General features: G+C 34.2%; 1 protein-coding gene across 3 annotated transcripts; it reads left to right on the forward strand.

The window, feature by feature from the left end:
• Positions 1-16,865: 16,865 nt before the first annotated feature.
• Positions 16,866-53,143, forward strand: LOC133834812 (MADS-box protein AGL42-like). Of its 3 annotated transcripts, XM_062264564.1 has the most exons (9): positions 16,866-17,005; positions 17,333-17,391; positions 17,478-17,659; positions 38,752-38,836; positions 51,303-51,364; positions 51,485-51,584; positions 51,685-51,726; positions 51,820-51,861; positions 52,823-53,143. In XM_062264564.1, exons 3-9 carry the CDS (start codon positions 17,478-17,480, stop codon positions 52,961-52,963), a joined length of 654 nt encoding a protein of 217 aa, XP_062120548.1. In that variant the 5' UTR covers positions 16,866-17,005; positions 17,333-17,391; the 3' UTR covers positions 52,964-53,143. The 3 variants fall into 3 exon arrangements, with proteins under 3 accessions (XP_062120548.1, XP_062120549.1, XP_062120547.1); XM_062264565.1 differs by lacking the exon at positions 16,866-17,005 and having other exon boundaries at positions 17,023-17,342; XM_062264563.1 differs by lacking the exon at positions 16,866-17,005 and having other exon boundaries at positions 17,024-17,391.
• Positions 53,144-72,089: the final 18,946 nt, after the last annotated feature.

Raw genomic sequence — 72,089 nt, forward strand, 5'->3', positions numbered from 1 at the left:
ACTTTTAAGATAGCCCGGCTAAGTGGGAAATTCCCTCAATAGTTTTATTGTCTTTAATGTTTTCAGAGTTACCATTTATGTAAGGCTTATTTATAAAAGCCATTTCAATTTAATAACAATTGGTTATCTAATAATCAATTGTATCGTAGTTGTTATCACGAGCTCACGTTGTAAAAGCAACCAAGAACGTTTATACGTTCTGGTTACTTGGGGGGCACATAACTGAGGAGAGTTTTTGAGAGAGTTCAGCTTACTCGAATAAGGATTAAAAACTTAGAGTTTGGAGAAGTTGATTATTCAACGACTTTTTAAAGCTCAAATCTTCAATAAACCTAACGCGAACTAAGTTTGAGAAATCACCAAAACCCCTAGACATAACCAGGTCTAAGACCTAATTCCTAATAGGTATAAAGCTACTAAGCTTATTAAAAATCCTGGACATAACCAGGTCTGAGGCCTGATTCCTAACAGGTATAAAGCTACTAAGCTTATTAAAAAACCTGGATATAACCAGGTCCGAGGCCTGATTCTTAATAGGTATGACGCAAATATGCGAGCAAAATCTTAGGATACAACTAAAATAATAATAAAATCTATCTCGATCTAAAGTCAATCCCTAAAATTTTTGATTGTATAAGAACCTAAGGATTCATAAACATGATAAAATAATATACTAAAGGGAACACAAATAGATCACAAGTTAGATGTATATTCAAAACTATATTTTCATCTCGAGGAGGAAAAACCTCAACCTAAGCCCGAAGGAAATTGTTTTGGTCCCAAGGGACCGTTACAAAAGCTTTAAAAAACAATAATAAAAAGGGTGAAAAGTAAAAAATCACTGAGCTCTGTCAGCTCCCTCCAGAGATGTAACGCCCTGGATAGCCAAGACCATTACACTGTGTGTTTATAAAGTGCCAGACTTGCTAAGTAAGTCATTGGTACAAAATCGTGTTACTGAAACTGTAAAGGAACTAGGGTTAAAAGCGTTTTGGTCTCAAAAGTCATGTTTTCATTAAGAAACATTGTTTATGTACACGAGATCCCAAAAATAACAGTTTAAAGGCCATTTACAAAAGTTACAAGATTTAAATACATTAACCAACCATGCTAAGGCAAAACGAGCAGTTAGGTAACCCCTGTCCTGACTCACTCCTCGACCATGGTGATCGAACAGCTGGCTAAATACATTCCACCTCGGAGCTCTCCACCTCAGGCTTGGTCCAGTTTACCCTTGCCTTTACCTGCACCACGTAGCACCCGTGAGCCAAGGCCCAACAAGATAACACAACAACAACAGCATGAACAATTAACAAACATACCAATAACTCATATTGCATTTCATAAAACTCAGATATATCATCAGTCAGTATAACCAAGTATTCCACATACCAAGCATTTCAATTCATATCATTCACAATTCACAGATGATAACCAGGGCTAGCGCCCTCGGGCTGCTCCCTCTGTTATCCTATTGTTTCTGACTACCAGTGGCCATTTCGCGCCCTGTGCGCTAAAATCACATACGGTACTCTTAGACCGTTTTCACATGTCCCATGGCATGATACCAACGTTGACACGATATAACTTTCGGGAGCACTTAGTCCCATCACAATCTCACAACTGGGTGCAGTTTTCTTACCTTTCAATTCACTGATTTCTGATGCCACGAAGCCACAAGCACGATCCTCTACCCCGAGCCTCTCCAAAGTCCTAATCACAACACAAACGAAACATCCTTTGTCACTAATCAATCCAAAGCTACCTCCCCGGAACCAAACCCATACTCTCGGAACCCCCAAATCCCTACAACAATGCACCGAAGACATTCCCCGAACCCCCGGAGCAAAGGCTCAAAATTGAAAATTCTAACATCCTGAAATTGGCCTAACGCCGCGGCGCAGCCCTGTAGAGTCGCGGCACCCAGCAAGTCAGAGACCCCATCATGCCCAAAAACAGCCTTGCGCCGCGGCGCGCTAGAACAACGCCGCGGCGCTCCTTCGCGAGCCCAGAATTCTGGGTTTTTCCCCTGCATTTTCCCCGAACCCAAATCACTCCAAATCATCCCAACTTCATACCCAAGCCCCAAAATTTATTTAAAACCCCACATAGACCAACCAACACCCTATAAACACTATAATCCAACTCAGCTACACAATCACCCACAGAATTCACACTTAAATTCAGACTCTAACACTTAAGCTAAAACTTGAGAAAAGTACAAACTAGTCCTCTAAATCCTTAAACCATAACAACTACGAGATTGCAAACATACTTAATACCCTTACCTCAATCAGAAATTCGACTTGAGCTTCCTCTAATCCAAGCTTGAGCTAGATTCCACCTTAACAAACCAGCTGAATTCCATGCAAGACAAACCATGGCTATCTCTCAATTCTTTCAAAAACCAAATTCAGAACTTAACAAAACAGGGACCAATTCCTTACCTCAGTATAAACCTTGATATATGATTGATTCCACACCCTTAAGCCCTTCACTAGCCTCAAAGAACTCAGTTTAGCTCCTCTTTAACTTTGCCTTCTAGGTTCTTGATTCTCCCTTTCCTTCTTGATCTTTCTAGCCTTCCAAGTCTTAACTTCAGTTATACTTAGCATAAAAGAATCGTACATATCCTTTTCCCTCAGCCAAAGACATCTATACCACTGCCAAAAGACCTTTTTAGCCTCCCTCAAATATCCTTTTCTAACTAAACCTCAAGGGTACACTTGTCTTTTACCTACTTTACAGTTTTACCACTTATCCAACAAAACCTGTTACTCTCTATGGTTACTAAGAGTTACACAAGTTACCAAATCACCAATTACCATTATCTAGCTTTCTAGGACCGTCTCGGCACGTGCGTCACATTGATACCACCACACCCACGTGGTACGATTCACATATCATAATTATCACATAACGTAATACACATAATCACATAACATGCTTAAAATCATATTCATGCATCTAAATCATTAAAATCACACATAATTCCCATTATGCCCTCCAGGCACACTAATCAAGGCCCTTAAGCCTTATTAGTGAATTTGGATTGTTACAAGAGAAGTCACCTCCTTGCCATCCTCCTCAGCAGCTCCGAAAGCTTCGACAGTCTCCGATTGTTCCTGTGAGAACCAAATGTTGAACCAAGCAAGATATGGGTCCCACTGCTCAGGCTGCATGAAAGAGAAGTTCCCATCATGGTTGAAGGCCCAGCAATGGTAAAGCATCTCCTCCATTTGAGCCGATGACTCTGTAGCTTCCTCCTTGTCCTTAGCCTCGACCTCGATCAACTTCTTCTTGAGTTCTTCATTTTTGGCCTGAAGCTAATCCACGCGATGGCTCGCCTCTATGACCTGACCCTAGGAGGCGGACAGGATGGCTTTTATAGAGCGCTCGCCCTCCTGAGAATAAACTAAGGCAGCTTTGGCGGCTTGCTCACTCTCTTGAGCGACGCCCAGGGCAGCTCGGAGTTCCTCGTCCCTGGCTTTAACTCGAGCTATTCCTTGAAATTGGGTCAGGACAGACTGTAGAAGAATGAAGCAAGTCAAGAATAGTTTAAAAAAAACTAAGGAAAACGAAAATGTTAGGAGAGTGAGAAGGACTCGTAGTGAGGTTCATCCCCATGGCAGATTCGAGGACGTCCTCAAGACTGGGCTCCTCTATAGCCCTTAAATCTCTGGCGCTGGTTCTATAGGCATGGCTGACCATGTGGCTTGTCGTCTTGTACACAATACCCCAAAAAGCCTCGGGGATCTTGTCCAGGTTGTGTGGCTTGACCAAGATCTGAATAGTGGGAGCCTCGCCTTGGAATACTTGAGGATTTAAGGGAGGTATGTGTCGAGGAAGAGGAGGAGGAGCTTGTTGAATCGTAACTGTTATTACCGGAGCTGGGGGGAAATTCTTTTTGTGGCTGCTCCTGGGTAGAGCTGGCACCCTTGTCCTTAGCCAGAGATTTGGTGGTACCACCCCATCGTCGGAGCTATTTTATTTGTCACCCTGGGCCTCTTCACCATAGTTATAGCTCCGGTCCCACCAGCGTTAAAAGCACCCCTCAAATCCAGGGCTCATGGCAGCTCAATCTCTTCACTTGAAAAAGAGCAAGTAGAGGATTCAGTTTACAGAAGTAATTATTCAAAAGTATTATAAACATAAAAGAAGAGCAAGAACCCTACCCTCCGGGCAAGGGGAGGAATCTATTATGATCAGCTCGGGGTTATTGACCAGACTAGGCACAACCTCTAACTCTTTGATTAACGAGGGTAAGGGAGAATCTAAAATTATGACTTCTTGGATCCTAGGGGGTTCAAGTCCTTCCTTGGGGCTAGACTCATCTACGTACTGCCTAAAACCAGGGGCATACGCACCCTGGCGCAGGGAAGGCCAGGACCTATGGTTTGTCACATACTCCTAAAAAATGGTGGACCTAAAATGAAGAGTGTGGTCAACTATGATGGTACCTTTGGGGTAGTTATGGTCATAGTGTACCACCAAATGGTCCACGCACTGGAGGAGGGTTGTGTTTAGGTCCGGGTCAGTGGGGTGACGACTAACGAGCTAGTTAGGGTTGAACTAAATTAGCCTATAAGTGGCAGTAGCTCGATCTAACCCTCTGTAGGGGTATGGGTTACCATGACCGAAGGGGTCGGCTACTGCCCTGGACACAGCTCGCTCGGGATCGGTCCCTTGATTATCTTCAGGAGCTCGCCTTTTACGCACCAGCAGTGCCACGTCTTCTTCCTCCTCGACGTTCTCATTGGCTGAAAAGGCCTCTAGAGGAGGAGGGAGCTCGAGTATGACTGGAAGAGAAGCTCGGGTCCTTAAAGCTAGTGTCTGGCCCTTTCTAGTCAGATTGCAAGCCACTATGGTGGCATCATTCACAATTTGATGATATTCTTTCTCCCTTGGAGGAAGACTAGACAAGGTCTCGTACTGACCCCCAAGGGTCACATACCGCTCTGTCCTCGCGAATATATCTGCACAAAGAACGAAATCAGTCAGAATCCTTATATATATATTGCACAAATGATAAAAAGTTCATGTGCTGAATTCATAAAGATAGAAGACTTACGAGGACGGTTGAAGTATCGATGCTCATAGTTCTTGAACCCATTAGACATAAAGAACAAATCTTTATAGTCATTTGGGTGTTTGGGGAGGTCGATGACAGAGGTGGAGTAGGGGAAACGAGTGAGGTAGTAAAAACCATCACCTCGCCTCTTCTAGTTGGGACTGGCCTTGAGATAGAAGAAGTACATGATGTCTGCCGGAGTGGGGACCTCCCACTCATGCCTCAAAAACAAATATTTTAATCCTGTCAAAAGCCTGTATGAGTTTGGGGTGAGCTGGAATGGAGCTAGTTTGATGTAGTTCAAAAAGTCTATGAAATACTGGTCCAATGGGAGGAAGCCACCAGCCTTCAAGTGTTCATCCCTCCAAGCCCCATAGTTATCTTTGAGAGGGGCGCAGCTCCGCTCTCCCTCCAACGCAAGTTGGGCAATAAGGCCATTAGCTCCCATCTCTATCCTATGACTCAGCAGGATCTTGTTAACTTTTCCCTAAGTCATTATCCGAGAGACTATGTGCTCGGCCTCGAAGAATGCGTCGGGGTCAACCACAATTTCTCTCTCCACCACAGGACCGAAATAAGGGATGGGAGAGTTGGAGGAGACCTGCTTGCCTTTATCTATGTTCTGAGCAGAGGAGCTCGTGATGTTCTTCTTTGCGGGTGCCATGATTCAGATCGCCTGGCGACAAAGTGATCTATTAGTAGGCGACCTAAGATGATTTCTAGCTACGGTTGTGGAGGTAAGAAAGTCCAAAGGTTTAAGTGGTTTACTTTGGGGATTTGAAAAATTATATGAGCTAAGCTGCGTCCTAGCCTCAACGCGTGGTCCCATGCATGGTCCTAGGCCACGTGCTTCAATTTCTTAAAATTCCTTGATACTTCGGGATTTTTGTGTCAGGTCTGTCAAAACCACTACTTTCCTTTTGAAAGCGGTTTAATGCAAAACCTCCTAAGGAATCGTAACCTTTAAGCTACCTAGGATCAAACCTAAAACCCCTTCGGCTTATACACCCCAAACAGGTATTCAAACCAATTTACCATTAGAATTGTCTTTGAAAAACTCATAAAGTTTGCCCAATTTTATGAAAACCTTGTTTCTAAATAAGCCTAATATCTTGCATTTAGCCTAAATCGAATCCTATCACCTATTTACAAACAGACGTATCCTAAACGACATTGGGCAAAGGATGTTTTTCACAGTAGAAAGAAAAAAAAATCACTAGAAAACAAGGAGTTGAAAAATTAAAACCAGGTGTCGAAATACTTACAGTTGATATGATCGTCTTAGAGAAGTGCCCATACGTCCAGGGGAAATTTCTTGAAAGCCTCTGAGAATCCAAAAGGCGATGGAGGGTTTTTGGGAGAAGTTGGAGAAAAAAAAAGGAAATTTTGTTTTTCAAAAAGGAAATATTTCGAATGCAAAGGTTGTGAGGATTCGGGTCTGATCACCCTATTTATATGTAAACTACGGGAATTAATTTGGGCCATCTGATTGGGTTTGCTCGAGATCCAAAGTCCAAGATTAGATGAACCATATGGCGGCAAAAAGTTGACAGGACAGTTGTCACAGTCCTCGAAACCAGAATGGACGCCAATTGCAGGCAGCCACGTGTCCAGTACTTGAGTAGTGGGTAGGCACGATTTTACATGGAAGAAGCCTAAAAGCCCCTACTGTGCATGTCAGAAAGTGATGAGATCAAGTACGAGTAAGAGCTTGGGGAACAAATGTTGTACCCTAAAATTAGCACGAGTTCAATTACTAAGCTTGGGTACAGCTGATAGATGAATATGTGGAAAAATAGCCAAGTAGGTTATTTGGTTAACGATGATGTGAGCAGCTCGAGACTTAGTCTAGTCTGTACATGATACACATGTTATTATCAGATCACCTCTTAGGATGACAATTGAGTTCGAGACTTATAATGACCAAATCCAACTTTGGGTGCTCTGAGTTTACTGTGAGCTAGGTTCAGACATGTAGAGTCCCAGAATGTTTGCTTAGCCTAGTTAGATAGTAGGAGGAGTAGTAGTAGTAGTAGTAGTAGTAGTAGTAGTAGTAGTAGTAGTAGTAGTAGTAGTAGTAGTAGTAGTAGTAGTAGTAGGAGTAGTAGTAGTAGTAGTAGTAGTAGTAGTAGTAGTAGTTAGTATTAGTTAGTAGTATGCTAGTTACCATGGATTTTGGTTCAAGTCGGGACTTAGCTGGAAACTCATAGCAACAGTTATGGATTTTTATAAGTTTAACCTATAGTATAAGAATATTAATTATAAGCTAAGGTTTGATTAATATTGCTGGTCCTAGATATATTATTTATTATAACCTAAGGTTTAGATAGAGTCAATAAGAGCATGACACTTGTCATAATCATGATTATTAAGGAATTAAGTATTTTGATGAATAGTTCTAATAAAAGAAAGATCAAGAAGCTCTAGAACCTTCTAGAATCTGTTAGGATCGTATTATGACTCATTCAAAGTTGTTTATCCAATTCAAATTATGTTGAAAAAGTGCAAATACGTGTTAAATATATGTATGTATGCCGATATATCGCAGCTTAGGGGTCGATATATCGCCTAACAGAAGATACGAAAAACACGTCGACTTTGCACGAACGATCGAACAAGCCTCAGGAATATTGGGGGAGTCGATATATCGCCTAGTGTGGGCGATATATCGGCTCCATGAGTATAGTTTATAAAGTTTGACTTTTTGAATTTTTAAAAATACCCTTAACAACTTAGACCTGCCTTTGAACGCTTTTGACCGAGTTATGGGCGTCAGTTGAACGAACATTCAAATATTTTTTATTTTATAATCATTTATTTATTCAAATTAAAAGGGTTAGTTTCACTCCTTGAAATCTTTAAATAGGACCTAGTGCTCAGCCATTTTCACCATTCTTCAAGCATTTGATCAGAGCCTCCAAGGTGCTAGTGTTACTATAGAGAAATATACTTGGGTTTTGGGTTAAAGCTTTTATAAACACTTGGGAAGTGAGAAATAGTGTGATTTCGGTATTGGGGTTTAGACCAATTCATAAGGTCATTCAAGGTATTCCTATTCTTTAAGTCCAGTTCTTTATAATTCTTTAGTTTTCTTTAGTTTCTTTTATTCAGAGCCTAACTCTTGTTATTGATTCTTCATTAGGTATTTAAGTTCTTGAAACTTAAGGTCTTTCTTGGTAAGCTTCTTCTTGATGGTTTAGTTCCCATATTCATCTTTATTCTTAAAGATTCTCACCCTTTTCTATTGTTTGTTTATAGGAGTTTCTAAATCTCGTTCTTGTTTCCAAATATCCCGGGTTTTGGTAAGGAAAATAGGATAGATTTATATGCTTATATGTTATGATATGTTATGTTATAATATGTTTATGTTATGATATATATGAATATGCCTTGTAGTCCTTGCGGCTTATAGTTGCTTAGCTAGCAAACCTCCATGCTTTTATGTCGCTTGAGGCTTATAGTTACCTAGCTAGCAAACCCCGATGTTTTTATGTTGCTTGGGGCTTATAGTTGCTTTGATATCAAACCCCAAGATTACCATGATCATGGGTTAGAGTTGTGATATATGTTTTATAGTATGTGGTTATGATATAGTCTTATGCTCTTGATTTATGATATATGTTGTTAGTAGATTTTCCTTGCTAGGCATTAGGCTCACTCCTTTATTTTTTTTAGTGTGATGTAGGAAAGTGATTATGGAGGCGGAAGGATTCTTGGTAGTTTGGCTTGTGTGTTAATGATGGATAGACTGAGTGGACTGCATGTCGATCGAGGATGACGTTTATTTAGTCTTTTGAATTATGTTGCTTTTGAAATTCCGCATTTAGTTTTTGAACAATTGATTTAAAGCTATGTTTTATGTTTTACAAACAATGGGTACCCATGCCATACTACATTTTAAATTTATAATTTTATGTTATTGATACAATAATTATTTTAGAGTTTTAATAAAGTTATGATTATTTCTTATGTTTTCTCCAAAAGTAGTAGCTAAGTCTAGTAGTTTTTAATGGTCCAAGGTCTTAGAAATAGTTGAGTCATTACAAGATAGACTTTGAACATGAGCTCGGGTGAGATATTCAGCTCATAGAAACCTGGATAGAGCGCACACTAAAGGATCCCAAGAGATTTGGAGGTTCCTTATACGCTCATTAATGCCCAGGCTGTATCGCATATTTTTCATTTATTATCTGAGATAGCATGAGTAGATTCCAATTTGTTATCAAATGATATCCCAGTGTAAATGAGAATAATCTGTATTAAATGTATACCTTATTTATTCACGCTGCTACCCAAACCTGTCCAAACTATTTCTCTATAAATATCAGGAATAAAGGATAGGGAAGGGGGCGACCATTTTTGTATTACTAAAACTCTGCAAAAATTGAGAGAGAAAAGCAATAACATTGTCTCGTGGACTAGGTGGATTTTAACCACTGAACCACGTCAAATTTGTGTGTGTTCGAGAGAGATTTAATTATTTCATTATGGTTTATAATTTAGCACTAATCTACCTATTTGATTTCTTAATTTACCGTTGGCAAAAAACCGCGTCAACAACCACCAATTATTACTTAGACAATTTTTTTTTAGTTATGTGTTTATCATACATGTTTTGCCCTTAATATGACCAATAACCTCTAATTAATTCAATTCTTAATGTTTTCGTTCAAAACATTCATTTCTCGTAGAATTTTTTATTCAATAGACACATTTTGTCCATGTTATTACGAGATATTTACAAGGAAGTGTGCTAGACACACTCAATATTGCCAATTATTGTTATTATAACAAGTATTGCTTAACATGTGAGATTTTTGAACAGCATATAAGTATACAACTTTATGAAATGAATTTGAGTAGCTGTGTTAGCTCGACTAAACTAGTTACTTTGAAAGTGACCAAGGACTTACCTCCTCGATCACTTGGGGGGATATAGGGTATACATAATCTAAGCAAATGAGGAACAAATCACAACTAGTAGCACTTAGAAAAAAATTCAAAATTTATAAAGTGTTATATCAAGTTAAAATTAACAACTTGTATATTATATATAAGGCAAGAAAATTACTACAAAAAATAATTGATATTAAAGGCTGCTCGATCAACACCAATGTTTTTTCACCACGAACCTAACAATTCTGGTGACTGAGAAATAAAAAAAATTACTGCCAAGGACACTTCCCCTCAAGGCTTGACCACCTTCGTATCGTCCTGCTCGGGCCCCTGGTCGCCATCAGGACTCAAGTAGACTTCCAAAGAAGCAGCAGCTAACTCTTCCTTCTTGCAGGCTAAACATTTGGTAATCTCTTTATCCCGAAGGTTGGCGGGCAGATAGTTGAAGTTGGCTCCCTTATTGTTTTTCCAAAATATGAAAAAACAATTGAAGGTCGCACTCCTGAACCTTGTTAGGTCCGAAGAATGTGAATCCTTCTATTTGGCTAGCTACTCCTCGAGTGCCTTTTTCTCATTCGCTAGCTTCTGGTGCTCTGCCTCCAACTGCTTTACGCGCTCCTCAAGGTCTGTCCTCGTCTTCTCAAGCTCCTCGATCTAGCGCTTTTGCTTTGTCCCTGCCTCCTCGAGCGCCTTAATCACCTTGCCCTTGTTTTCAACCTCGATGATTTTGTCCTTCAGATCATCCTAAAGTTCCTTGCAAAGGTTGTAGTTGATAGTATTTGAGTCCTTGAAAGCACCAAAATGTTGACCAATCCAAAAGGCAGTTAAAAAGTTTTTTTGTGAAAACTTTCCACTTAGCTTTTAGAGAAAAAATTCCCACTATTTTTCCAGAATTTTCTCGATGTATAAACACGATCAACTATATCCCTAAGCCTAAACCATTTTCTTACTTTCCAAACATATATTTTCCTAGAAAATTAGTAATTTTTCTGAGGTTTGCTCAAGAACATCAAGAACACAAAAATCCAGAAGTTCAAAATCCTCAAGAAAGTAGTTTAATCAAAGCATGAAGTTACAAAGTAAAGCAAATGCAATCCCAATATCAAGAAACTTACTGTATTGAAGATTGAGAAAGGTTCTTGAGTAAAAATCGAATTTGGGGTTTGAAGAGTGAAGAACAAGGCTTTGGTTTGAGAGGATTTTAGAGAGAGGAAGCTTAAGAATTTTCCAAAAGCGTAAAGAATGAAAAAGGAAAAGGTAGGACTTTTATTGGCCATGGTTTGCATGCGAGTAGCTGACGTCATAAGAAAACTTTTCGTCATTAGTTTCTAGTATATATGACGTCAGACGCATGGGAGAATGAAAAGTTACCTCATTTTTCCAAGAAGTACCATCATTGCTGCCTCAAAACATGGTTTCAGATTGTGTTGGGAGCCCAAAAGTCGTCAATCAACTCACCTAGGAAGTGTGATCATGTTTTATAAAGGTGATATGAATGTTAAAGGTGTCAGAATTTGAAGAAGCGCCAACCTGGTCGTAGCATGCAAGTTTATCCAGTACTGGTCACAACATGATAAACTTGGGGGAAAATGTTTAATATAAGTTTGGAATTAGTGATGTGGAATTTGAAGAAGACACGTGGCAATAAAACGACATCAACTGTTGAGAGCTAGTCGAAATGAGATAGCTGCTCGAGGAAGCCATACAAACACAAGGAGTCATAATCAGCTTGATCCAAGTGTCTTGCTTGAGAAGGAGCAAGTAAGCATTATCCATCGAATCTACTCGGAGACAGACGCTGCTCGATATGCAAGAAAATTTCACCGCATGATCCGAATTTCATGAGATATTGTGAAATATCCCAAGATATTTTTGTAACTGATATTTGAATGTATTTTTCCCGTATTATTTGAATTTGTAATCAGTTGTAACAATCTCACACTACACATGTAAGGTCTAGATTAATTTGTAAGGGCTCATAGCCAAATAACGGACTCTATAAATAGAGATCTCTCTTAGTCCTTATCGATAAGCTAAATTAGTTCGCACTTTACATACAAAACCCTACTGAATTGTATTATCTCTCAGGCTTAATAAACGTAGTTGAACCTTATTTCTTCTTGATCTTCGGTCTAAGACTTCTTTGATTAATAAAAGTGCATATGGACGTAGGTCATTACCAACTCTTGGAGTCAAACCATTATAAATTCTTTGTGTCTTTTACTTGATTTCAATTCTCTAAATCTATTTCTGTCGTAACTCAGTGTCATTGACTAAAACGTTGGTCAATAATTATCCTTGGCAATCAATTTATTCTCTAACGAACGTACCATACCACGCAATGAGGAGATAGTGGCAGGCAACCTCAACACATCCACACATTCATCCAATTCTAACATTGGTATCTGAAAAAGAATGGGAAACGTATTATTAAATTTCACAAATATTGTTTCTGCATAAGCATAGGATTATAAATTATAAAAATATCCTATACTTACAGTGTCTGACTCAAACCCCCCTTGCTCTTCCACCCATTCAAGTACATACTTGAAATCATCTTTACACCAAATACTTAAATAGCATATGGACCTATCAACATAGTCTTCCTTCCAAACAATATGGTGACAATAAAAATCATATTGCATTGACAACGGTTATTATGCACCAATAACTAAAAAACAATGGATTAATGAAAATAAGAATAAATTAAATACTTGAAAAAATAGATGCATCCTCCTATGAACATGGTTGGTTCGTCATAATGGTGTCAAATGCTCTTCCATAAATTCTTATAGGCCAACGATGCCCAATTAACACGGCAAACAACAAGAATATCATTCAAGGATATTATACCACCCTCAAACTTCCTAGCATCATATAGAGACATATTAGGCATTAAAAATACACTAGCTAAAAACAACAAGAATTGTGGAGCAAAGGACATGTCTGCCAATTGACATTATCTCACTTTTTCCTCCAACACTAGGATAGTATCCAAAGAGCCATCCTCAATGTTGAACCTAGACAAAAGCCATGATATAAGATTTCTTCTCATGTTATAGTCTTTCATGCCAAGCAATATCCTGAATCTTATTTCTTTCACCACCTCCTTTTGAGCCCCACTTAAATTGGAGATTAGGGAAAAAAGCCTGTGCGGTAAGCATCTGTAATCTAACTTCTTCCCTTCAACCATTTTCAAGTACCCTTTCATGGAAAAATTCACCAAACACTAAAAAATCGGTGAGCAAACTATGATAAATTGTCACCAAATTAATTTCATGTGAAAAGCCAACAAACCCAATAAAAATACAGCAGTTACCACTCATATATACATATTAGACCAAAACAAAGGAAAAATGAATGAAATAAAGCTTTCAATCAACTACAAAAAAAATATATAGCTCGTAAATTGTTATAGGACATGTGTCAACACCGTTAAGAGTATTATGAAAGTAGGAAAATATGTTAAGAAAGCTTAATTATGCTAACTCAATGTGTTCGAATAATTTCCCCCCAAAGTAACCATTGTGCTTACAAATGTAATCAAACTTCTACCGTGCGTAATTTATCATTGTGTAACAGTAACATATTGCTTCTTTTGAACAACAAAATAACATACAAACACGAAATGATGTATAAACAAAACAATCAACAACGAACAAAATTATAAGTGTATGGACTGATTTTTTTTTTTAAATTCACGTAACTTCATTCCAATCATGTTGGTATGTTCTTAGAACAACATCACATCATGAGAGTTATATAGAAATAATTGATTCATAAAACTACCATGTCACCAGCAAATAAAATGATTCTATCAAAATAAATAACAACACTATATAATGCAATTAACTTTCTACCAAAATTACTTAAAAGAAACCAAAAAATATGACAATGACTTTCATCACACAACTGGTGTACAAGATAATTGTTAATCAATGCAATCATTATCTCAAAGCACATTTAGTAAGGAGAATTAATGATGCACATACATACATAATCATTTATATCAAATGTAGAACACCTTCTTCTTAAATTTTTTTTAATAAACTTGAATTATTATCATCTTTCTACCAAGCCTTATTATATAATTTACTAGGTGCAAGCAATGTGCAATGTACATTTACTTGATTTTATTTAAAAAATTTATTAAATATATTTATTAAGTTTTTATGTTTCTCAGATAAATTTTAAATAAATAAATAATATTATATATATATAAAAGAATCACATAAACATATTAAAAGAAAAATTAAACCTAAAATTATTTATAATTTTTTCAAAAAAAAAAAAATGATAACATTTTAGATTGTAAACTACACTATTTCATGTATAAATCATTCATGAGATTATTCAAATGAGACATTTATAATTGGAGATGAAGTTTGATTATTCTTGATTGAAGATAAATGATATTCTAATTTCTTATGTAGTTACATAGTCATACTATTTGTATACACACACAACACCTATATATAATGTATTTATAATGATTGTCGTTATTTAATATGAATCTGTATATATATATTCAGTTAAGTTACATTATCTAATAAAAAAACATATGTTTTCTTAATTAATATAATAAATAAAAAAATTAATAAAATTAAGATTATGTATTATATATTATTATAATAATGATATTTTTTTATATTTGAATTTATCTTAATATAATTATAAATTATTTAGTTTTGTATTAAATATTAATATAAGAATGATATTTTACAATATTTGAATTTATATTAATATAATTAATAAATTTCTATTCTTAATAACTTTTAAAAGTATAGTTTGTTAAATATTTGTAATATTCCGTTAAAGTTAAAAAAAAAACTTTTAAACCAAGAATTTTTGTTATCTACACATTTTTTATATATACTAGGTGCAAGCAATGTGCAATGTACGTTGCTTAGTTTTATTTAGAAAATTTATTAATTCTTTCTATTAAGTTTATACGATTGTCATGTGAATTTTAAATAAATAAACAATATTATATATAAAAGAATGACACGAATATATTAAAAGAAAAGTTAAACCAATACATCGGTTATAATTTTTTTTAAATAGTACAATAATATTTTAGATCACAAACTACCATATTTAAGGTACAAAACATTCATGATATTATTCAAATCACAACTCAATGATTGGAGAAGAAAATTCTTTATTCTTGATAGAAGGTAAGTGTTATTATAATTTCTTAATTAGTTACACTCTCATACTATTTGTACACACTCGCGACTTATATATATAATATATTTATTATGTATTATATATTATTGTAATAATAATATTTTATAGTATGTGAATTTATATTAATACAATTATTAAATATCTAGTTTTGTATTAAATAATATTATAATAATAATATTTGAATTTATATTAATATAATTACTAAATATTTATTCTAGCAAAATTTTATAAAAATTAGGATTATATATTATTATAATAATATTTTATAACATTTGAATTTATATTAATATAATTATTAAATATTTAGTCTTATATTATATATTATTATAATAATGATATTTTATAACATTTGACTTATATTAATAATAATTAATAAATCTCTCTAGTATTAAATATTATTATAATAATAATATTTTTATAACATTTAAATTTATATTAATATAATTAATGAATATCTAATGATATGTTATAATATTTGAATTTATATTAATATAATTAATTAATATTTATTTTTAATTGATTTTAAAAGTACATTCTATTAAATATTTAGAATATTCCGTTAAAATTTAACAAAAGAAATCGTTAGAGCCAAGAATTTTTGTTATCTGCGCATTTTTATGTATACTATACAAGCAACGTGCAATGCATGTTCGTTTGATTTCATTTATAGAATTTATTAATTATTTTTATTAAATTTATATATTTATTATATAAATTTCAAATAAATAATATTTTATATCAAAGAATGACATAAACATATTAAATAAAAAATTAAACTAAAACATTACTTATGATTTTTAAAATATATATAATATGATTATCTTTTTAAACATAAATGATAATTTTTTTAATAAAAATAAAAATTATGTGTTATAATGATATTTTATAATATTTAAATTTATATTAATATAAATATTAAATATCTAATCTTGTATTAAATATTATCATAATAATAATATTTGAATTCATAACCATATAATTAGGAAAAAAAATTAAGATTATATATTATTATGATAATATTTTATAACATTTAAATTTATATTAATATAATTATTAAATATCTAATATCCTAGTATATATTATTATTATAATGATATTTTATAATATTTAAATTTAAATTTATATTAATATAATTATTATATATATAGTCTTATATTAAATATTTAAATTTATATTAATATAATTAATAAATATATATATTTTTGATTAATTTTAAAAATATATTTGGTTAAATATTTAGAATATTATATTAAATTTAACAAAAATAAACAGGAAAAAAAATCGTTACGTACATTACTTTTTATACAGAAGATATATAATTTATATTTCCACAATAATAAAAAATAAAAAAAATAATTTTCAAGACTAATAATTAAATAAAGGGATAGTACAAGAGCGGACTCGCCACACAAGGAGAGCCACGTGACACAGTCGTTTCTCATTGGTGCAAGTGATGATCTTCTGCTGACACAAGCTGATGTGTTGTCAGTAGTTCATTGGCCTTTCACGCAAGTAATTGTACGATGATGTTGACATCTTACACAACTTATTCTCCTCAAAATTGGTTCTCTCTTTTACATCTGTTTACAAATAAGTTTTAACATTATATAATTATATTATTAAATTAAGATAATTAACGCGCTTTAGGACATAGGAGGGCTCATTTTATGTATAAATATATCTATTATTATTATTATTTTTTTTTTTTTTTTTTGTTCCTCTTATTCATTTTCCTCTTTTTGGGTGGGTAAGACCTGAAAAAGATGGACAAAGAGAACAATAATGGAAACGATGGAGAAGTGGATGAATAAGGCATCCAAAATGGAAGTTTTGTGGTCAAGAATAAACGTATATATATATACATACACCATAAAATCTTTCTCTTCCTTGGGTTTCCTTCTTGAAAGTTTCTAGGGTTTTTTCTATCTTTGTACCCTTTCCATATATAGTTCTCGTACCTGTTTGTTTAGTAAAGTTTTTTGGGGTTTTTCTTTTTCTGTTTTCTCATTTGTGGAAAGAAAATTACAGATTTGGTGTAGTTGGTTTCGGGTAGTGAAACCCATCTATGCTTCTCCTAATAATGGAAACCATTTCAGACATTTTTTTTTCTATTTTTGAGTAAGATTCGTTGTTGATGAGATATTTTGGTCGTCACTATTGATCTTCTCATCTCAGATTTTCGACCGTACGTGTACTTGTTCAGAGCTCTTGAGTTGATATAACATCTATTTTAGGTATATATATATATATATAATAGCTCAAAAATGTTATACCCATTTTGAGTTTTGCAAGATATCTCATTATTATTATTTCATGGCAGATGGTGAGAGGAAAAATCCAGATGAAACGGATCGAGAATGCCACAAACAGGCAAGTGACATTCTCGAAACGTCGAAGTGGGTTGTTGAAGAAAGCTCGGGAGCTCGCTGTTCTCTGCGATGTCGAAGTTGGTCTCATCATTTTTTCTCAGAAAGGCAGGCTCTATGAGTTCTCAACCACCGAGTACGTTTTTCTCTTATTATTCCCCATATCTACTCTCTTTATTAATTAGAATTTTATTATGCTTTGATCTGAGAATTTTGAATTGCAAAAAAAAGTGCAATTTTGATGTGATTGATTTTTGGTTGAATAATACATATATATATATATATATATGAAATTGTTTGAACTGGTTGAGTTGATGAGGTCTGCAGTACTGTGTCTCTGCAAGGATATGAGTTTTGTTAATTAGGTGTTGGCGCATTTAGTACGCTTAAATCTCAATTCTAATCTTGAATTGATCTTGCTCATAACTTCACTTTTGGCTCTAATTAATTCATGAATTAGGATCAAAGCCAGTAGAAAAGTATTATTGCAGCCTATGAGCAAAAAAACATCTCAAGATATATATAGTAAAATCTTACACTTGATTCCATCCTCTTTCGGGTACCTGGGGATAGCTAGCTGTTAATTTGTACCTGAAGTTGCTTTTGGTTTAATTCTATATGATAACAAATATCGCCAACGCTATGTCTTTCTCTTTATTGCTATAGTAATATAGTACAGGTATAATTTAACTTGTTATCCTTCTTTTCAATTTTTTTTTACCGCCTTCAGTATCACTATCAAGACGTACAGTATTTTAAAAAAAAAAATAATACAACGTACATTTTGCATAAATAATAAATTTGACAACTTAGATAGAAGTCCCATCATCACTGGGGCAAAAAGGGGTAGCAATATTAGTATTGATATCAACAAAAGTTTGAAATTTCTACTTAATTAGTACATATTTGTATTAAAACAAGATACATATGTTTCTACTATATATATAAAGTTTCTTATAGAGGGATCACTGAGATTTTATGGAACTTTGGATACTCAATATCTTGAAAAAGAACAAAAGGCAAACCTTCTGACTGTGTTGCTTGTTAAATTGCTAACATTAGACTTAAATATCTCGAGTATATATATTTCAGCATTTTCTTCCGAGCCCTATGCTAAATCCTAACCTAATAAATTCGTAACAAATGCAAGCCAATTTACCATGTGAGGTCTGTATATAGTTCTATCTTACTAAGCATATATATTAAAACTAAGCAAGACTGTATAGTTAGAGGTGTTAATGTGGACAAATGAATGCTTACACAAATTCTAATGTAGATACATTCAATACAAAAAATCATAGTCTTAATGGTAACTTCGAAATAGTAACTTCAAATTCACTTTTATTTTATTTTGAATCTAAAATCCTTCTCCAATCATAATTCAACTCTATCTTCAAATAAAGAAATGTATTTTTCAACTTCGTTAATAAAGATGACACTGTTCATTTGAATCCAAAATAAATTATTATAAAATCATTATTTTATAAAAAAATTATTGTTTAAATATTTTTATTAATATTAATATTATATATTATTGATTAATTAATTAAATTGATTATTGGTGATTAAGAAGTATAAACGAAGAATAATTTTTTTTCAAATAAAATTGGAAATAATAGATTGGAGAAGAAATAGTAATTTAATGTAATAAAAATAGTAAAATGAAGTTGAAGTTGATTTAAAATAGAGTTTGAGTTGGAGATGACATTAGACATGATATATATTGAAAGTGTTTTTAAAACTTAATTAATAATAAGTTTAGGAATTGTGGATGATTTTGTGTTGTTATTTAAAGCTTAACTGTTTGTAAGGTTTTCGATATCCCAAAGCAATAATTTCAATAGCACCTTATAAAAATGTACTTTGACAAAAATAAGTTATTTTGAATATTAATAAAACGATATAATCAACAATAAATTTTCTATATATTATCATTGTCAAGTATATATGCACAGAAATACATCATATACTATTTGTCTTATTAAAAATATGTACTTTTATGATTAAAATTCTATATTACATAACTCTACTTTATTTCTGTTTTGATCATGTTTTAAAAATTTATTGTCTCCTGTCAATGTATTCTAATAATAGATCAGTAATTTAAAACTTATTCACATATCTTGTAATATCAAAAAATCTTTTAAACTATATAAACAATAATTAAAAATACGTAAACTTTATTTTGCTTTTCTTCTTTAAAACGAAAATAAAAGCAAAGTCAAGCAAACCTTCTATTAATAACAAAACTCTAATGTGACAACATTGAGTGGTAGTATGAGAATTGCTAAGGGGCATTATTAATGTCCAACATTACAAGTAGGTGACATACTGCTATTGACACGCAATACAATATTTGGTCTCACTTATTTGAATTTAACAAGTTTTATGGGATATCGCTAACCAATCATGAAGTGCCACCTCATGTAGTGTTGGACACATTAAAGTGTAAAATAGCACCACTCTAATAGTATTGATTGATTACTTGTTAATGAAACTTGTTTCATTTAATAATATCATTAATCCAGTTTAGAACTAAATTTTTTAGAACAAACATTTAATGACAATACATGGACTTCTCATGGAAAGCACAACTTTTCAAATATTAATTGCACATTTTTATGATTTATGGTAGTTTTTAATCATAAATATCTTATATATATATGATTATATACACGCCATAATGTGCTTCTTCTATGTATATAGTTGTTTAATTTTGTATAGCCATTTATAATTACTTGTTATGTCTGTCTTTTTACATCGTATGATGTCAAACTCAGTACATTAATATACCGTGCGTGTAAATTGTGAGGGTATTTATATTATATTAGATTTGGATTTCGATCCAACTTTTTTAGAGCAAGGAAATTCAAAACTGGCTTATATATATGCAGCATTAGGTTTCTAGCTAGTAGTGATCCCATTAAGCTCTAGTGGTGAATCAATTAACTTCAAGGATCACCATCATCATGGGGTGTCTTTAACCATAAGTTTCTCTTTTATATAATTGAACTTTTTCATATGAAATTTGAGATTTGAACAATCCTATTTTTGCAATTTTATATGCATTAAGTTAAGTAGTCCTCAACTACTTTCCCATTCTTATTTTTGCCCTCTCTTTATTTTTTCAGCATTTTCTTTTTAATTTTTTTTTTTTGGCTCGAAAGCTCTATAACTCAGCACATCTCATTCTTACATTACTTTTTATCCTACCTACAAGTTCTTAACGGTGCACGTATAATCACACACATATAGGGAATAGTGGTGGATATTGTAATCAACTTAATATATGGATATAACCCTTCAAACTTTTAATTATCTCTTATACTTTCTCAAAGTAATTGCCATTTATATATTTTCACATAATTAATGATGGTTGTGGTATTTATATATTTTCACATAATCAGTAATCATTTATAGATACGAGTTAGAAACATATAGACTCATAAGAAAATAGGCAAAATAATGTATTCATATCTTCCATATATATATATATATATATATGAAAGAAATCTAAGGAAGATATATTCCTGCACAGGTTCTCCCTTTGAGCATATATTGACACGGCCTAGGGCCCAGAGCTCGGGGCGTGACATATGTAGCTTAAATAATATCATAATTTTGCTCTACTCCAAAATCCCCTAATTAATCATTATGGTTCTTGAAAATGCTTATAGGATAATAAAATGACTTTGATTGATGTAAATTATTTGTTCTATAATTTTTAGACTTGTATATGTGCTTGTGTATTTGTTTGATCAAGTTATGCATATATATATATATATATGACGAAGATAAACCTGATGAATGAAAATACTAAGATATTCTTCATTAATTAAGATATATATATATATATATCCAGAAATTATAAGGCACCCCCAATGTATTGGTATTGAATTTCGTAACAACAAAAGGAAAGAAAAGAAAACTCTTTATTATATATATCTTTAGAATATGTTTGGTTTCGAATGAAGCAATATGATTTAAATTATTGGCATCCCCGTGAAATAAACTTGAGTTAATAATCTTTCGCTTTGGATAGTAGAGAAATGATTCCAAACAACTTTACCTAAAATTGGATATGGCTTAATCAATAGTTTGTTCTTGATCAACAATAAAGAATCTTAAGCCAATCAACCATATTATCTCCAAGTTGTTGACCGGATCGAATTTTTGATGTGGCAGTTTATGAGTCAGAAGCCAATCAACCACATTATCTCTCTTTCTTTTGAGCCCTATTTTGCTTTGAGCTATCTGATATTAAAACTTATCATTTTTAACTTGCACATCAGTTAAGTCAAAGATTGGATCTAATAGTCCATACTGATCAGTTGTGCTGTGTTCAATAAGTCAAAAGATTAGACAACCGATGATACAAATCCATGACTTAATTCTTTATTTGTATGTTGTGTGAATTGTGTTACATGTTGATACAAATCCATGACTTAATTCTTTAAAAGTCACTGCCCAATTTCAAACCCAAATTTCCTCCAAAGGGTTTTCTAGGACCCACATATTTCATTAGGACACCCATTGGGCATCTTAAAATGTGTTTTTAAGGACTCTCAATGAGTGTTCTTAAAACTCTAAAGACCTTTTTAAGGCCTTGCATTTAAGTGTGTACTAAAAAGATGAACAGTAAATGATATTTGTAGTAGTGTGTTGAATTATATATATATACTTGATCCATGATTCCACTACAACAAAATGAGTCATTCGTCGCCCCTAATAATGTCCCTAACTAGTCGCCGCTAATAATTCAATCCTAATATTGATTATTAGTGGCGAAAAAAAGGTCGCCCCTAATAATCAAATTAGCGGCGACAATTTTGCCCCCTAATAAATTGAGTCGCCTCTATTAATTGTGCTACCTAGATTAATTTTTGACTCTATAAAGACCCTATCCCGACCCCCGACCTTATCCTGACCCCTGACCTTATCCCGACCCTATAAAGACCCTATCCCATGACCCCCGACTCCATCCCGACCCCTACCCATGACCCCTACCCATGACTCTATCTCGAGACCCATGACTCTATCTCAACCCTATCCCCAATCCCATTTTGACCCCCGACTCCATCCCGACCCTATGCCCAATAAATTAATACATAAATGTACCAACAAAAAATTGGGCAGCATCTTCCCTATACCAATGACCTAGTCATCTGTGAACAGTTAAAAAAAATAATTTATACAACATACAAACATTTCCTAGAACCTACTTCACTAATACATATAAGTTCATAACATTTCGTTATCACCGCAGCGCACAATATGTATTTCAGAACCTACTTCACTATAGATGAATATTTAGGATATTCAAACTCCTCTAACAATTGTAAATTATAATAATAATAATATTAAAACAAGAAATAAGAGACACCTCTTCACTACTACAAAAACACCATTTTAGGGCGCCCACCTAGATGCGAGCCCTAAAAACAGCTCCTGGAATTTTTAGGGCTCGCGTTGCGAGTCTTTAAAGAATTTCTTCCTAAAAACTGATGTGTGTCCTAAAAGTTTGAATTTTTTTTAACGAAATTTTCTGGACATTTTAGGATACTCATTGAGAGTCCTTAAAACACATTTTAGGACTCGCAATGGGTGTCCTAAAAACATATGTGGATCCTAAAAATCCTGAATAAAAAATTTAAGTGTAATATGAGTGGTGACTTTTAAGAACTCACTTTGGGTGTCCTAAAGGAGTATTAAGGGCTCCCAAAGCGTGTCCTAAAACTTTTAAGTAAAAAAATGACAAAAATTTCTATCATTTTTTATTTGGGCTATATTAAGGCATCATTTATCATCAGCACACACAAAGGAAGAAGAAAAAAATCAGCCGCCTCTTTCCCTCTAAAACTCTCTCTTGCCTGCATCAGTACGAGGCCCAAACCGCCGCCTTGCCGCCATCCCCCATCAACATGCGCTAGCTCATTGGACACAGAAGGTCGCCGACCTTCAACCCCCGCGAGCCCAACCCCTCACGCGTCGCCCTCCGCCGCCTAGAGTCGTTCGAAGTCATGGTGGTGCTATGTTTCCTAAACTATTTCGAGTGTTTTCTGACCGCCTCGAGCCACCCCAACCCAAATGACCACCACCAGTGCATTTCTTGTGCTTTGGGCATCAAAACCCACTAAAGGATTGAACTCAACGTTTGTCGGAATTGGAAGTCGCCATTCGCCGGAATCCATGGAGGTTCGAGAAATCATAGTTCAAATCCGCTCATTCTAGGCCTTTCCAAGAAGAACCACCACCACCATGACGCTCCCTGAGACTTGGGCTTCGATGCCCAATCATCATTTTCCTGAACCACTACCGTGGGGTGGTGGTGCCCCCGTTAACGTCGGAACTTCGGCGGGAGATTTGGCTATTGATTAATTTTTAAAAAATTAAAAATAAAATTTTTTAAGACTCACAATGCGAGCCCTAAAAATATTTTTTTAGGGCAAGTCCTAAAAAACCTCAGTTTTTAAGGCTCTCAAATAGAGGACTCGCGCACCGCGAGTCTTAAAAACTTTTTTAAGGCTCGCTAAAAAGCCTTTTTGTAGTAGTGCTTTCAAATACCACCAAAATTAAATTAAAAATAATGACCAAACCTTTTACCAAAACTAAATTTAACCAAATTAGTAATTGCAATGTACCAAATTAATCAAAATAATGAGCAAAACTTTCCATTTTAATTTCTAAATAACAAATTTATCAATAAACACACAAATATACATATATGGATATACATAAACATAAAAATACATAACACATATCTATAGGGATCCAAAAGAAAGAGCTCCAAAAATTACACCAATTTGTTTTCTCCTAAATAGAAACAAAGACAGTAAAATAAAATAAAAATTTATAACACATAAAAAACAAATAATGATATAAATATATATATATATACACACATACATATATATATATATATTCACAGCACACACACACATCTCTTCTATATAATAAGTGTGTAGATAACGGAAATTATTGGTTTTAATGGTTTTTTTTATGTTTTTAGTTAACTTTAATGGAATATTCTAATATATAATAGAATATTCTTTTATATATAACGGTAGATTGTAAAGATGATTTAAACTTAAATCAAATTAAATAATTAAATAAAATAAAATAAGATATTTTACAATGACAATTATTTAAAAAATAATAAAACCATATGTTTTATAACTTAAATAAAATTTAATTAAACTTAAATTTAAACTTTACGTATTAGAATAATATCATTTTAAACATATATATAACATGATATAATCTACTATGAACTAGAAACAAACTTCTTTAAAAAAAAAAAAAAACTAGCAACAAACTTAAATTTAAAATCTATGTATAATATTAATATGATTGAAGCTTTTTTTCTTCATCAAATTCACCAAAAGACATTATGAGTTACATTAGAAACTACTGATACAAATGTATGTATACTACTCTACACTATGAATTTTAATAATTCTTATTTTATTCTATTATTAATTTCTTTTTAAATATTATTGTAATTTATATATATATATGTCATGTAAATGTATATCTATGTCAATGTTATGTTTAGATATTAAATACATAGAGATTATTGATATAAATATTTATATATACTATATAAGTGTAATTCATTCTATTATATATTGAAAAAAAATAAACTGATTTTTATTAAAATTATAGACAATGTTTTGTCCTAATTTTTTAATACATTTATATCATATATTATATTAAACATATTTTATTTATTTTTATGATATTTTTTATTTATTTAAAATTTATATGATAATTAAAAATAATAAAAATAAACATATTTGAATAAGCATGAATATAACTTTAAAACTAAACAAGCGTGCATTGTATATTAATCTACCTAGTATATATATAAATACATATATTTATATATAAAAACACATATACACACATACACATATATCACACATATATATATACACAACACACATATATCACATATATATAAATATACTTAACAAATAAAAACAAATAAAAACTGAAAAAAAAAACAAATAGAAAAAAGAAAGAAAATAAAAATAAAAAAATAAAACAGAAAAAAGAAATTAAAAAAAATATCACACAAACCTACGCACGCATATATATATACACATACATACATATACAACACACAGATATATACATACATATATGTATCTACACACAGCAGAAGAAAAAAAGACAATAAAAATCAAAATTAAATCACTAACATATATATATTTAAATGTATTAAATAATAAACTTAAAAAATTAATAAATAACAACCTAAATATAAAATAAATATATATACATGTATATGGTGGTGGTCGGGGTGTGATGGTGGGGGCGGTGGTGGCCAGAGACACAAGAGATCAGAGAGAGAGAGATAGCAGGTCCGAGGAGAGAGAGAGAAAAGATCAGAGAGAGAGAGAGGGCGGATCCGACAAGAAGGTGGTCGGAGAGAGACAAAATAAAAGAGAAGAATTTGAGGGGCTAGGTTATCGTGGTCACTATTACCTAATAAACTTTGTAATGAGTGGTGATTATTAGCGGCGACACGTGTTGTTGATAATAGTCGAGAAAAAAATTAGGTGGGAAAATTCATACTTTTTTTCTGAAAATTTTCAAAATTATTAGTCGCCCTGAATATTACAAAAGTCATTGCTAATAAACTTTTTAATGATGTGGTGATTATTTACGGCAACACGTGTCGCTGCTAATAGTCGAGAAAAAAAAATTAGATCAGAAAATTTCTACATTTTTTTTTAAAATTTTCAAAATTATTAAGGGACCCCTAATATTACTAAAGTCACCGCTATATAATAATGATCCATATTAAAAAAAATTTATCCACGATGATATTAGCGGCGAAATGTGATTTTGCTGCCAATAATAACATTATTAGGAGTGATTTTAAGTTGTCAGTAGCCCCTAAAAATCATTTTTATTGTAGTGTTCACTCTCATAATAAGTATTTATTAATTGCTACTGGTGCTTCAGATTCATAATAAGTGTTAGCAATTTATCTCCTTTGGTTGTATGGTGGATGAGTGATGAATTACCTGTCTGAATGTAAAATGTTACATATTTTGGATGAAAATATATATGCAATTTTCATAACAATACACGTTGATCTTGTTTCTTTGAGAAAATACCAACACCAAAGAAATATATATATATATATAAATAATAATAAAGATGAAAAAACTATTTTGCTGAAATAAACACAAAAAAAAGTATATATAATATATGCTAGCTGGACGAATAAAACCCTAATATATATAGGCATTATACATGTACAAACCGTTCTTGAGTTAAAATTAAAGTAAGAGATAAATTTATAAGTAAACATCTAAAAAACAAACACATGCAAAACCTGTGCGCCTGTGTTTACTATTGTGAACGAATAGAGAATAAAGAAGGATTTGAAGAAAGCCTTTTCTGTATTATTGAATATTATTATGTCTGAGAAAATCATAGAGGTAATATATATGGGACCAAGACAGGCTAAGCTAACTATCCAACTCAAAGCAGAAAAGAAAGAACTGAAACAACAAACTGTACAACCAATTGTAACAGATAAAGTAATCTAACTAACAACTCAGTGAGCCAACTAAGTGACTCCTTTGACAACTATATATATCTCCTAATATATACATACTGTTAACTTTAAATTACAAATTATGAATTTTTGGACTCTTGAACTTCCACCAACTCCCCATTAAATAACATTTTAAAGATTCCAAAACTTCTAACTCAATGAGATGTGGCATAATATTCTCACCCCTAAATAAATACATCAACCTGCGTCAATAGTCATTAATTTCTTTAAATTCCAAATAAAGGTTTGAGGAATAAGAACTACTTGTATGCATGGGACTTTATAATATGTTACAAGTCTTTCATGTTTATGATGTAAGTTACATAATATGCATGGGCATCTTATAACCACATGCATACACTCGATATATACATATTTATATATTTTTATAAATAATCCATTAGGTTGACCAAACCATAACATACATGGTCATCACCCTCCTTTCAACCTGAACAATCATGTTGGATAATTATAGTATTAGAGACTCAAATCACATTAGAATTTGCCACCAAAAAAATTACGTAAAACTTTAAAAAATTAATTTTTTCTCTTACAGTGAGATCGTTTATTAGTTACATTATTAAATGACTTGCAAGATAATTCAAGTATTTGTGTATTTGAAGCAAAAAAAAATATTGAAAATATACTTTGAAACTTGATAAGCACTCTTTTAAATTCTGAAAGAATTTCTCTCACACAATTCATATTATACATTATGCTCCCGACAACTTTGTAAAATTCCCTTTTATATTACCATTTCAAATTAATTGAAATGTTTAAGCAACTTTAGAAACAGAGAAAAATCAGTGTAAACTAGAGTTCAGTTGTTCTCAGTATCCAATTCTGAAGCACCGAGCGTCTGTGAATTCAGCATTGCAGCACTAAGGATCCACAGCGTCACGGGGCTATGGTTTATGTCTCGTGCTGCTTAGCGCCGCAACATTGTGTATACTCTCAAAACATCTAACACATCACACTGTAGAAAATAGATTAGTTTGATGCGTTTCACATGGTTCCCAACTTCAGATCATCAACATGAAGCACATTATTTCAAAATAAAAATAACATGCACATTTTGATCCTATTAATTCTCTTGTTATGCTTGTTGTTTCTTCAAGAACAAAGCACGTTGTTGAGAGTTAGATCTCTATTTTTGTGACAATGTTATTGAAAATTTTCTAGAGGTTCACCACTTTTTACCACATTGGCATATGTCTTTAGCAGATGATCATGTTTTGCTACTCGTTTCTAAATTGACTGTACTATTGGTTCATTCCCACAGCGAGTTTTAAGGAGATATTACGAACCCTAATGCCCTATACCTGCCAGGTTAAATATGATATAACTTTTTTATAAGCAAGTCACTTCCATATGTTCCTTTATTTCTACGTAATGGTCTGCCACAGTTTTTTTTTTTTTTGGATCAGTTATATATATATATATATATATATATATAAACTGTGTACAAACTCGAAATATCATACGTACGTAGTCTCTCTGATGTGCCTAGATCATTTTTTTTAATATTTCTTCATCAATACTAGCTCCCTTATATTGCCACAAAAAAATACTAGCTCCCTTATATTGCCACAAACAAGCCACACAACTGTGTCTACATCAAACAAGAGTTTTAATAAGTCGGTGAGATCTTGAAATTTTTCTTTCTAGCAAGTCCTTATCAAGGATGTATGAATCAACACATTATTCATCATTGTTTTCTTATTCAAACTCAGATTTATCACTTGAGCCAAAGATTTGACCAAATTCATATGCTTGTTCTTTTCTATGTCACTCAAATCATAGATTGGAGTGACACAACAAATTAACCCATTAATCCTGCAGATTATGTGTGTTGAATTAAAGTTGGCATCTTAAGCCAACTCATTATTAATTTTACGTAGCCATGTGATAACATCACATTCATATATAAATCTCTGCAGCTGGCGCTTCACATTCGTTAACCTATCCCATCCCTTTGGTAATATATGGTAAAACACAACCTTTTGGAAAGTTTGTTGATTTTTAAAGAATATTCAAAGCTTATTATTAAGACACTAAAAGATAATCTTATTGATTCTTGAAGAATATTCAAAGCTTATTAAGACACTTAAAAAATAACCTTGTTGATTCTCTTAACCTAAACAAAAATAAAAAATAAAATCCTGATCTGAAATAAACACAAGCTTGCACTTTATGATTTCAAATGTAAGACTAGATCAATAAAATGCTAATATAGGCAGTACAAAGCTACCTTCATTGAGATTCAAAATCATTATTTCAAAGAAAAGAAAACAACTCAAAAATCCAAAATCTTAAACACATAGTTTTTGTAACTACCAAACCAAAATAAACTGACCTAAATTAATTAAGTCTCTCCAACGCCAGCCATATGCTCCTCCCAAAGGAATTCGGTGATAATTATGCAAAGATTACACAATCTATAGAACTCAAAGAGAAAACAAAAGGCAAGGCAAAGAGATGAAGAGAGAAAGAGAGAGCTACGTATATTGCAAAAGAAGAGCAAATGTTCTCTTACAATAAAATAATCAGCCAAGCCTTATAAAAGGCAAAAGATAATAAAATAACATAAAAGACTAAATTACTAAAATAACCTTAAGATAATAACTCTAACAATAAGCATCGAACTCATGATGCAACAGCAATAAGCATCGAGAGTTTGCCTACTAGAAAGTGAAAAAGAGAAATAGAATGCGACTTAGTAAAGAAGTCAACTATATGTAAAGAAGAAGGAACAAAAGACAAAGTGATAGTGCTGAGCTTTAGATGGTGATGAGTAAAATGACAATCAATCCCCATGTGCTTGGTGCGTTCATGAAAAACTGAATTGTGAGCAATCTCGATGGCGCTCTGATTGTCACAATACATAGGAGTGGGTTGAGAATGATAAACACCCATATCTTCAAGAAACCATCTTAACCAAACAATTTCTTTAGTAGTAGATGACATAGCATGGTACTCTGCTTCAGTGGAAGATTGGGAGACAATAGTTTGTTTCTTAATTTTCCAAAAAATAAGAGAATCACCCAAAAAGATACAGAAACTAGTATCAGGCTTCCAATCTGTGGGATCACGACCATGATCAGCATCAGAGTATGCACGAAGCTCCAAGGAAGAAGTGGAGGGAAACAAAAGGCTTTGAAATATAGTACCCCGAAGATACCACAAAATGCAAAGAACAGCTGCCCAGTGAACAGTAGTAGGAGAGGCAACAAATTGACTAACAATGTGTACAACACATGTAATGTCAGGGCGAGTGATAGTGAGATAAACCAAAATGCCAACAATAGCGCGATACAAAGCAGGATCATGCAAGGGAGTGCCATCAGAAGGAGAATACTGAACGTTGAGCTCAGAAGGAGTGGCAACTACTTTTGTATATATCTGTAAGACGAGCACGCTCAATGATGTCAGAAGTGTATTTTGACTTAGAAAGAAGATAACTTATTGGGGAGAAGGCAACTTCAATACCTAGGAAATACTGAAGAGGACCCAAATCCTTCATCTCAAATTGGGAAGCTAATTGAGACTTTAACACTCCAACTCCATCTAAATCATCACCAGTAATGATCATATCGTCAATATACAAGGAAAGGAGAATATGACTTGCATCAGTACACTTACAAAATAGAGCTTAGTCATGATTACTAGGGAGAACCCAAGAAAAGCAATAACATTGGAGAACTTCTCAAATCATGCTCAAGGAGCCTGTTTGAGACCAAACAGAGCTTTCTTAAGCTTACAAACTTCACCATGATTGTGAGGGACCCCATGAGGAGAAACCATGTAGACCTCTTCATGTAAATCACCATTCAAGAAAGCATTCTTAACATTCAACTGAGATATATTCCACTGACGAGCAGATGCAACTGCTATAAGAGCACGAACAGTAGTCATTTTTGCAGCAAGAGCAAAAGTTTCCTCAAAATCCATACCATATTGTTGAGAAAATCCCTTAGCCATCAATCTAGCTTTGTAGCGTTCAACAGACCCATCATACTTGGTCTTGATTTTATAGACGCAACGAGAACCAATTGTATGTTTACCAGGAGGTAAAGATGCCAAATCCCAAGTATCTGTCTTGTGCAAACCTGAAAGTTTCTCATTCATAGCATGCTGCCAAAGAGGCTCAGTAACTGCTTCTTTATAGGATAAAGGCTCAAAGAGACAATGAATAGACGATAAAAACGAAGTGAAAAGAGTAGAATAAGACGAATAAACAAAATGTGATAGCTTAGTAGACTTACAAGTGCGCTGAGGATAGCGAGGAGGATCCACAATATCAAAAGGATATAGAACAGCTGTAGGCGGAGGTGTTTCATAAATGTCAGCCTCCGAAATACCAGTATCAATAGCTCGAGACCTGCGAGAGTAATGAAGTGGAAAAGGGACTATAGGAGCAGGAGAAGATTCAGACTTTACAATTTGAGGAATTTGAGGAGAAGAGGTACTTGTATGCTCACAGAAAGGATCAATATGAATTAGATATGATTTGGTCAAGTTGTGAGAAGTGTCAGGAATAGAATAGAAGGGTATATGCTCAAGAAAAACAACATGGCTAGATACATATAATTTTTGAGAAATTGGATCAAAACAACGATATCCCTTTTGGCCATCACCATAACCAAGGAACACACAAAGTGCAGAGCGTGATGACAGTTTTATACGCTCTACACTAGGACGAAGAACAAAGCAAATATAACCAAAGACTCTCAAAGAAGAATAATCAGGGATATGTCCATATAGTTTTTCAAAATGAGACAAACCTGAAGTGATTAAAGATGGAATCTTATTAATAAGGTTGATTACAGTGAGAACTGCTTCTCCCCAAAATTGACTAGGCACAGATGAGGACAACAAAAGAGAACGAGCAGTTTCAATAATGTGTCTATGCTTCCTTTCAGCAACACCATTTTGTTCAGGGGTATCTGTACAAGAAGTTTGATACACAGTTCCATCTAAAGCAAGCAAATCACAGACATCTAAAACATTTAATAACAACAACATATTGAGTTTTTACATAAGCTCGAAAACGATCATAAATATCATAGAAATCAGAATGACGTTTCATTAGAAAAACCCAACAAAATCAAGTGTGGTCATCAACAAAAGAGACATAATGTCTAGACCCTCCTTTTTTAGCAATGGGAGAGGGTCCCCACACATTAGAATGAACTAAGTCAAAAGCTGCAACAGAGAATGAAGTATTTTTATTGAAAGGTAAAGTTGAAAGCTTAGCAAGTTCACAATCACTACAATCAGAAATATCATGAACTTGCAAATTTCCTAAGGTTCCTGTAGAAGCTAAGAATCTTAAACGGGAAGCTGAAACATGACCAAGGCGAGAGTGTCATAAATAAAAAGTAGACGATGAGGGAGACAAACGAAAAGAAGACAGGTCAACACTAGGAGCTACAAATACTGGTAATCTCAGCTCATCCAAAACATATAAACCCTCTCGCCTACGGCCGGTCCTAATCAGCTTCTGAGACTGTGGATCCTGCACATGACAAGAAGTAGAAGAAAGTGACACTGAGTAACCATAATCACACAATTGACCAACACATACAAGGATTAGTGAAATTTTAGGAATATGGTAAACGTTAGGAAGTGATAAATGAGGACGGACAACAGAACCAACACATGCTAATGGCATAGGAGTACCATCAGCAGTCATGACAAGCATAGATGATGCAGGACACAAAGAAACAAAATATTTTGAATGTGGAGACATGGTGCGAGGCTCCAGAATCTAAAATCCATGTAGAGGAGGTCATACCTAAAGTGCTAGTAGGGGCTGACCTATCGAAGAAGTGGCAGACATGGCATGTGGGTGCATGCTAAGAAACTTCTGAAATTGTTCTAAGAGGGCAGCAAGAGCAGGATTGGAAGATGAGGCTCCAAAATCATATGAGTCAGATGGAAGTACAGTAGCAGCGACATTAAATTGCAGAGGACGGTATGGTCAAGATTGTGGGTGGTTCCCAAAATGTGGTTGGCTACTATAATGAGGCAGTTGATTATCGAATTGTGGTAATTATCATGATGAGGTGGTCTGAACTGATTTCTTTGCTGTTGTGGTGCACGATTCACTATTTTAGGACACTGAGCCTTTCAGTGACCTTTTTGTTTACAAAAACTGCATTCGTCGACCCCAACCTTTGTGTGAAATTTATTCTCATGGTGAGTAAAAGGTCTAAGAGGAACTGCCAAAACAAAAGGACCAGGTACTGGGAGGATGCCTTTTATTTCTTGAGACTTTAGACGAATTTCATCAGTCAGCAACTCACTGACTACTGAATCAACCGAAGGAAGTGGAGTACGATGCAAAATAGAACCACGCAGCCCTCAAAGTCATCACGAAGTGCCATTAAAAATTGAACCAATCGTTGCTCTTCCCTATGAGCAATATAAGGTGCAAAAGCTCGTTGCTCTTCAGATTCGATAAGAGCTAATTGATCCCAAAGATCTGTCATAACTGAACAGAACTCTTAAATACTTATATCTTTCTATACAATAGCTATAATATCTCATTCTAATTGATATTTTTTTGCAAAGTTAGACCGTGTATACAGTCTTGCAAGATGATCCCAAACTTCTTTTGTTGTTTCATACTTAGCTAATTGGGTACCTATTGAGTGTTCCACAAAGTTGTTTATCCAAGTGATAATTTTTGAATTATTTACTTCCCAATTTTCTAGCAAAGTTGCATAATCTGCTTTGTCATTTGTAGGTTTAATCACAGTTCTAGAAACATAACCCACATTTTTATCCCTTTCAAAGTTTTTTTCATCACATTGTTCCAATAAGAGTAATTCTTTCCATATAACCTCACACTAATTGAATGAAGGGAATCATCTCTATTACTAGCCATTATAGACACAAAACAAACTTCCGACAGCTAACTCAGTAAAAAATTCCCAAATTTGACAATCTGACGAAACCTTAAAATTATAGACGAACACAAAAATCACATACCAGGTTGTTGCAGTGGTGCTCCGACCCAAATCATTGCAATATGGATCCGCAAAATCCATGGCTATGCTTAAGAAATTTAACTCTATAGACCATACCCTGATACCATGATAATTATGCAAAGATTACACAATCTATAGAACTCAAAGAGAAAACAAAAGGCAAAGAGATGAAGAGAGAAAGAGAGGAGCTAGGTATATTGCAAAAGAAGAGCAAATGTTCTCTTACAATAAAATAATCAGTCAAGCCTTATAAAAGACAAAAGATGATAAAATAACATAAAAGACTAAAAGACTAAAATAACCTTAAGATAATAACTCTAACATTCGGAGGGTGAAGTTGTCCAATACCTTATAAATCTATTCTTATTCCTAATATTCTCATGTATTGTGAATGTGAAACTTTGTTTGCACTCCATAATTCCCCCCCAAACGAAGTACCATGGGCCATATGCCCCTCCACAAATGAGAATCTATTATATCCATGAGATTTTCATCAATTGCACCCTTAATACGTTCTATGAAAATCTCACAATCTTGTGTTATCTATCATATCTACTTTCTCATGGCATGTTTTATAGTATGCATATCCAAGGTCTATTATGTCTTCTTCTCATGTTACCATGGAGCTAAATTGGGAACTGAAACGTTTTCTCATCACTCCGTGAGGCATAAGCCTCAACAATAAGAACAAAAAACTTCATAAAACTATAAAATCCAAAACAAACAACACACAATTTCATAACAAAGTCATAAAATTCATGAAATTAATAGTTATAAGTCTTGAGAGGCTGCCACTTGAGAGATAGGGGATGAGAAAGAGTGTGTGATGTTAGGAAAGAGGGAGAGTGTGCGTGAGTGAGTGATATGAGAGGGGAGCAAGATGAGGGAAGGAAGAGAAGAATGAGAGAAGCTGTCGTGAGTGAGAAATGGAGATGTCAAGAGAGTGATAAAGAAATAAAAGATGATAGATTTTTTTGTCAGTTCTTTTACGATTTTCAATGTGTTCAAATTAAGTGTTAAAAAGCTCGAAAAAAAAGCCCACGAAACTTTTAAGAACACAACCCATGATTGTTATTGTATGAGGCTTAAACCTCATGCGCTTTCGAGGTGTAAGCCTATCCTAGATTGCTGAAGCTAAGCCTCAAATACGATTTTCACTGCCTTGCCTTATACCTTATATACCCAATCTTATATTTCTATGTATTAATTACTAATTATATGGGACTTTGTTCGCACACCCAACATAAACCGGGAGGTATAACCTCAGCTATCAACATAAACTATTAAAAGTAATAGAAGCCAAACAATGAGAAACAAAATTATGAGATTGGAGTTAGAATTAAAAAATCCTAGAGAAAAATAAATCCCGTCTAGGCCTCTACTAAAGTACCAACTTTATTTCTAGCAACGGGTATCTATTAGGGAAATATTTAAGAGTGAAAAGAGTTCTCATTATCTTAATAAGCTTATACAAAAGTATATATATACACGGTATTAGATAAACAAGCTAAGCTGTACACTTAGTAACTAGCTAAACACTAATTACAATATGTTAGAAAAGAAACTAAGTACAGTTAACTCCTAACACCCCCTCAAACTTAGAGTAGGGATTTGCTCTACTCTAAGTTTGTCTCTTAGATACAAAAACCGTGTATTAGAGAGTGATTTTGTGAGAATGTCTGTTGTTTGGTCAAGAGAGCTGGAACATGCTTAACCACTATCTGTTGCCGAACAACTTTTTCCCTCACAAAGTACAAATCCAGCTCTATGTGTTTTGTGCGTGCATGAAGAATGGGATTGGCCGACATCAACACTGTGCTCTACAGTGATACTCAATATCCATTGAATTGTCTAAAGATACAATCCTATAAACCAAACAAACATCTCAAGCCACCAGCAGTTTATATTTAATGGCCATAAACTCAGCATCTAACACAGAAAGATGAAAGTATACCACTTGCCAATAGAACTAAAGCCTTCATTCTTATTCCTCACCACTGCCTCAATTGCAAAAATCAAATTTTCACTTCGACAACAAGAGAGGGGCATATGATATTCTCCTTTGTCTCAATAATCTTGTTAGTACCTCCACTATCTTCCAAATTATTTAGATAAGATTCAACCCAGTTTTAATGTGTGAAAATATAGGAGGCTTAAAATTATTGTGAACTTCATTCTATTCAAGCCGACACAAAAGGAAAAAAACTCAATCATCAGCATCTACACACTCCTTTCAGAAATCTTTAATTTTTATACACCCCCAAATACCATGGTAGCTTGGTTCGATCTTCGATGTTAGTATTATAACGAGAGCAAGTAGTGGGCAAAAGAGACATATACCATGGACGTTAAAGGTTTTAGTATCCAATTTCTAGACAATTTCCAGCACAAGACACTCACTTTCCTTGGTAGATTTAACTCAAATTAGTGGATTAATTCTGAAGTTTAAATATGAGACAAAACAACTTTGTATTCCTTTTTAACTTCATAATATTTAATTTTTGAAAAGGCCAACGCTGAATATCTTGAGTTACAACTTCACATATGAATTTTAAGAAATTGAATAGCACCCTCCATTGAGAAAAGGAAAAGGCTTATATATATATATATATATCTATTCCATTGTCCATCTTAAAACTTGAGGTCAACAACTATAAGATCAAGACATCAGAAGGGTTCTGAAAGATAAAATTGGAGGGTCTACCAATCCAGTTGTCACTCACATTTCTCATATTCCAATCCTTCAGCTAGAGCCATTCTCAATAATTAATATTTCTCTCCCAAAACTGCTTCTCCAAAGAAAATAAGATTTTGAACCAACATTAGCTTCCAAACAATCACAAAAAGAGACGTAGCTGGCTGTAAAAACTCTCCAAAAAAAGATGAATCAGAATTCCAAATTAGTCTCCAACTATGTTTACCCAAAAGTGATTGACTAAAAAATTCAAATTTATTTCCAAAATCCGATCTTATTACAGTGTTTTACATGTAGACACATTAATAAGAACCACAACTCACTCCTATAAGAGTGTCTTACATGTAGATACATTAATATACTAATCATAAGTCAATCCACTCATTTGTTTTTAAGTTAGAAACCCATGAATATTCACATGATATCAGAATCCTATACCTCAAAGGAGGAGCATCTGGCAAAAATAAAAACAAGTAAAACAAATCGCTAAAGAACCATTTAATAAAAAAGTCACCATCTTTAATGTTAGAAACTTTCGAATCTCATCTTAAAGAGATAGTGATGAAATCACATTAGTGAATACGTAATGTAACATCTATGGTGTCTATTTGGTTCAAAGTCATGGGTTTGACTTCGGGGTTGTCTGAATAATTCTTTTAGTTGTGCTGTCATTGGGTTAGATAGTGCGGCGTTCCATCTAAAACCAAATTAGTGATGAGTTGGGTGGCCCATTTTCATTATAAATGTTTCAATATATTCTCAAATATTTTACATGGGGTCTATTTCTAATATATATCAAGATGGGGTGGCAATTTTTGTTCACTAATCTTGAATCAAGGGAACAAAAGTGGCCCAATTTCAGCTCACAATTTTGGATATCAAGTATCTATTTGCACTAATTCAACCTCAGGCAATTACTTTTCTTTTTGTTATATATATAAGAAAATTTTGGGTAGTAATTGTTTTTAATCACTACTTATAGGTATTTTTAGTACTTTTGGTACTTGAATAAGTTGTAGCTCTATTTTTTTAGAAAATGGTGTATAAAGTAATTACAGTAAATTTTGAATAATTTAAGATATTGAAATCATGATTCAAATAGTTTGTTGCACTCACGTATAAATATTGAAACAAGCACGAGTGCAACAAACTATTTGAATATTGATTTCGGCATCTTAAATTATTCAGAATTTTTTAAAAATTTGTTAGAGATCCCTTATAACTACATTATACCCTGTCATGTTAAAAAAATAAGAGTTGCAGCTTATCCATGTACTGAAAATACTAAAAATACTTATAAATAGTGATTAAAAACAATCACTACCATAATGGTTAATTTGGCTCATGATATCATGTATCAAGAATTATAGGTTCCATCTAAAAATATTTTTCACGTGGGACACCATACTATTTAATAGGTAGAGAGTGTCCACCATTGTGTTTGTTCTGCGTACATGAAAAGATTGTGATCAGTTGAGGGTTGCCATGGAAAAATTACTATGAGGTGTATATGTAGTAGAAATATGTTCTGATTCTCTTAGTAGAAGTGGGGGACTGGCTCTGACTGCATTAACTGTATCTAACCACTATAAAACTTTGCATTCTTTATATGATTGTTTTTCCATTTATTTTGAGTTTTCTTGGTTCTAAGCTTGCGTTGTATAGGTATTGTAAAATCCTAAATTGCCTAGTTAGTAATATGTGTTGGGCCTTTTAGCTGGTAATTGGTATGCTTCATGAATCAAATGACTATTACGTACTATCACTCCACAACTCATGTACTCATGTAGTATTATAAGCATATTGAGAGACAACAAAATTTCTTGTCTTATGCCTGGTGGAATTTAATTATTTAGGACATACTGTTTCCATGTCATCTCTATCTCGTTGCTTTGTTCAATAAGAGTTAGAACTGTATATAAAAGAAGTTAACTGCTCACAGCCTTCTGTTTAAAATGTTTCAGTATGCAGGAGATTATAGAACGATACCGTAAACATGCTAAAAATCAAGAGCAGACCAACAAGATGGACGACGAGCGATACATGCAGGTACGAAACTCCAATATGCTTCTATATAGATCTGCCCCAACTCTGAGATTTATACTAAACTCCCAATAAACATATATATATATATATGTTAATATTAATTATTTATGGAATCAACAATATTATAACTTACAGCCAATGTGAAAGAAAACTAGTTAATCCTGAACTCGCTCTTGGAAGATGTTTGAAAATATTGAACTATTTATAATATGTGTCACTCCAACAATTGTTTTTTAGATGAAACTGACATTTATGTAACTAAGTCTCTATGCTTGTAATATTATTGTTGATGATTGCACAAGGGATTTCCAATAATATGGGTTTAACTAATTTGTTGTATTGATCAGTCCCCCAACATATAAGATAATAAAGTTATTTAAAAATATTATCCAATCCAAATGCACAACTGTTAGAAAATTCACCTTCCTCGTACCAGCTTCATCTACAAACACAAAATCAATAAACCAGTAGACACAACGTACACAAATTCAATAGAAAAATTCAGCAAGAAAAATAATAAAATCAGCACCAAGAATTATAGAGCTTCAATCCAAATAAACTTGAGCCTACATCCTCTTTGAACTCTCCTTGGGATGTTCTTCTCTGCACTATGAAACAACAATGGAGATTACAACTTGTCACCACTTGAGATCTTCTACACTTGATGGATTACAATGCCTTAAACCCAAGCAAAACCCCAAGTACACTTGACCATGTACACAAAAATCTCTCACCCAAGACCCAAGTGTTTCTCTCGCAAGCTCTCTCTCTCTAAAATAGCTCCTATTCTTTACAAATGAAATATGTTCTTATTTTTGTCTTAATACAACTGAGATAATAAGACTTATTTATAGAGGGTTTTACTACTGTCATCAAACTTAAAAATAACAGAAATAAGCGCAGACTCATTTGGCGAAATGGTAGACAAGACAAGAAGAAAAAATGTATTAACTTTGTTGATGTGATATGAGTTTAATGCAGACGAAATATTCTAACAAATTTCCACCTTAGTCTATATTAAACATGGATTGCAGAGATAAACATAACTTTCCAAGGATCCCAGTTTAGCCATCGACGATCATCCATGATCAATTCCGAGCAAGCTTAGGCAGTAGTTAAACTTACTCAATGGCAATATCTTAGTTCCAGCATCAGCGGGGTTCTCTTCTGTGGGAACTTTTTTGACATTAATGACACCTTCAGTGACCTTGTCATGAATAAAGTGATACTTGATCTCCACATGCTTTGTTCGGTCATGAAATACTGGATTCTTACACAAATATATGGCACTTTGACTATCCAAAAATATGGTAGCTTTTCCTTTGAACACTTGTAGCTCTTTTAGAAGACCTTGAATCCAAATACCTTCTTTGATTACTTCAGTAGTAGTCATGTACTCAGCTTCAGTAGTTGAAAGTGCAACTACAGATTGTAGTTGAGACTTCCAACTCACACAATTCCCACTTACTAGAAAGTAATAGGTTGTGGTAGACTTTCTAGTGTCTCGGTCTCCAACATAATCCGAGTCTACAAACCCACTGATTTCCACCTGATTATGATGGCACTTGTATACCAACCCATGTTTAGTAGTATTAATCAAATAACGCAGCAACCACTTCATAGCATCCCAATGAATTCTTCCAGGATTTGCCATGTATCTACTTAGAGCACTAATAGAGTGTGCTAAATCAGGCCTAGTTCAAATCATTAGATACATTATAGCTCAAACAACATTAGAGTAACATACCTTCGCCATATCTTCCTTTTCAAACTCAGTTGTAGGACCATCAACATTTGTAAGGTTGACTTGTCAATGACTATTTGACAACTTTAGCACACTTCATAGATAACATTTTTAGAATCTTTTCCACATAAGATTTCTAAGTGATGAAGATGGTATGTTGTTCCCTATTTCTCTTGATTTCCATACCTAAAATCTTTGTAGCTATGCCCAAATCCTTCATTTCAAATTCTATTTTGAGAAGAGCCTTCAACTAATTCAATCTATCCCTTTTGGTACTAATCAACAACATAGCCACATACAACAATAGATACTCAACATCTTTGAATTGTTGTCCTTTGAAGTAGAGGCAAGGATCATAGTAGCTTCTTTGAAAACCATGCTTTATCATGAACCCATCAAAAAGTTTATACCACTGCCGAGGTGATTGCTTGAGACCATACAACGATCTCTTGAGAAAACAAACTTTATCTTGGGCTTTGAACATCTCAAACCCAATTGGTTGCTCCATGTAAATAGTCTCTTCTAAGTCACCATGTAAAAATGCAATTTTTACATCCACCTGGTCAAGTTCCAGATAGAACTGGGCAACCAAATATAACATGATTCTTATGGTTATATTTAATGACTAGTGAGAAAATCTTTGTAAAATCTACTCCTTCCTTTCGAGTGAAGCCCTTAGCAATCAACCTTTCTATGTATCTCACTGGTTCTTGATCATTCATACCTTCTTTTACTTTGAACAACCATCTACATGCTACTACATTCTTGTCAATGGATCTATTAACTAGCATCCAAGTATCATTCTTGTACAAAGACCTCATTTCCTCCTTCATAGCATAAATCCAATGCTTGGAATCTGAACCTTTTACTGCCTATTCATATGGGTCGGGTTCTGAATTTGCTAACTAAAGTGCTGACATCAGTGCATAGGCTATCATGTCATCCCGAGCTGTAAGTGTAAGCTTCTGGACTGGTTTGGGTTCTCTCCTGACTCTGTCTCTTGCAAGCTGATATTACGCAGTCGGATCTACATGTATTTCAGATGCATCTACACTTTGTTCTGGTTGCATTTCAGCTGGAGTTCGAGTTGGGGCCTGAATCTTATTTTCTTCCACCTGATTTGTGTTGGGTGCTAATGTTTCCATCTGAACTAAAGTCTCTACTATTCCTATATTGTTAGTACTATTTTGTTCTTGACCTATAGGAATGTTAGTTTGAGATAAATAAGGAAAACAATCTTCTTTAAATATTACATCACGACTGATTATAAGTTTGTAACCTTTGTTTTCTTTAACCCATAATTTATAACATTTAGTTTCTTATGGGTAACCTAAAAATACACACTTAACTGCTCTAGGATCTAATTTACCTTCTCTTTGATGTGCATAAGTAGCACACCCAGATACTCTTAAGTGTGACAAGTTTGGTGGTTTATTGAGCCCTTTTTCTTCAGGTGTCATAAGCTTTATAGTTGTATTAGGACATTTGTTTACTAGATATGCAGTTGTCATTATAGTTTCCCCCCCAAAATCCCTTGGGTATACTAAAACTAATCATCATACATCTAGTTTTATCAAGTAGTGTTTGGTTCATTCTCTCAGCCACCTCATTTTGTTGAGGAATCTCACAGTCCTATGTCTTTGAATACCATTCTCTCTACAATATGAATAAAAAATATCATTGCAAAATTCTAATCCATTATCGGTCCTCAATATTTTAATCTTCTTATTTGTTTGATTTTCCATAAGAACTTTCCAATTTTTAAAAGCCTCAAATGCATCATTTTTATGTTTCAATGAATGCACCCATACTTTTCTAGAAAAATCATCTATAATAGAAAGAAAGTAATTGTTACCTCCAATTGTTGGAGTCTTTTCTGGACCCCATAATTCTGCATGTAAGTATTCAAGTATGCTCCTTGAATTATGTTGCCCAACTTTGAAAGTCAATCTATGATGTTTACCCAAGACAAGATTCTCACAAAAATCTACTTTGTTCACCTTATCCTTTTCAAGTAAGCTTTGTTTCTTTAACACTTGCAAGCCTTTATCACTTATGTGACAAAGCCTCCTATGCCTTAGGATTGCCATGTGATCTTCTGGTGCCTTAGCTAAAGTGTTGCTGTCAGTTACTGTTTCACCAATTAGGTAGCATAGAGAGTCATTCTTAATTCCCTTAAGAACTACCAAAAAACCTCTACAAATCTTCATGGTTCCATGCTCTATTTTTAGTGTATAATCTGCATCATCAAGCATGTTTAGTGAAACCAAATTTCTAGGCAGATTAGGAACATACCTGACATTCTTCAATGTTTGAATGACACCATCAAACATTTTGATGTTGATTGAGCCTATTCCAGTTACTTGGCAAGATTGATTATTCCCCATACTAACCTTACCACCATTCAACTCTTTGAAAACTTGAAGTCATTCCTTATTGAAAGTTATATGGTATGAACACCCAAAGTCCAAGATCCAATCTTTTTCGTTTTCTCCAGTTGCTGCAATTAAAGCTTCAACATCATTGCAAGCTTCTCCAATATTTGTTGAATCAGTATGTTCAAATTTTCCCTCGAAGATGGATCTAGCGTTTTCATAGATGGAACTCCTGCCTTTTTGTTTTCTGAGACAAAGATAACAATCTCTCTTCAGGTGACCAAGCTTGCCACAACGAAAACACACCCTTGAATTGTTTGGACCCCTGGAACTAAATTTACCTCTGCTCTTGTTGTACCTTTTACCAAGATAGCCATTTGAGTTTTTGTGTGGTGATCGACCCCTTGCGTAGTAGCTTTCTCCAAGGCTTGAAGAAGAAGATTTCTCTGATTTTAACACTATATTCTTTGATTTCAATGCTGAAATAACTTCTTCTAAAGTAATTGGTGTACGACCATACTTGATAGTACTTTTTACCTCTTTAAACGATTCAGGCAGAGAATATAAAATGATAATTGCTTGGTTTTCATCATTTAAAGCTTCTCCTTCTTCTAAGTTAGCCAACTCAATGTTCATCCTTAGGAACTCATCCAAATTCTGCTTCAAACTCTTGCAACTATTCATCTTAAATCCAAAGATTCTTTCCTTAAGAAAGATTTTGTTGGCGGGAGTCTTTTGCTGAAATAATTCATCTAGTTTCTTCCAAATCTTGGATGGAGTGTCTTCTTTATCAACCATTCTAAAGATGGAGTACAACAAATGAAAAATCATAATCCCAATAGCTGATTTGAGCATTTCTTTTATTTGGTCTTTCGTAGTACCTTCAAGCCATGAAATGGGATCTTCAAGAACGCGCAATAACTTTTGAGAAGCCAACATTCCTTTAATCTTCCTTCTCCAAATTCTAAAATCTCCATTACCATCAAACCTCTATATTTCAAGCTTCATATTACTCATATTGTTGCAATAACTCTAATCCAAGAGACTTTGAACAGATTCTTGAACCTTCGAACTAGATTCTTGGATTTTTTTTTTGACTGAAACTTTTTCTGTCACTTTCTGATAAAGAACTTGATTCAGCCAGTTCTTCCCTTCTTTGTCACCTTTGATCTTGAAGCTGAACTTTGCCAATTAACCTGACTCTAATACCACTGTTAGGAAATTCACCTTCCTCACACTAGTTTCATCTACAAATACAAAATCAACAAACCAATAGACACAACATGCACAAATTCAATAGAAAAATTCAGCAAGAAAACAATAAAATCAACACCAAGAATTATAGAAGTTAAACCCAAATAAACTTGAGCCTACATCCTCTTTGAACTCTCCTTGGGATGTTCTTCTCTGCACTATGAAATAACAATGGAGATTACAACTTGTCACCACTTGAGAACTTCTACACTTGATGGATTACAATGCCTTAAACCCAAGCAAAACCTCAAGTACACTTGACCATGTACAAAGAAATCTCTCACCCATAACCCAAGTGTTTCTTTCTCAAGCTCTCTTTCTTTCTCTCTAAAATAGCTCCTAATTTTTTTTTATCAATCAAAATAAGTGTATTTAACAAATCAACCATGTACATCCTAAGCAACACCTCAAACAAAGGCTTGCTTGTATTCATCTATTACAAACTTTCGAACCACTCTACATCATATTTCTGTACTTTTTTGGGCATTGTTAATCTAACTTTATTTTTTACTTCTATCTGTGTTTTCTTTACAATTGATGGTGACGTTTGAATACTATGATTCCAATAAACCTCATTCCTGCTTCTCCAAATGTGATAGACGAAGGTAGCCAACGTTGCTGCAAATACCCGTTTCTTGAACTTCAATATTCTGCTTTTTGCTATCCATCGTAAGCTAGCCATCAGCGTGGTTGCTGAAGTCTTCCAGCCCAGCCACTGCCTTACTGTCTCCCAATAATGAGCACTGAAATGACAATAAAAAAATAAGTGCTCTCTTGTTTCCCTCGCATTACCACAAATCAAAAAGTCTTCATCCAAGGCTAACATTGAAATTGTACAGTCTGCTCTTAGCTAGAAGCCTATCCAATAGCCCAAGCCATAAGACAAACTTCTGTTTGGGAATGGAAATTCGGTTCCAGAATTCACACTGCCACTTAACCTTTGTTTGAGGCACACAAATGAGCTTATAGCCTTCTTTGACTTGATACTTCCGTGTAATGAATTTTTGAGAGTTGCTGCTGCTTTTGTATCTTTCTTTCACTTTGACTATCTGTTTCCAGTACCAGCTACTGGAACTCGGGGCCACATAGGCCCACCAATCATCATCACCTAAGTAAACTTCATGCACCCACTTGACCCATAGATTGTCTTGCTTTGTAGCTACTGCCCACACATATTTACCTATGGTCGCTTCATTCCATTCCTGAATTCTTCTAAACCCAAGCCCTCCTTTGTTTGCACATTTCATCCCGTGCCCCATAGCCTGGGTTATTTTCTTCAGCAACTCATTTCCAAAGAAAACTTCTGCAAATTGAATTGACCCTCTTCAGTATTTTTTTTGGTAGGATCATAATTTGTGCCCAAAAAGAGTGAATGGACAAACGAACTGAGTTAATTAATGTTGATCTACCAGTATACGATAGATGTCTTGAACTCCAAACTCTAATCCTTTGCACCATTTTCTCTATCAAAACCTCACATTCAGCAGCTGAAAGTCTTTTTGAACAGATTGGAATGCCCAAATATCTAGATGGCAATCTGCTTTGATTGAACCCGGACATATCTAGAACTCGTTGCACTTCAGATTCCTCCACCCCACAATAATAAATTGCTGATTTTCCTTAGCTGGGTTGTAACCCTGAAGTTTTTTAAAATAGTTTAAGTCCCTGGAGCATCCGATAAATTGATTTAAACTCCCCATTACAGAAAAGTAAAACATCATCTGCAAACACAAAGATGATTTAGTTGTGGCCTTTCACACCTCTCATTGAACTTGAAATCACTTTTCTTCCCTACTTTCATCATCACTCTTGACAGGTATTCCATTCCCAGAACAAAGAGAAGAGGAGACATTGGATCTCCTTGTCTCAACCCTCTCTTAGCCTCAAAAAATCCATGCATTATTCCATTGAGCATGAGGCTGAATTTAGGTGTCCTCACACACCATAATCAATCTGATGAAGCTCTCAGGGAACTGAAAAGCTGTCAGCATCTCTTCTATAAACCTCATTCTATGGTGTCGTAAGCTTTCCTCAAGTCTAACTTAATCATACAGTTTTTCCTTGAATTTTTCCTTCCATAATGGCGCACCAAATCTTGACACACCATTATGTTGTAGGCGATATACTTGCCTTGTACAAAACCACTTTGGTTCTGTGCTATTATATCAGTCAAAACAGTCATCAGTCGTGAACAAATCAATTTGGTAGCTACTTTGTAAATAACATTGCAACATGCTATAGGGCGGAAATCACTTACTGAGTCCGGGCATTTCCCCTTAGGAATCAATTCAAAGTTGTTGTGCTGATCTCTTTGAGTAGCTTCCCTGTATGTAGAAAAGACCTCACTGCATCACAAACATAGTTTCCAATAACTTCCCAGTTATCTTAAAAGAAATGGCTACTAAAACCATCGGGTCCTGGGGCCTTGTGACCAGGAATATCAAATACAGCAGCCTGGACTTCCTCATTTGAATATTCCTTGGCTAACATCCTGGTATGTGCCTTAGTGATTAACGGACCCAAATTAACAATACTTCAAGTAACAGGCTTCCTATTCTTCCTTTTACTACCTAGAATTACCCTGCAAAAAGACTGGAAAGCTTCACTAACTTGTTCTGGTTTGTCCACCCAACTTCCAGCCATATCCTTAATAGAATAAATTTTATTAGAATTCTTTCTAGAACGAATACTTGCATGGAACATGGCTGTATTATCATCTCCATCTTTCAGCCAATGCAACTTGGCTTTTTGCTAAAGAAATGATAAATAGGCCTTATGTATTCCATCATACTTACTTCGAGCTGCATTTTCTTTGGAGAAAAGGGACATGTCTAACGAGTTCTCTTGCACTTTAGTTTGACACTCTATTAGTTCTTGGTAACTCTGAGAGTCTTCAGCCTGGATATCTCCAAACTCAGACTTGTTTAGCTTCTTTAAGACACTCTTGAACCGTTTAAGCTACTGCACCAGTTAGTACATCGGGGCACCTTTAATTGGAATAGTCCAACTGAATCTTAGCTTGTCCTTGAATCCTTCAGCTTTTTGTCACACCCTGAAGTATCTAAATGGCTTTTTCCCTTTCATTTTAGGATATACCGAAAGAACAACCGGGCAATGATCAAAGTTCCCTTCAAACATGAAGACCACCTCTGCATGATTAAATTTGTTCAGCCAAAGTTGATTCGCCATAACTCTATCTAACTTAGAGTAAATACAAGCCTCCATATTCTGCTTGTTGTCCAAGTGAAATAACTACTCATAAACTTCACATCCTCTAGTTGACACCAATCCACACAATATTTGAAGGCAGTCGATCTATACTGTCTTGTATTCCCTCCTACTCTTTCCTCCAAGCTTAGAATGTCATTAAAATCTCCCAGTAGTAACCAAAGGACTATAGCCTCAGAAGCTATCTGTTTTAAATCTTTCCAAAGAACTTTCCTGCCACTTTCATCATTCATATCATAGATGAAGGTAACAAGAAAATTTTATTTTTCAATCAAAGAGCACACCTCCAGATGCATAAGCTGACTGGTGCAGTGCTTTATATTGACTTAAGACATTACCAGATTCCAACTGAACATTATTCTTCCTCCTTTATGCCAAGCATTATTCGACAAGAAACACCATCCAGAAAACATATCAAGATATACAGACCCAAAATTCTGAGTCTACACTTTCGTTTCAAGGAGACCAACTAAACCCACATTCAAATTAAAGATCAATCTCTTGACCTCTTCTTGTTTTTGAAGTTTCTTGATTCCAGCTGAGTATTCTATCCATTCCCAGTGGGAGGTTCTCCCCCTCCTTGTGTGTTGACTACTTTTGCACCAGCATTTGAACACTCTCCAGTCTCCCCTAATACCTTAAAGTTATTAGAAATTGCTGTCTGTTGAACCTCCTATGTACTTGGCTTTTTCCATCCTTTTGTAACCTGTTGAAAACCATCCTCGTCCTTCTCATTCCCTTCTTCCACCATTGGTTCTTTCTCTATATTTTTCTTTTTAATTACCCATTGTTGCTTGACCTCTTCCCTCTTCCTGCAAACTATTGCATTATGTCCCATTCCTTGGAAATTACCACAAACAATCGGTAGCCATTCGTACTTAATTTGTATCTCTATTTCCTGATGGATTTCATTCATGAAGTGATTCACATCAGGAAATTCTTGATGCATCTAAACTTCAACCATCATCCTCGGGTAATTGAGCTTATCCTTGTTTTTCGTAATTTGATCTAACATCAATGGAGTTCCAATTTGCCCAACTATTTTGAATAAGGACCTTTCTCCCCAATACTTTAGGTCTAGACCTTGCAGTTGAATCCATGTCGGTACCGATCGAACATTCTCCCTCTTAAAATCAGTGTAAGCATCCCAAGACTTCATTATCACAGGTTTTCTGTCAAAAAACATATAGCCTCCATGCAAGATTTCATCCCTTGTGTTCAAAGCTTGAAACTTCACTATAAACACTCCATGTGCTAATAATCCGACCTTGTCAACCCCCTTATCCTTCCAAAGTCACCTTGCAAATCCTTCAAAGATACAAAGTGGTGGGGTGGCTCCTAAAACGTAGCAAACCAAGGTAGAATTCCAAAATAACACCTCAACCTCAATATCAGCCATATCAATTTTTACCTTTGAATAGGTTTTTGAGACTTTGGCCTCTGTTTCCCCAAATTTGTTCCTCAAATTTTGAATTATATTTCTAGATCGTAAAATTGGGGGCAAGCTTCGATTACCTGATCTAATTTGTGATTCACATCATTTTGTTGCTTCCAGGTAGCTCACAAAATCATTTCGAATCTCCTGCTCCCATTGAAATAGCTTTAGTGTAGATCTCGGCGACATCACGACATTCTCAACCTCCACCATAACAACTTCCTCATCCTCTTTTTCTTCCTCTGAAACTTCTAATTCCTCCACTCCGAGTATGTTTGCCATGGATTTCATTTTGATGACCTTATTAGATGAGTTAGGACCTCTTTTCTTCTTAGTTTTCACTATGGCCTTCCCCTGAATCCCCGTCCCCTTCGCCATAGCTCCAGCAAGGTGCTGAGAGAAAGAAGATTATGAAAATAGCTCTTATTCTTTACAAATGAAATATGTTCCTTTTTTTTGTCTTACAAAAACTGAGATAATAAGACTTATTTATAGACGGTTTTACAACTGTCATCAAACTTAAAAATAGCAAAAATAAACGCAGACTCATCTGGCAAAATGATAGACAAGACTAGAAGAAAAAATGTAACTTTACTGATGTGATCTGATGTTTAATGCACACCAAATGCACAACGAATCTCTAGTTATAGTGATTTATGTATATATGATGATTATTTTTGGTGCATACTTGGGACTATTTTGCAGTCAGTTAACTTGCATCTCGAAAGATTGATGAAGTGCAGAGCCCCACTTTCTCAATTTTGCACTCATTATCTAATGAGTTTAATTTTTCAGCCTTCTTTTAAGCCAATACTGGAGCGGTATTTTCTTAAATATTTTAATTTTCCTCAAAAATAAAAAAGAACTGAGATAATTCAGATTTTTAAATTCAAACCCCTAAGGGGTCTAGGCAACATTTAATCTCTTCTTTATATATTTTCATTATTTAGCCATTAGATTATGATTTTGAGGACATTATTAAGATTTGAGATGATTAAAGAGAGAATCAGCACCAAATTTTTTGTAATCAATGCCAGAATAAATTCATGCATATAGAGATCAATATCAGATTCGAGAACTCTGAATAACAGCTTGCAATAAACAATAAACATGAGCCAACAGCAAAGTGATTGAACTCAACAGATATCTGAATTTTCACGTTTTTTTTTACTCAAAACCCTAGTCCCCACCCAAATCAGAGACTAAAATATAGAGCACACACAAAAGAACATTAATACACAATAGTTTATTCAAGATAACCAATCTCCCTTAGTCCCCAAATACCCCTTCGACAATCTGATTACGACTCTATAATACTCTACAATCAGCCTAACCAACAAAGTTCACGAAACTCTCAACCCCTAATACTAACAACATAACAACTAACTGAATTAATTGTTAGCTAAGTGAAACCATCACAAAGTAGTCTTTTACTATGTATGCTCTGGCAGTTGGGAATCTACATCCCCTAGCTTAGTGATGTAGTGGAATTAAGCTATGAAAATCAAAAAACAAATATCACGAACACGCACGATTGTTAGTAAGCGATCTTCAAAACCTCTTGAATCTCAAGATGGCCAGGAGTTGGGCATTAAAGCTCGACAATTTCAATAGAATTCACTAAGTCTGGGGACAAAACAAGGATTTTATTTCTTTAAACGGCCAAAACTCTCCCAAACAACGAATATGACAAATAAATATAGTTTCTTGAAATCCTAGGGTATAATTCAGAAATTGCAAAAAAGCCAAACAAAAAAAATCTTTCGGCCGTTTGAAAATGCTTCAAACAGTGTTTGTTATTATTATTTTTTTAAATTCAATTTTAATCAGTGAATTTTCAAGTTCAACCAAAATCTATTAAACCCTAGTTTCAAATTCAAAATAAAATATCAATTAAGTTGATTTTTGGACTTAAAATGGGCTGCTACGAAACAAGTTTTAGTGAGCAAAAAAGTTTATGGTCTTTTAAAATGAACCTAAGCGTGTAGGCCTATCAAAGCACTCAAAAAAAAAAAAAAAAAAAAGCTCCGAAGCATGCTTACTTATGGTCTGGATCGCATCACATAGAATTCATCTTGATTATACTTTTTATTAATTAGACATATTTCTCGCCCTGTTCTGTTCGCATTCCTAACAGGGTTTCATTATAAATTCTACTCTTTCTTATGTGTCTTTAGCTAGTAATTCTTTTGGTCTTTTCTTAATTAGTCATGTAGCATTATCCTTCGAGGTTTATAAACCTCATGCATGCACCTTATAGTTAAATATTTTAGTTGATATTGGTTTAAATACCTTAACTATACATGTCAATTTTAGCCATATATAGACATGTATATATATATATATAAATGTATATAACTCAAGTCATTTGTTTTTATTATCTATTTATTTTTTATGAATTCTTAAATCACGGATTCATTTGGATATATACAGCAATTGAAGCTTGAAACTGCAGACATGGAAAGGAAGATTGAGCTCCTTGAAGTCTCTAAGCGGTTGATACGGCTCATTCTATAAATATATATATATATATATCTTCCTCTGTATTTGGTTTTTGTCATGATTTAATATCTACAATCTTTTCTAATATTTGACTTTTGCATGATCATATATAGGAAGTTTTTGGGTCTGGACGTAGCTTCTTGCTCTCACGAGGAAATCCTCAACATTGAAGGCCGACTAGAACAAAGCTTACGCAGCATCAGAGCAAGAAAGGTACCTACTTATCAGATATTTTTGCTAGTTTCTTTCTAGCTATTAAAAGCTAATATATATGTATATATATATATATTTATATTTCTTGACTATTTTCCAGGATCAACTTTTCCAAGAGCAGATAGAAAAACTTAGAGCAAAGGTAACATATATTTATATATACACTTAATTACTTATGTTGATCATCATAATTCAGACTCAGTATCTTTAATTCTTTTCTTTTTGGCCAATTCAGGAAAGGCTCCTATTACAAGAGAATATACAGTTACGAGAAAAGGTGAACCCTCTAACTCTTTGGATCACTATATTACTGGTCTGTGCATAATTGAAACTATTTGTAGAGGCATTTTAGATTTTTAGTAAAGGGTTTCATAAGAGAACACTAATTTTAAATTAATATTTCGAGTTTATCAATTTGAAAAATAAGACTATATATAGATTATTATTTAAAAAAAAATCAGGATGAAATATGCTATATTTATATATAAATATGTATAGGTGTGAATAGGTGATAAAAAAAAAATCTTCTTTCACATGTTGTATTGTAGTAACAGTCAACATATAATAAAATTTTTACAAGTGGACATACTGTTACTAGAAATTCAGATTAAAAGTATTACCAAAATGAATAGGATATACATATTAAAGAGAGTAGGATTTTTTTGTTTTTTGTTGGACTGTACATACAGAGAATTTATGGCAACAATATACATAAGGGTCCAATTCTTAGAAAGATAAATGGTTTTTATGATCACTATGCATTCTTCAACCTTTTACAGTGCCTTATATATAGTACTGTACTAGCTCTATATTCATAACATTATGTATATATAGGTCGTTTTATTTCCACACTCATAAGGGTTCCTAGAGTAAATGTCACGTGTGCACTATTTATGTTATTCTACACAATTAAAAAGGGTCTATCATTCATCATTTTGTGTAGCATTTTTGGAAGTGTGAAAATTTAGAGTACTGTGTAAAAAAACTTTTTTACTTGAATTTATATATGTTTGATTATAGTCCTCAGCATGACAGACCCCAAATTTGTGTCTGCACTATAATATCGAGCAAATCACACACTAAAAGAGATGTTATGGCACAATAACTTTTATTTCTGTAATACAATGGTCCCTAAAAGATGTTCAAATGTGTGTATATATGTTAGTTTAAATAATATATATATATATAATTATGTATGTTAATGTAATATTTGGAGTTAATAAGATTATGCGTGACAGAATATTGCTGGAGAAAACCTGTTGCGGGAGCCGATAGTTAAAGAGAAAGAAGTGGTAACATACTGGAGTCAAAGTAGCAATAGTACCAATACAGAGGTGGAGACAGAGCTCTTCATCGGGCTGCCTGAAATTCGGTGCTGATCATTAATCATCAATTTCATGCCCAATCTTATCGTATGTATATAAATCTATAGATAGATCGATTAAGAAAATTTGTAGCTGACATCATTTTTTTTACTGTAAAACTACAGTTCTGATTTTAAACATGTATCTTTGCAATAATCGAAAATGATGGATTATGAGATCAGTATCCAAAGCTGATATTGAATTGTTGTAGTATGATGGTTTAGGATATTATTATGAATTAGTTTGGTTTGGGAAAAGGATGAGGATAGGTGGGTATATAGTGGAGTAGTGTATTTTATCAGTAGTAGTAGCTAGAATAGGTATGATGGGCCAGTGATGTTGTTGAATTGATGTTATTGATGGTATTGATGTTGATGGAACGAATGAGTAAAAGAGTTAGAGCTGTAAATGTGGGCTTGTGGGCTGGCTGGGCCCGACCCACATTTTCGTGCCTTCAATAAATTCGAGCCGGGTCGGGCCCGTATTTAATTTGTGCCGGGCCGGCCCATTTTTGAAAGAGTATCAAATTATATATAATGTTTGTTACTTTGTACATTAGCAAAAGAGTCAAAATTATCTTCAATATTCTAGTAAAATTATTTGATAGAAAACTATACTAGTGACTTATCTAATTTTATTGTAGAAATTTTGCTGGGCCCACTTTATTTTTGCTAAACAATATGAGGATGGAGAATTGAACCCTCCACCTCCTCTTTAACCATGAATTGACTTATCACCAAACCAAATACATTTCCTTATTTAAATTATAATTTTAGATATTTTTATATATTTTTTAACAATAGTTTACACAAAATTATATCAAAGATAATTATTAGAATTTTAATACCAACTAATAAATGCTAAAAAATTTAACTCACAAATCTTAAAATAAATTAATATAATTATAAAAATATAAACATTGAGACTTCTATTTCATTTTAATTTATTAATAATTAACAAATAAAAATTTATTATGATTATTAATGTCAAAATATTGGGTTTTTTATTGTGTCGTGTTTTCGGGCTAGTTTGTTTGTGCTTTCGTGTCGTGCCTTCGGGCTTGTCGTGTCGTGCCGTGCTCAGGCCCATGTCGTGCCGTGTCATGCCGTGCTAATTTTCAATTCGTGTCGTGCCTGGCCCAGGCCCATATTTTTTCGTGCCGTGTTGTGCTCGTGCCTCCCGGGCTCGTGCCAATTTCGTGCCGTGCTAGAAAGCCTGGCTCGTATTTACAGCTCTAAAAGGAGTTGGTTTACGTATATATAGAGAATTGAGATAGTCACGTACAGGAATAGGCTTTTATTGATTTAGTGATGATTCTTGTTACGCCATCTCCAACGTTCGGCAAATACGGTGATGCAGTCCTTGTTTTCTCTCCAAGGATATTCTTCTTATTGCATTTTTTTATTATTATATTATATTTTATAATGTTTAAATATATTTTTATATAATATTATTTATAGAGAAATTAGTGGAAATAGACCCCCTTTTATAGTGCATTTTGCACATTAACCTACTTTCAAAACATTTTAGCTAAATGACTTCTTTTATTAATGAATTTTTTGTATTACCCATTTTACCCTTAAAATAAAATAGTAATAAAATAAAATAAAAACCCTAATAACTATCATCCTCTTCCTCTCACCCATCCACCCACACCCATCGACAACCACCCACTATCATCCCCGCTGCCACCACCACCAACGACCACTGCCCCCTACCGCCGGCGAACACTGCTCATCAACAGATGCTGCCATTTCTCTACAAATCCAGCTACCACTCATTCAAAACGTTGGTTCATAAATATATTTTTATATATATATAGTATGAGATTTTTAATATTGTTTTTGTAGATTTAAAATGCAAAATGATTGTTTTAGTATATTGAAAGTATAAGTAAGGATTTAAGTTTATTTATGGGGTTTTATGGAGGTTAAAGCTTGAAAATCTGAAGAAAAAAAAATTAATGGTGGTTTCGGCTATTTTCGAGATAGAGAAATCCAGAATTTTTTGACAGCTTGTCCAATTTTTCGACTAGTCTAATATTTTAGACCAGTTGTCTAAATTTAAGACCAGTAGTCGTATTTTTTCGACCACCTGTCCAAAATTTAGACCACCTGTCTAAATTTTAGACCATCTGTCAAATTTAGACAGGTAGTCTAATTTTTAGACAGATCGTCATATATTTTCAACCATTTGTTGAATTTTTAGACGAGTTGTCGAATTATCAGACAGGTTGTCTAATTTTCAGACAGGTTCTCGAATTTCTAGATTTTTTACTTGATTTTCATTTTTTTATATAACTTTTTAATCAAAGTAATATCAATAATTTATATTTGTTTATTGTATTTTTTTTTTTTTTTCAGATGTCATTAAAAAATATTGTAATATTATGTGATGGAATGTGAAAAAAGAATGAGGACTCGTGGAAATGGATTTCAAATGGCTCACGATCAAGATCAAGTTTGGTACAAACAAACCTAACTTATGAGGATTTAGTTGAACATATTTATGAAGTTACAGAAATTGATCGCAACCTCTTCGATATAGAATTAACTTACAAGATAACGACAATGGTGGAGATTGAACCAATTGCAATAAAAAATAGTAGAGACATTGTTAGTTTCTTTACATGGAAAGAGCGTGATTTGGTTCCATTATGTGTGGGTTTGATCAAGAAGATGGAAAATGTGCTCATTAAGGATAAACTTGTTACTAATATTGATTCTACTACAAATATTAATTAAGATCCAATTCTACATGATAAAGGGTTGTTCTTATACTATAAACATAATCATCATAATAGTACCTCAATAGATTATCTACCACTCAATCATTGATCATCATAGTAGTTTGATTGAAATATGTAGCACTTAATCTGTAATCATCGTAATCTCATAAAGATTAAGTTTTGTTTAACTTTATAATTTTTTAGACAAGTTTTCGAAACTCACGACTAATTGTCAAAAATATATAATTAATTAAGATATAATTGTACATGATAAAGTGTTGTACTTATACTATAAACATAATCACCATAATAGTACCTCAATAGATTATCTACCACTCAATCCTTGATCATCATAGTAGTTTGATTGAAATATGTACCACTCAATCTGTAATCATCATAATCTTATAAAGATTAAGTTTTGTTTAACTTTATAAAATTTTAATTGAGATATATGTTCTTTTATAGTGTTATTGGAGCCTTTTTAGACATTTCAAACATTTTAGACAACCTGTCGAAATTTGAGACTAGCTGTCGAAAGTTTTAGACAGGCAGTCAAAATTTTAGACTAGGTGTCGAAATTTTAGACTAGTTGTCGAAATTTTTAGACAGGGTGACGAAATTTTAGACTAGCTGTCAAAAGTTTTTGACAGGTCATCAAAATTTGAGACTAGCTGTCGAAATGTTTAGACAAGCAGTCAAAATTTCAGACTAGCTGTCGAAAGTTTTAGACAGGTAGTCAAAATTTTAGACTAGCTGTTGAAAGTTTTAGACAGGCCGTCAAAATTTGAGACTAGCTGTCGAATGTTTTAGACAGGCTGTCGAAATATAACACAAAGAGGTCTAAAACAGAAACATCCAACACAAGTAGTCTATAACAGTTTGTGGTATACCAGAACAGTTTTATACATAAACAAAATACCATTCCATTGTCTTTGCTAATAAATATCAAATACAAGTCATACTATAAGAGTTTGATACATAAACAAAATACCATTCCATTGCATTTGCTAATAAATATTCAATACAAGTCAAACTATAAGAGTTTGATACATGAACAATGTCATACTACAAGGAGAAGATGGCTGTCGGGTAGAACAATTTTGAAAGTAGGTTATTGGATCTTAATTAACATTTGTAGTAGAATCAATATTAGTAACGAGTTTATCCTTAATGAGCACATTTTCCATCTGCTTGATCAAACCCACACATAATGGAACCAAATCACGCTCTTGCCATGTAAAGAAACTAACAATGTCTCTACTATTTTTTATTGCAATTGGCTCAATCTCCACCATTGTCGTTATCTTGTAAGTTAATTATATATCGAAGAGGTTGCGATCGATTTCTGTAACTTCATAAATATGTTCAACTAACTCCTCATAAGTTAGGTTAGTTTGTACCAAACTTGATCTTGATCGTGAGCCATTTGAAATCCATTTCCATGAGTCCTCATTCTTTTTCTACATTCCATCACATAATATTACAATATTTTTTAATGACATCTGAAAAAAAATACAATAAACAAATATAAATTATTGGTAAAACTTTGATTAAAAAGTTATATAAAAAAAATGAAAATCAAGTTGAAAATCTAGAAACTCGATAACCTGTCTGAAAATTAGACAACCTGTCTGATAATTCGACAACCCGTCTAAAAATTCGACAAGTGGTTGAAAAATATATGACGATCTGTCTAAAAATTAGACTACCTGTCTAAATTTGACATATGGTCTAAAATTTAGACAGGTGGTTCAAAATTTAGACAGGTGGTCAAAAAAATACGACTATTGGTCTGAAATTTAGACAACTGGTCTAAAATATTAGACTCCTTGTCGAAAAATTGGACAAGCTGTCAAAAATTTTTGGATTTCTCTATCTCGAAAATAGCTGAAACCACCATTAATTTTTTTTTTCTTCAGATTTTCAAGCTTTAACCTCCTTAAAACCCTAGAAATAAACCTAAATCCTTACTTATACTTTCAATATACTAAAACAATCATTTTGCATTTTAAATCTACAAAAACAATATAAAAAATCACATATTTTATATATAAAAAAACATTTATAAACCAACCTTTTGAATGAGTGGTGGCTGGGTTTGTGGAGAAATGGCAGCATCCGGTGATGAGCAGTGTTCGCCGGCGGTAGGGGCAGTGGTCGCCGGTGGTGGTGGTGGCGGCGGCGGGGGATGATAGTGGGTGGTTGTGGATGGGTGTTGGTGGATGGGTGAGAGGAAGAAGATGATAGTTATTAGGGTTTTTATTTTAATTTATTATTATTTTATTTTAAGGGTAAAATGGGTAATACAAAAAATTCATTAATAAAAAAGGCCATTTAGCTCAAAACTATTGAAACTTGGCCAAAGTGCAAATTGCACTATAAAAAAAGATCATTTTATAATAATTATAGAATATTTTTTTTGATGTAACTTTTGGTGTTGTGGTTGGAATGGAAAAAAAATATATATAATGCTCAACACCAAATTTGGTGATAAGGTTTAGAACTGGTCTAATCATTTGCTATACAAACACCTATATATATATATACTTGTTAAAGTTCACAACAATAGACTTTTACATTTTTTATTAATAATTTTTGTCTACACTTTTCTAGTTTATTTGTTTCTAGTTTTTTTTTACATTTGTAATATTAATTTCTAGGCTACTTACACTTAAAGAGTTCTAGACTTTACTTGATTTATTTTTATAATTTAAAATTTATTCAAGACATAACTAGGAATTTCTAGAATAAAGAGTTCTAGAAATGTGTAGAAGTTTTTAATACTCTTCATTAGTACACATTTGGATGACTCCAATCATATCTCTCAGTAGCTCAAACTTTCCTCTCCTTAAAGCTTTTTGTGAAAATATCTACTAAATGTTCTTTAGTCTTGCAGTATTTGAGTTCAATTTCTTTGCTAGCTTCAGCTTCTTTGATGAAATGATACTTGATGCCCATATGTTTGGTTCTATTGTGAAATACAAGATTCTTCGCCATTTCTATATCTGATTTGCTATCGTAGTAGATCTTTGTAGCTTCCACTTGTGATTCTCCCATATTTTCAAGAATTCTTTTAAGCCATATAGATTGGCTTGCAGTCATTGCTGCTGCAATATACTCTGCATCAGTTGATGTTTGTGTAACTGTCACTTGTTTCTTTGATGCCTAGGAAAATATCCACAAACCAATTTTGAAGGCATATCCTGACATGTTTTTCATGTCGTCTACTGATCCTGTCCAGTAACTGTTTGTGTAGCCGATTAGTTTTGATTCATGGGTGACTCCATACCATATTCCATAGTTCTTTGTTCCTTGCAAATATTTAAGAACTCGCTTGGCTCCATACTGAACTTGACTTGGATTCTGCATAAATCTTGATAGTAGACTAACTGCATACATAATGTCTAGTCTTGTAGCAGTTAGATAGAGTAAGCTGCCAATCAAGCTTCAAAATTTTGATTCCTCTGCTACCGGCGAGCCATCTTTCTTGAGTGCTTTATTGTTTTCTAATGGAGTTGATACTGTCTTACAACGTTCCATTTTAAATTTCTTCAAGAGAGTCTATGTATACTTCTTTTGTGAGATGAAGACCCATCTTCTTTTTGAGTTATTTCGATTTCGAGAAAGTAGTTCATTAAGCCCAAATCGGTCATCTCAAAAGTCTTCATGTCTTCTTTAAATTTCTTGATCATCTTCTCATTATTTCCCATGTAGATGAGACATCAACATATAAAGAGATGATAAGCGTGTTATTCATACCTTGAGTCTTGATGTATAATGTTGGCTCACTTTTGCTCCTCCTAAAGCCTTGTTCAGTGATGTAGCTATCGATCCTGATGTATCAGGCTCTCGAAGCTTGCTTTAGGTCGTATTAAGCCTTTTTAATCTGAAAACTTTATCTTCTTGTCCTTTCACCACGAACCCTTGATGTTGCTCCACATAGATTTCTTCTTCAAGGTAGCCATTTAGAAATGCTGACTTCACATCTAGTTGGAAAATCTTCCGTTTCTTCTATGCAGCCAGAGAAATTAAAGCCCTGATTGTGTCGAGGCGTGCAACTAGAGCGAATGTCTCATTGTAGTCTACTCCCTGTTGTTGTGAGTATCCTTTGGCAACTAACCTCGCTTTATGCTTATGGATTGATCCATCTAAGTTGAGCTTTGTCTTGTAAATCTACTTGACTCCTATTGTGTCTTTGTCTTGGAGGATCTACAAGTTCCCATGTCTCATTCTTCTCAATCATCTTTATCTCTTCATTCATAGATTTTCTCCATACTTCTTTCTTTAGAGCTACTTCAAAGATTTTTGGCTCCATAAGCATTAAGTTACATGTCTCATAGAACTCCGTTAAGGATTTATTTGTCTTGGTGGTGAGTTTGGAGGGGAATCCATGACTTATACTAGCTCTTGTTTTGGAGATCTGATTTAAATGTTATGTTCGTTGATTTTTTGTCTTGGTAATAGAGGAATGTTGATACTCTTTCTTTCAACTTCTTATGTCTCCCAATTGTCTGCAGCATCTTCGTCAAATCTTACGTCTCGGCTGATTAAGAGCTTCTTTGTTCTTAAATTATAGATTCGATAGCCTTTTGATTTAGTGATATAGCCTAAGAAGATTCCTTTCTTAGTCTTCTTGTAATGCACTAAACTCTAGGGATCGTTACGGTATGCATTTTAAACAGTGCTAAACTCGCTAATCGAGTCATTTGGCCATAATCGTGTAACTAAGTATGATTAGCGGTTTAGGGTTAAATTTTTGGTTAAGATACAACGTTTCACTAAAACATTTACTGTATACATTGGGATCCGAAAAATATATTTAAATGTTATTTACAACAAAATATTTACAACCAGCCGACCTAAGCGGCAAAATAGGGTTTAACCCTAGTTCCTCTTTAAACCCTCGGCCGTGGCGGTCGAGCAGCCGCATATGTACACATCGTCACCTAAGCTCTCCAACTCAAGGATGGCCCAACTTTCTTTTGCCTTTACCTGCACCACATAGCACCCGTGAGCCGAAGCTCAGCAAGAAAACTCAATATGCTCATGAACAGTAATAACATGTTTCTAAATCATAATGCGAATGCCTAGAAATAATAGCCATATTCATGCATGCAAATAAGTTCAGATAATGATGATGGATCCTGCCCTCCTATGTGGATGACTATCAAGTCAATCCTAATCAAATGAGTGATTAACACTTTGAGGTTCTGATAACCATGCTGGGGCTTATAGCCAAAATCAGATGAGTGATTAACACTTGAGATTCTGATAATCATATTGGGGCGTGTAGCCCTAATCAGATGAGTGAATTAACACTTGAGATTATGATAATCATACTGGGGTGTGTAGCCCTAATTAGATGAGTGAATTAACACTTGAGATTATGATAATCATACTGGGGCGTGTAGCCCTAATTAGATGAGGGAATTAACACTTGAGATTCTGATAATCATACTAGGGTGTGTAGCCCTAATCAGATGAGTGATTTAACACTTTTGAGGTTCTGATAACCATACTGGGGCTTGAAGCCCATAGCCATGTGACCATGCAGTCACCTGGGCCTTCTGGCCCTGGCTTTAAGTAACTAGCAATTAGACTAGACAAGCGTTTTTACTTTTCATCGAACTTGAGGTCGGTCAGGCCTTAATGCTCAAGATGAGTCATTCAGTGCTTATGTTGATTAGATCTAATCTTTTCGGCTTGCGTTAAACACCCTAAAACTTTTCTTGACTCTTAAGCCAATACCATACGACCAGTGCTCAGTACTATTGCCGAACTTGACTAATGAGTCACAGATTCAAAGTTAATACCGACACCATTGCCGATTCTGACTAATGAGTCAGTGCCATTCACAAGTAAGTAATGCAACTAGGCATATATCATATGTCAAATATCCAAATGTAGGGCATTCAACATGCTTACATAACAATCACTAGCATAATTATGATCAATCTCATATTCAATATTCATGTCATGCCCTAATCACATGTTTCTCATGCATCACATACTGGGTGCAGTTTTCTTACCTTTGGTCCAAGCACAGGTTACCAATAAACGAGCCACAAGCACGATCCTGATTCCAAGCCCTTAGTGATAACCTAGTCACAACCATAAAATAAAACCTCATCAAAATGAGTAAATAATTACTTCCAGATCCAAACCTAGCCTCCGGGACATCGAATCCTACTCAACTGGGTAGTAGAATCGATCCCAGGCCCTTAAAGTTAAGTTCCCATGACTAAAAAACAAATCTAGGCAAAAATGCCCTCTAGCACTGCGACCCCACACCAAACCTGTGCTTTGGCCCGCCTCCAAACAAAGGTCGAACCCATCTTTGCTTGTGCCTAGTGCCGCAGCCCTAACTTCCCATCAGCCACCTTCACCTTCTTCGTCAAGCCTGGGCCGCAACCCAATCACGAACCCAGCTGAAAACTTCATTTTCTTCCACTTAAAACCTTCCAAAAACCTATCCAAACATCTCCAAATCAAAAAATCAAAGTTCCCAAACATCCTAATTATCCAAAACCATTAAAACCCAAGTCTCAAATCATCCAAAAACTCATCAAAACATAAAATCCAATTCAATCTTAAAACTTTTAATACTTAGAACTTAAAACTTGGATTACCTCCGATTATGTCGTTTCCCAGCTAAATCCTCCGGCTAATAAGCTTCTAATCTTCCCTAGAATCGATATGCCTCGATCCTCGCTTGAATCCGAGTCCTAGAACTCAAGTTTCCTTCGAAAGTGTGATCGGGAGGCGAAAATGGAACTTTGAAGGAGAGAGAACGTTCTTTTTATTTCTTAACAGGTTACTTAAAGCTTAAGTAACCTCAAGGAAATCCTAATGCTCGGGGTCGCGAAAATGCCTTCGGGGGTAAAATAGTTAAAACTCCTAGAATTTCCCCTGATCTCACTAATTCCTAATTTATCACCGAATATTTATTCTCATTACCCAATATCCTGGTAATGTGCTAAATACCCCTTGACTCACTCTGAGTCAAGTATAAATCTCGTTGTGACTTTCCCACTAGCTTACCTCCTAGGATCGTCTTGTGTTGAGTAACCTTAGTGTAACGTCCTGCGTTTTCGGGTACCTTTAAACGACTCGGGTCAGGATTTTTCCCCCGGGTTAAGAATACTATTTTAAATAATATTATATTTTGTTTGGAAGAATTCCATGAGTTATTGCTAGCCAAAATATGAATTTTGTGATTTTAAAAGTCAAGATAAGACTTTCGGTCATGGACCGACACAAAAACCCTGATCGGGTAAAAATCTCGGAAAATAAAATGAAAAATTATGCCAATTATATCTTGGGCATAAAATACATTCATAAAAGTTAAAGTTTGGTAAAAAATAATAAATCTAAAAGAAAATGGAAATTTTAGGGCATTTTGTGTTAAATGCCTAATTTTACCGAAATAGGGAATTTTATTCCATGAATAGACCTTAGGATAAATTTTATTGTGTGATTAATTAAATTAAATGTAAGAGACATTTAATTTAATTATATAGTGTTAAGTTTTGTTTTTAAAATTTAACAAGAGTGAAAAAGGTATAGAAAGTCAATTTGAACTTTTCTTCTTAAGAAATAATTATTAACCTTTATAAAAAAAAATAAAAGGATCACATATATAACAATGGGTGGCTGGCCATGTGATGTTTGGAAATCCCATTTATTAACTAATTGAGTTTAAATCCCATTTATTTAAAGGTTTGGGATAATGTCAAGTGGGCAAGTGGGAGTAAAGCACTTGAGTGTTTTTTTTAGGATAAATTAGAGTAGTATAAACTCTTCTAACCTCCCCCTAAGAACCGACCACTCACTTTCACTCTCTCACTATCATCTTTTTTTTTAAACTCTCTCAAGTTGTCTCTCAATATTCAACCTCAAGAACACCAAGGAAACTTGGAGGCTAAGTCTTGGTCTAGGAAGGGTTTTTCCTAAGGTAAAGTTTCATTAATCTAGACTTTTGTAAAGTTTTAAGCATAGAGTTTCAAATAGCTAATTAACTATGTTGTTGGGGGAAGTTGGTTAGGGTTTTTGAAAGGTTTTGAAGGAGTCAAAGCTAATAGGAAGGTTCAAACCTTAAGCAAGAACACCAAAAAGGTAAGAAGTTTACTTTTGATGATTTTGTTGTAGGGTTTTTAGTTTTAAGCATTATTTTGTATATTTAATGCTTAAAGTTTCTTATTGGTGATGTAATATGGTTATGGTAGTTTTTAATAATTTTTATGATGCTTGTGTATTGATTTTTGAAAATGAGAACCAAAACCCCCAAGGGTTTTTGTAGGATACCCTAAAACAAAACATGTTTTGAGCTGTGACTTCCAAGGGGTCAAGCAGCCACTGTATATTGATTTTATAAAATTAAATTGTACTGTCATGTTGTTGAGATTGAGAACATAAAATTGAGCTTTTGAAACACTAAAAAATGTTTAGAAATGAGTAAGCTATGCTATTTCAAAGTTTAGGTAAAAAATTGTTTTTTTTTCGTATTCTTATTTTCGGAACCAAGTTTGGACAGCCACCGTATAGGGCAAATGAACCCAGTTTTTTTCTAAAATTTTGTGGACATATTGTTGGCGTAACCTAGTATTCCACTGTAAAATTTGGTAAGAAAATATTGAACGGTTTGAAAATTATTAACTGTCAAAGTTTAGAAAAAATAAGGACTTGAAAATAAGGTCATTTTTACCTCATTGTTGGAAATTGATTTCACCAATAAAAAATGCTCATTTTGACCTAAGATTTTACAAAGACCTAAATGGCATAACAAAAATGGAATTGGGAAATTTTGGTAACAATTGGGTAAGTAAATTTCAAGTTATGAACTAACGAAGTATGTAGTTAAAAATGTGAAAAATAGGCTTTTCACACTTAGTGTAAAAATGATTTTATAGAACATAAGGTAAAAAGTAAAATTTTGTTTATTTCAATATATAAATTGGTAAGTCTTGAAAACATATTTTCACTAAAATTACCCCTTTGAGTTTAAATGAATTATTTTTATTATAGAGTTTTTATTCTTTCTAAAAATAAGAGATTTAATTTATTAATAGTTAATAAATTAAAAGAGGGTTTAAAACCCTATATTTTGAGAAAATAATTAAATGAATTATTTTTCTAGTAAGTAAAATTGATTAATTGATTTTGGAAAATTAATTAGTCAAGATGGGAAATTTTTAACAGTTTTCCTAATTAAGAAAAATTAGGCAATTTTCTTAAAACGGTTTTTAGATATTAAAACCTTAAGAAAAATAAAAGGAAAATTTAAGAGTTTATTTTCTTTAAAAATAATTAGGGAATTTATTAGTATTTTCTGGATATAATACCAGCTAAAATCTTACATATTTTAACCGACTAGTCGAAAGTGCGGGTTAATAGCGATATCTTGAAAGAATAAGATTTTTAGCGGATTGTGGGAAAATACCATTGTGATACCCGAGTCTAGGTATTGAGACCTTAGGATAGGTCTCCCCGAGACTTAGGGTTTAGTCTCGAATATTTTGTATGACTTTCCTTAATAGGTTTAAAACCAAATAAGGATTATAAATCCTTACAAATGACTTTTATTAAAATGACCAAACTGCCCAAAATAATAATAATGAATTATGAGTGCCATAATTAATTCGAGTATATTGTATGGATAACTATAGTATTGGCTAAGCATAACTGGACTGAACGTTGGAGGGTGAAAACCTGCTAAGCGCTAAGGACTCCAAGTAAGTCAACTTATATTGTATGGCTACAACATGAAACAATTATTGTATAGTATGTTAGTATAGGGATACATGCACATATATACCTTGTCGTAGAAAGTTGCTTAGAGACATTAGTCTAGTGGGTGCTGAGTTAGAAAATATGAACGGTAGATGTCTGTCATACCCTAGACGGCTGATCCCCGTCACACTGCTTGATTTTATTTATCTCCGGTTCATTATCGCGACGAGTGGCCATGAGATGAGGATAAGCTGGTTAAACCTAGGGGCGCCAAAATAAATGGGACCTAGGGGCCCTCATGCTTACTTAATCATTGGACGGTTAGAATCCGAGCAAGTGCTCTGATAAGTTATTCCAGGATAGCAGCTGTGAATATTGGCCATTCAGTGAGAGTGCCTAGAGATACTAGGGGTTGCCAAGATTGAGTGAGGCTGAACACCCTAGGGGCAACTGCTCACCAGCACCACTGATTAACATAGAAGTCTCCGTAAAACCGTGTAAATTGGATTACACTCTTGGATAAGTAGCGATGCCCTAGGTAACACGATAGTTACCATTGATGAGGATATTTATTGGCTAGATCTTAGTGTGGAGACTCGATTCTCTTTTATAGATTAGCAATTATGTTGGAGGGCGCGTTACACCTGAATTGATGGAAATTGTAGAGCGTTGGTCTCGAATTATATTGTGATATAATATATCTGCTTGCTCTGGGATGTTCTGAGTGCAGGGATATATTTGTTGATAAGATATAGTTGTGATATAATATATCTGCTTGCTCTGGAATTTTCTGAGTGCAGGGATATAATTGTTGATAAGATATAGTTGTGATATAATATATCTGCTTGTTCTGGGATTTTCTGAGTGCAGGATTTTATCTAGTTATGAATTAATTTATCATTGGTTATCAGGCATGACCATAAGTTTGCCAGGACGCTTTAGCGTTCTTGAAATTGATTGTGTAGGGTCCAGATGGGTCTGGAACCCTAATTCTCTACATGCTTTGTTTGAAAGTTGATCTTACTAAGCATTTTCGCTTACCTAGTTGTTTCATGTTGTAGGTAAGAGCAAGGGCAAGGCAGTGCAGTGAGCGCTGGAGTCTTCCTTGCAAATGTACATGTGGACCGACCTTTTGGGAAGCCGTTTTATTTTTGGAAATGTTGTGTAATTTTCCTAAACTAGGCTCACTCTACTCTTTATAAAACATGTTTGTAACTAAAGGTTAAGTATGGCCATATGACTTTTTAAAGAGTTTTTTTTATGGGTTTTTGAGACATTTTGTTAAATGAAAACATTTATATTTCCGCATTATCGAGTCTTGAAAATTCGAGTCGTTACACCTAGCATAACCAAATAATAATGAAGCACCACACACATGCCACATATATGCCAACTATACCTGAAATGACCAAAATATGAAAATCACCCAATTAATCAAAAATAGGTTCACATGCATATTTCATACACCCAAACATGCATGTAATCATTTAATGACATAATAAATCAATTATGGCCCTCCCGGCCTCCTAATCAAGGCCATAAGCCTTATTAGGAAATTTGGGCCATTACACTTCTGGTCTAGCTTGCCTATCTTTTCTTATGGAATATGAGTGTAGCGTATGCAACCAAAAACTCTGAGATGTTTTGTTGATGGCTTTCGTCCACTCTAAACTTCGATTGCTGTCTTATCTTGCAAACATTTGGTTGGACATCTACTAAGCAAATAGACTACAGTGCTTACTGCATCTGCCCAAAATCTTTTTGGAAGACCCTGTTGGGAAATTTTTTACAGGATATTATACGTAGCAGAATGAATAAGTCATTCCTTCAGTTTCTCTAACCCTTGTATCCTTTCTGCCGCAGGGTATCACCAAGAAACTGAACCAATCTTCAAATTTCTTCACAGCCTTCTAAAGTATCCTTAGAATCACCTAGACTAGAGTGGGCAATTCTCAACACATGAGATAGATACAAAGAGAAGAAGAGAAAAAGAGAAGAGAATGTTGAGGCTTAGCAAATGACTTTTGTTGTAGAGAGAGTCTAAAAAAACTAGATCTACTGATCATCTGTTCATCTCCAAATCTTCTCAGATTTCAACTCTCACTTAACATTCCTTTTATAGGCTCAATTAGGTCACTTATTTAAATTAAAAAAATCAATAAAATAATAGGTAATATCAGCCATTAGGTTGAAATTATCATGGACTTTAGGCCCGTGAAATTTCTCATTTAATTATAAGTCCGTTGGACTTAAAATCAATGCCTGTATTATTTTCTATTGATTGATTAATTAAATAATTATTTAAATCCTTTATCGAATTAATTATTTATAATTTGAACATTGATTTAAACTTATTTATTAATTTAGACACCAATTTGTCTTAAATAATAAATTTATCCTAAAATCTATTTTCTTTTCTAAATTGTATAACTCTGTGAAACTATCCAAAATTGACCTGGTTAGCTTTGATAATTCTAATTGATAATTAAATCAATTAATTGAGACTATCTAGATGATTTTATCCAAGGTACAGTGGGGACCATGGGCCTATGAAATCAAGCTCCAATAAGTTATCATAAATTTAACACATAAATTTACTAACTTATTAATTCCTCATGACTCCAATAAAGACTTGGAATTGCACTCTTGAATTCATATTACTATAACGACCCAAAATTTGCTAATAGGGTTTAGAACCTAGATTAGCGTGGGCATAATTGAGTTATATATGTGTTAATTGATTTAATGCATGACTATGTGGCATGCATGATTAATATGATTATGTGAGTATATTATATGCATGTTTATTAGTAAGGTGGGCCCTTTATTGTTCATAAGGGCGTATTTGTAATTTTTGCCCGTTAAGGGCATAAATGTCATAAATGGTTGAGACCACATTATTATGTGGATATATTTGTAGTATATAACTCGAGACAGTCCTAGTGAGTGGATTAGCGAAATAATCTCAGCGGGGTTTAAATACCCGGCTCGGAGGAGCCTAGGGGTATTTTGGCAATTTAGAGAATATTTTGGAATTTATTGAGTAATGAATAAGTATTTGGAAATTATTTGGACATGACGGGATTAATTGGTAAATGTTAGGAGCACTTGAGGAATTAGCGAGAATCGGGAAAATGACAATTTTACCCTTAGAAACCATTAGAAGTCTGAATAAGTTTAAGGGGCCAAATTGTAACGCCCTGGTTACCCCAGGACAGTTACTGTGAACGGTGAACCGGAAACTTGACCCGCTACCCGAGACCTTTGGTTAAAAACGTGATCTAAGTGTTATTACCAAGTTAAGGTGAAAATTCAGTAAAAAGGAAAGGATATGTTTTATTTAATGCATAAAACTGTTCATGGGCCCATAAAAAGATTTACAAGTTATTTACAACTCAAAATGGTCATTACAGTTTCAAAATTACAAACCCGCCAACCTAAGCGGCAAAAATAGGGTAAACCCCCTAGTTCCTCTGAGAACTCCTTGGCCGTGGTGGTCAAGCGGCCGCATATGTACACAACACCACCTAAGCTCTCCACTCAAGGTTGGGTGAGCTTCTCTTTCCCTTTACCTGCACCACATAGCACCCGTGAGCCAAGGCCCAGCAAGAAAACACAGTATAACATGATATAATATCAACAATGATCATAACAGTCATTCAGGACTTTCAGTCCAAACAAATAGGTGACAGTCACAAAAGTCATTAGAATGGGGACAATTCCCTTTAGCCATGTGATGATAGGATCATCAGGGCTAAGCAGATAAGTGAGCATTTCACTAGCTTAAACATGATAGGTGCATGGTGATTAGTCACCAACATAACCTTCCTCATGACTCTAGAGTCATAACTATGGAACATCGTTCCCTAGCCATGTGACAAGCAGTCACCTGGGCCTTATGCCCTGGCTCTCAGTAACTAGTCTTAGACTAGCCAAGCGCTTATAAGTTCATCGACCTTAGGGTCGGTCCAACATTAATGCTATAGAGCCATTCAATGCTGATATCGATTAGATCTAATCTTTATTTGACCCTACGTTCAGAATGCTTATGTCGTTTCTGACCTATAGGTCAATGTCCCTGACTAGTCAGTGCCATATACAAGTAATCAACATTCACTAGCATTTAACATGCAATCCATGTCCACATTTATCAGTCAACATGCCTCAATACAAACACACATGTCACATATACACAAGGTGCAATTTTCTTACCTCTGGTTCGAGTGAAAATTAATACAAGAACGACCCTTGAGAACGATCAATCTTTTAATTCCTTGACGGTCACCTGGTCATAACCAAAATATAGGATTCATCAATGAAAATGAGAAACAAAAGTTCCCAAACCAAAACCTAGCCTCCGAGACATCGAATCCTACTAAACCGGGTAGTAGGATCGATCCCGAGGCCCAAGGCTTGAATCCCCAAGCTAAAATCTCATTTCCGGTGAAAAATGTACTTATGGGCTGCGACCCTCCCTAACCACGCCGCAGCTCGCCCCCTAGACAGAGGCGGCCCTTCCCTGCCAAGCAACGTGGGCCGCGACTCACCATAGCCATGCCACGGCTCATTACGCAAAACATCAAAGAACCAGAATTTCTTCCCCTGCGTTCTCCTTGAAACCAACCCTTCAAACCAATCCCAAACATCAACCTAACACCCAATTCAACCCCGAAACTTCATCTACAACTCACCCTCATCAAAACCCAAGTTAAACACCAACCTAGCTTCCATTAATTCCAACCATCCATAAGGAAATTACAAGCTGAAAACTTAAAGCCAAAACAGAGTAAAACCAGAAACCAATGGCTGAAACTCACCTAAAACTTGAGATTAAACCCCCTTCAACGAATGAACCAACCCTATGAACTCAGCTCCTTGATTTCCTAGCTTGATTCCTCACTTTGAGCTCAAAAACTCCAAAGGAAGACAAAGAGAAGGTGATGTACGGGAAGGAGAATTCTTTGTTTTGTTTTCTACCGCCAACTAAAGCCTCATATAAATCCAAAGCAAATGACTTAAATGCCCCTAGGTCATTTAAGGTTTCTAAAGTCATCCCAAGGGTAAAATCAGTATTTTCCACCTATCTCGTTAATCATAATTAACGCTCTCCAATTCCCGCTAATCTCAACAATCTCAAACACCAATAATTCATATCCCGTTACCCTATAATACCCAGTAACACTCTAATCATTAAAATCACCCCGAGACTCACCCCGAGCCCTGAGCTTAAGCCTATTATGACCAAACCGATAAATTGTATTTAAAGATCGTCTCATGCCGAATAACTCGAACCAATCCACATTATAATGTAACCTCACAATATATCATCGACATGAAAACAAATATACAATTATGCCCTCAACTGGCCAAATTACCAAAATACCCCTGTAAACAAATGTGGACCCACATGCATGCATTTAACATCATATTATAATATAATTCTCATAAACATCCATAAATTCATTTAATGGCATAATTAGACAGTTATGGCTCTCCCGGCCTACTAATCCAGCCATTAAACCATATTAGGGATTCCGGGGCATTACAAAAATGGTCTTTTTTGGTTAAGGATATACCAGAAAAGACTTAGGAGTGCACCAAAAACACACATGATTCTCTCTCTTCTCCTACACGTCCTCTCTCTCACTCTCTCTAGAACCTAGGTGAATTTGGAGAATTGAAGGAGACCAATCTGGGAATTTGGAGGAAACTAAGCTGGGATTAGTCAGAGTATTCCTGAGGTGTTAGACTATCAATTCAGGTAAGAGTTCCACTCCAAATCTACTGAATTTACCTGAATTATTGTTGAGTTTAGAACTTGTGTAAATTTTGGGTTTTGATTGAATTTTAGTGTTTAATCGGTGTAAGAATTGGTTTATAGACTAGTTATGATGTATAGGTTGTGAGGATGAAATTCAGGGATCAATTCTTAGTTTGGCAGAAGCTTTGGGTTGGAATTTAAGGTTTAGGCTTGAGGAAAAAAATGCTGGAAAGTGTGTTTTTCTAGGTTTGGGGGCTTCGGTCGCGACCATGTTCTTCAGGCGTCATAACCCGCATGCTTTTGGAGGTTGGGAGCCTTGTTCACCCAGCATGCCGCGACTCGGAGGGGTGCAAGTCGCGGCCCATGTCCTTCAGTATGGAGGACTGGGCCTCTGTCTAAGGGGAGGGTCGTGGCCCTTAAGGGCAAGTCGCGACGCTAAATGGGAAATTAAGGGAAAATAAGGCTTTAGGCTCGAGGAGGCTCGGGGATTCAAACCTAGGCGTTTAGGATGAATTCTATTCGAGGCCCCAGAGGCTAGTTTTTGTTTCCTAAATATTTATTTCGATTAGGAATTTGATGGTTACCCATTGACACTGTGACTAGGTTTATCGCTAAGGCTTATGACTGAGGATTGTGCTCGAGACCGTTTGTTGTGATAAATTTTAATTGATTTAAATACGCAAGTGTATGTATTCACACAAGTAATACAATGATAAGTGGATCGTCTTCACAGGGATTGCAAAATAGAAAAAATAGGCAAAACAATTACTAAACAACTTAAAAGTATTAACAATCAAATGGGTTGTTTATAAACTAAATGAAATATTAAAGAGATGGAAATAATGAAATTAAAACTGAACTAAACAAAGAAATTTGAAAGAAATATGTGGATTGTAAAATGGACTTGAATTACTAATTCCCCC

Source organism: Humulus lupulus, chromosome 5, assembly GCF_963169125.1.
Source record: "Humulus lupulus chromosome 5, drHumLupu1.1, whole genome shotgun sequence".
Taxonomy (NCBI): domain Eukaryota; kingdom Viridiplantae; phylum Streptophyta; class Magnoliopsida; order Rosales; family Cannabaceae; genus Humulus; species Humulus lupulus.

What these genes read in the sequence shown, in the direction of transcription:
- LOC133834812 (XM_062264564.1), top strand. Translation starts at nt 17,478, where the DNA reads ATGGTGAGAGGAAAAATCCAGATGAAACGGATCGAGAATGCCACAAAC. An exon ending in CTCCTTGAAGTCTCTAAGCG is followed by an intron (nt 51,365 to 51,484) that starts GTTGATACGGCT and finishes GATCATATATAG; the next exon opens with GAAGTTTTTGGGTCTGGACG. An exon ending in ATATACAGTTACGAGAAAAG is followed by an intron (nt 51,862 to 52,822) that starts GTGAACCCTCTA and finishes TATGCGTGACAG; the next exon opens with AATATTGCTGGAGAAAACCT.